A 72089-nucleotide genomic window follows, 5' to 3' on the forward strand; every position below is an offset into this window, starting at 1 on the left:
ATCATGACAGTTGGTTAATGAATTGGAAGCAATGTGAGGTATACCTTCTTAAGGTATACCTTCTTAAGTACCTTAAAAACTTTTTTGTATTTTCTCAATCCTGTTAATGTATTTGTGATAATTTGGATTGGAAACAACACTACAGTAATTTAGAATACTATGAGCATACGCGAAATACAGTGTTTTTATTGCCTTAATATTAGTAAAATGTTCCCATGATCTCAACAAACCCCAACATGCGCCATGCCTTATTTACCATTCCGTCCATGCACTCACCAAATAAAAGTTTCGTCAAACATAACACACAAATCAATAACCTCGCATTTTGACCGGTTAAGCGTCATAAAATTAGCAGCACAATATCGCTGTAACTCAAGGGAAGAGATACGCAGAAAATGTTTAAGGATATCTACGTAAATTAAACATTAAGCATACTTAGCAACAGAAAAGATATTATTAATATATTATTAAAAAGTATCGGGCAAACGTTACCCTGCGGGACGTGAGAGGGGACCGGAATCAAATCAAAAAAATATCTATTCACTGACTTATTCGATCTGTGTCCTTCTACAAACATCCAGGCTATCTATCCAGCCAGCTCAGCAAACTGCCATTAATTTCAAATTTAGCAAGTTTAGCCGGAAGAAGCCCAATCAAAAGCGAACAAGTGAACTCAAAGTGTAGTCCGTATATATGTAACAACACATTCCTCTCGACTGATCACCCAGAGTAAAATCCATGCTGCCTAAGGTCAATCATATTTTTAACATTAAAAAATAGTCGCTTGTAAACAGGTTTTTCAAAGATTTTACTAAATAGTGGTAAAAGAGGAATTGGTCTATAATTTCAGCATCATTACGGTTACCAAACTTAAAAGCTAGAATGACATGGGCTTTTTTCCAAACCGTTGAGAAAACGCTGGTACTTAATAAGATTTATTAAGCAAAATCGTAAGCGGATATGTGAGTAATGAATAACTATTTTTTAATAATATAGCAGGGATTCCATCCGATCCTGGTTCCTTGTCCTTTTGCAAGACATAAGGGCAACCATCTTGTTGAAACCACATTTTGTAGTTCGTAGATATAGAGTGGCACATTTTCTATCAAAGTTAAGAGGAAATAAAGAGTAAATACAAATAGCATACGAAAGTATGAATTTTTTAAATAACATGTTTTTGTAGAAAATTACGCAATAATATTTTTTATGAAAAGAAAAATGGCAAGTGTTGTACCATTTTGGAAACTTGAATAAACAGGCCATCTTTTAATATTAGTTGCCAAAGGTGCTGTACTACTCTTTTTTTTTGAAATCCTGTGTCAATCTTAATAGACATATAAGCATAATTCTTTTTCGGAAAGCGCTTCCAATCGAGCTGTTGCAGGACAGACGGGCCGTAGAGATACAGATCAAAACACTGGAACCCATCAGCCTATAATCAGGTGTATTTGGTCTATCATACCTCAAAATCGTATTATCCGGCGTGAGATGTTTATTGACAAATCACTGATCGGCGACGCCTTTTATCTTCAAGCCAGGACACGCACCAGCTGAGATTGGACGCTTCTTCAAGGTAGCAGTAGAAAGAAAAGCGTCCCGTCTGAGACGACTGCAAAACTTAACAACAATACCCTTTGGATTCATTCCGCGATTTTGATTTCCAACACCGTGCGGGACATGATGTATCGTTGAAGGCACAGAAACCTCAATAAAATCACCCATGGTTTTCAACGCCATCAAAAGGTTTTCATTATCTTTCTCCGGAACGCCCTGTAGTTCTAAATTATTTCTTCTAGAGTACTGTTCTAGGTCACTAACACGAGAAAAATCATTTTTTTTAATTAATTCATTAAAAATAGATGTTATTAAACTTATTAATTATATGATTTTTTTGGTATTTCACCACAGTAGGAGATGATTCAAGTTATGATAAGCAAGTCATACTACATGGAGGACGACATCTATATCCTGGTATTCTTGTACCAAGTATCCTTGTCCTAGATCTGCGAGCTTAGGGATAGACTGGGAAATATGTAAACATTGAAAAATAACTCAAAATACGAGGTCTAACCACTTAAAGTTTATGTTAGTACAATATTATGCAGAAGAGATTAATATCTTAAGTAATAAGAAACGTTCTGATTTAACTTGTACCTTTCATTGCATGTACATCTTAGGATTTATCTTGGCCGGTCGTTAGGCACAGAAAGAAGTTCAACAGTAAATCGTTGAACTCGTGACATCATCTACCGTAGGTATAACGCACGCAAAAAATTTAATACACACATCGTAATATTATAACTCCTCAGAAATTCGCAAAATTCCCATAAACTTAAGCCGCTTGGTTATAAATTTTATTATGTTTACTCTGTAGCTCAATTAGTTCTTTACGTAAAAACTTTCTTTACGTAAAGATTAATTATCATAACATTTATGTTGAAGGTTGCAATCAAAAAATCATAACTCCGAAATTTGAAGATTTGATGAAATGATTCTAATATATTAAATGTGCCCATAGGTGACATATGGTGCATTTAATCCATCTTTTCTTTGATTTTGAATTATTGTATGTATCGTTACAGTAGATGGATTATTATAAGTTACGTAAAGATGAATTACCAAGGTTGCTTTGCAAGGTGAAATCTCTGAAGGCTTTGCTGCATTACCCGCTCGCTTATTATGGCCGTATCTGATAAGCTTACTAAATTAACGTTACGCCGTAACGTAATGTTGATACCATCGACCAATCCCCAGATTTAAAATTGATTTTTATGGCACGCGCTTTTGATTCTGACGACACTTACAAAGAATTTAAAACTCTTCATAATCAAATAATTGGTCTCATTGAAGAAGAAGCTTTCGATACTCATGATGCTATACGTCGTCAAGCTGAAGTTGCTTACTTTCGTACCAAAGCCACTTTGCATAAAATCACCTCTTCCAATCCTGACACGCAAGATCCTGTCAAATCCGTTGTATCACCGAAATTAAATAAAATCACCATTCCCATTTTTACTGGAAATTACAAATCTTGGCCGAGATTCTACGATTTATACCTATCCTTGGTGCACGATAACGATACTTTATCCGACGTTGCGAAATATCAGTACATTTTGACCTCATTATCCGGACCAACCGGATAACCAACCGGTGCAACCCTTACACCTTATCAAAGGGTTGTCTATGACTGATGCAAACTACTCCATTGCTTTCGAAACCTTAAAAAAAAGCTACCAAAATAAAAGACATTTAGCTACACTATATTACAACGAAATCCAATGTGTCACAATAAAATAAGAAAGTTCATCAAAGGCGTATCGGCTGTTAATTGATACATTCTCTGAAAACGTTGAAGGCTTAAAAACTTTAGGATTCCCGGTTGAGTTTTGGGATTTTATGTTATTTAATATACTCCTACAAAAATTGAATAATTCAATCAAGACCAAATTCGAAGTAGAACACAGTAACTTTTAAATTTCATCTTATAAGCAATACATGGATTTTTTGGAGAATCACGCAGAAGCCTTAGATTCCGTTAAGCTGACTTCTTCTGCAAAAGGGAGCAAATTAATTACGAAACAGATTCAATCAACCTTTAATACTGAAATAAAATCGAATTTAAATTGTATCTTATGTCAATCTAATCACAATCTATATCAATATGATAAGTTTCCAGAAAAAACACCTTCGCAAAAATTCGAATTCATTTCCCACCATAAGTTTTGTAAAAACTGCTTGGGCTATCGCCATACTACCAGTAAATGTAACTCCAACAAAACATGTCGAGTCTGCCGCAGGCGTCTTCAGACACTGTTACATATTAACAGCTCTTTACATGATACAACTGCACCTGATGTCAGTTTATCAATTCCTAAAAATACTGTCGCCTCCGTAACTAATACTTTTATGACTGTTATTCTACCTGTTCCTGAGTTGGACATCCAAGATCGTTTTGGAAGATACCATAGAGTAAGAGCTTTGCTCGATTCTTGCAGCATGATCAACTTCATCACAGAAGACCTTCAAAAATTATTCCAACTTGTTCGAACTATTGATGCTGTACCTATTGAGGGTTTGAACAGCATGTCTTCTACTTGTAAGAAAGGCTCCGTTGAATGTTATGCTAAACCATGCGATGTGTACCAAGCTATACTACGATTCACAGCTGTCATAAATCAACGCATATGCTCAACTCATCCCAGTGTAGCCGTTGATGTGTCTAAATATTCACATTTACAAGATCTTGTCATTCATAAAAACCAAACATTACTAGAACTTATCGATTTGTTATTGGGAGCTGAAGTAGTTCCTTATATCTTCACCGGCGATCGTCGTGCTGGTGTCATGAATGAACAAGCAGCTTTGGAATCGATTTTCGGATGGCTTTTAATGGGAAAATCCGCTGATTTACCTTCTCCAACATCTCAATTGTCACTATTGGTTGAACCATCGACTGACGTCTGTGTTCAGAAGTTTTGGGAGCTTGAACTGATAAAGGAAACTACTCAAGTTACTCCAGAAGCCGCTGATACCACCGTTGATGGTCGATTTATGGTAGCTCTACCCTTTAAAAATGCTAACCTAGAATTAGGTTAAAATTAGGTTTACATATTCCCAGGCACTTCGACGTTTTGTCTTCTAAAGAACCACATGTCAGTTGATGATTTGCAAAGAAGATGACCACATCAAGAACGCTTATTATATCCCTCATCATTATGTCCTTAATTCCAGCCAAACTCCGTGTGGTCTTTGATGCATCTGCAAAAACTTCCACTGGAAACTCGTTGAACGATCTTCTGTTGCCTGGTCCCAAACTTCCAAACAATATATGTTCAATTCTAATCAAGTTTCGATTTTACCCGATAGCCTTCATGTGTGATATTCAACAAATGTATCGACAAATCTTAATAGCTCCCCATCAACGCGATTATCAGCGCATCTTATGGAGAGATTATAAAAGTGGTAAACTTAACGAATACCAATTAAATACCGTTACCTACGGAGTTTCTTCTGCCCCGTACTTGGCCTTGCGTACTATCCAAGAGCTTGTGCGGCTTAATTCAGCACAATTTCCTGAAGCTTCCTGCAAATTTCCAGTTTCAAATTATAAACATTATGTTATTGGCCGGTTTTAAGTTAGCTAAGTGAGCAAGTAACGAACCTAAACCATTAAAAAACAATTTTGGGTTCTCTTATCAACCCCGTGATCACACTTGCAGTAAAAGGGCTATATTATCCAATATTGCACGCATCTTTGACCCTCTTGGTTTAATTACGCCATGGATTCTCGCTGTAAAATGCCTCAAGCAACGATTATGGTTAGAAAAATTGGATTGGGACGATCTCCCTTCCGAAGAAATTCAAAATTATTGGACTAAATATCAGTTTCAAATCCCAATGTTGTTACAGTTGAGGATTCCCAGGTTAATTCTTCCCGCTGAAGATGTACACGTTGAGCTCCATCTGTTTTCTGATGCATCTTCTTGGCTATTGTGCGGTGGCGTACCTTCGATACATTTTACCTAATAAGAATATTAATGTCAGTTTAATTTGTGCCAAGTCTAGAGTAGCCCCGCTAGAAACGATTTCGTTACCTCGACTGGAACTCTGTGGCGCCGTCCTGTTGGCTGATATGGCGAAATTTATCTTATCAAATATCTCCGGTATCGTTCAACCTGAGATCTTCGCATGGTCCGATTCAATGGTGGTGCTGAACTGGCTCGATTCGTCTCCTCACCGAACCTTTGGAAAACTTTTGTGGCGAACCGTACCAGTCATATTCAAGATATTTTACCTGGAAATCGTTGGCGAAATCGCTTCTCCGCTTTAAGTAAGATACAAAATATAATTGCTTATATTCTAAGATTTGTTGCAGGTTGTCGAAAAGAAAAGAACCATTCTAATTTATCAATTACAATTCGCGAAAAACAAGCCGCTCTTTATGTTCTCGCACGTCAAGTACAATCTGAATCGTTTTCCCAACTTAAGAGCCCACTTTACCAGGTCGGTCAGTTTCTGAGGGGCGCAGACGACGGACGTTCGGAAGCAACGAGGCGGAGTTTATTTTCTACTAGGCCCGACCCTTTATAGATAAAAAAAACATCGTGTTTATTTTATTACGATTCTTTTTCTTGTCGATGTTGTTAATGAAGAAATTAAACGACTTCTTCTAAATATTATTGTTTATTAACAATTTTTCTTAATTACGAATTACAATCAATCTTTTTATTGACTTTCCAATTTATTTATTATTTTAGTTATTATTTTGATTTTTTATTAATAATCGTAGTCGTAGCCCACCTTTTTACTACGTTTGTTTTTTTAAGTATTTTGGTTCACAACAATTTACATTACGCAAATATCAGTTTTTTAATGCTTTTTTTCGATATGAATAGAATATTAATTTTTTAATAGAGAAATTAGAGAAAGAAGTTGAGAACATCTAAGCTTATGGGTTTATAATTCAATTGAATGTAAGGCAAAAATCAATTTCAAATGCAATAAATAATTTTGTGAGGCATAAAAACATTTATATCATTTTGAAACGAAAATAACATTTATAACTTCATTTTATATTAGAATAGATATATTTGCAATACAGGGAATGTGAAAAGTTCGGTACAACATTTATAAATTATATCTTTGTTGTATTATTATGCGTTCGTTTGATATACAGGTGTTTCAGAGTAACCGTGTAAGTAATTTTTTATTTGAAAACACAGGTAGTTACAAAAATTAAAGAAAAAATAGCTGAATAAATGTGGTTCCTTTATGAATATTATTACTTTTCATTCGAACTTTTTTAATATTTCTGTTTAAAAAAATGGACTGCATGGTCTGCATCACCTTGTATAAGTAAATGAAATAATATGTAATACCTAATTAATAATAATATTAAATAATGATTCAAGTATACAAAATATGGCTAATAGTGTAATAAATAAAACAGCCCTGACTAGAAAAATCTTTAGGAAATTTTAATTTGCCATCGTTGAATAGATGTAAGCTCTTGAAATTCGCTGGACACTTCACCTCGACGATGGCATTTTCGTTTTTTATTGTTTCATTTGGACTTGCAACTAAGAATCCATACATCCTACGGATGAATAGAGCTCAAGAGTTTGCTGACAAGTTATAATTACTTTCAAATTTTTTTAATGCAAGCCATTCATAGTCTTGGCCATGTTTAGTGTTATTATTTCTAGCAAATTTCGAGTACAAGATTGATTTAACTTTATTTAAGCAAGACATGTCATTTCTCATCCTACATACATCACCAAATCTTCTTTCTTTTATATTCTTCGTGTGAAATGTCACTCATAAATTATAACCGAATTGCTATCATTACCCTGATCGGCTTTCGCTACCTACCTGAATTACCCTGTATACACGAGTATTTTATTTTATTGTATACAATTATTTTATAGCAGTACCACTCCGGATGATGCATCGTAATTGATTTTTGATGTTGTTCGAGCGTTTAGCGTTTACAGTCTTTATTCAGTCTTTATTTACTTCTCCTGAAGCTGTAACTAAATTAATTCTTCTTTACCTGCGTTCTTCATAGACTGCTATGCCATGTCCCTTACGGTTTCTTGATATTTTTGGAATGTTTTTGTTAACATAAATGGTATATCCACACATAACAATAATTCTTCAGCCTGTGTATATCCGGTACCGACAGATAACAGAAACAACAGCAGAGTTTATCTCAATAGACTCTTTGCTTTCTTCAGTGTAAAGCTTCTTTTTTATCCCGCACATAAAACATTTATTATTTATCTTATGTATTATTTATCTTATGGTATCGCTTCAAATAATGTATCGTTTTAATTTTTACTGTAATGGTTTATTCTTTTTAAATAAGTCCTTTTTATGTGTGCCACAGTTTATACATTAAAATTAATAAAATTTAACTTACCTTTCGGAATGAATACATTTTTCAATTGAATCTCGGACTATAAAATATGAAATTTTAGATTTTATAAAAATTTATATCGTAAATTATTACCGTCTATTACTCCTTTTTCGAGAACATCTTCAAATGCTAAGGGGTAGTTTTTTAGATGAACATACTTACCCATTGTTTATAAAAACTTTACACAAACTAAATTAAACTAACACTATAGTACACAATAAAATAACAACTATTGACTATAAATTCAAAAATTTTGTTAAATTACACAATCATTAGTAGAAAATCACGGAAAATAAAGTTCAAAACGTACTTTTGGAAATGATTATTTTCTCTACCACATTAAAAAGTAATAGATAAAACAAGGAGCTTCAACAACAAGGAGAAAATATTCATTTTTACGCTACTTTTTTGCAATTTTAGCAAATTACAAACTATTCCTTTATAACTAAAAATTTTGAAAAAATTTATTTGAAAAATATTACTATTATCAAGTATACTATCATGCAAGCTAAAAAAGAACGACCAAATTGTATAATATTGAGGAAAAAACCCCCTTTTTTGGAAAACTTTAATAATTTTCACCATGCGTTATGTAGAATTGTTAGAAGAAGCTATGTACAAAATTTCATCCAAATATTTTCATAAATAATGTATGTTTTTTGTAATTTGCCGAGCTGTATGGTAAAGTAGCCTCTTAAAGACCAGATCCAGACTGGTAAAATAATCGCGAAATCATTCCGTAAATTATCACCTTTTATATTTCAAGAAAAATTAATTCGCGTGGATGGTCGCCTTCGAAATGCTGAAATTCCTTACGAGGCTAAATTCTATAGCCAAAGATGTCGATTGAGCGAATTGATTGTCGAAAAACTGTATCAAGAGCATATACATCCTGGCTTTCGTACATTCTCCGCTATAGTAGCTAACCAATTCTGGATATTATCACCTAGAAATGTCATATAATAATAATAACCTTTATTTTTCTTTCTCTCTCTACAACCTACTACATGCTCAATCTAAATACAATAGTTACAAATCAATATATATGTATTTGAATGGATAAAAGAAGAAAAGATACAGGATTATAGCTCGATATATTAAATGCTTCAAGACAAATCCTAAGTCGTTCACACCATTGATGGCTGACTTTCCAAAGTTTCGGGTGCAACAGATGAAACCATTTTTCACGGTTGGATTTGATTACGTCGGTCTATTTTCTACTCTTGCCCGTAAACACCGTGTGGTGATGCCGCCTCTGAACGGTCTTGACCTTTGGTAATACCGCTGTCACCAGAAACAGTATTTCGCGCTTCCTAACTCTTAGTTTGAAGGACCCCTAATTGATCTCAGCAAATCAATCAAAACTAAATGACAAGCGCGTGGTCACTATTTCAGAACCGTGGGTTCTTGCACTAAGGCTCTGTCAGGAAAAGGGGAAAATCAAAAGACAAGCGTTCTATCCACACTTAAACTATATTAACAAAATAACTAGAAATAAATTGACAATGAGCGAAATGAACCTTAAAATCTACCTACGTTTATTTATGACCCGACGCTACTTAAAAAAAAGGTAGGTGATAACGGAAACTGGCAAACAGACTTACTCAGGACTTGTATTCCGATTTGGTGGCACGCCGATGGATCACAACCTTGGATCCTTTTTGGTGGCTTCTGGAAAGTTAACCGGGAAGGTTCCAACCGTTCCAACACCACTCTCGCACCAAATCCTCAGTGGAAATACAATTTCCAACACGACACGGATGCCCGAAATGCAAAGAACGTTCGAAAATTAAACTAAGTCACAGTTCTCGATATGCGATGACACTTAGAATTGGCGTTAAAGCGAATTCTAAGTTGCTATCTAACGGAGCGCTGACGACGTTAGATAGCAAGATCGACTCAAAAAATCTCTTGTGATTGTTATGTGATTGTGATTCTGATTGTGATTCCCTTGTAAAAAGTCTTACAAGCTCTTAAGTAACCTCGGGTGTTGGAGGGGTGCAAAAACCTTCTTGAGGCGTTCCTATCGCCTGGATGTTTCCGACACTTGGGCCAATCCAAAATACGGGGCGGATGTTTTACAATAATTTTCTGAGCCAATGAGGGAATTTGGGGAAGGAAACAATTTTTAACCACGGTTTTTTCCACCACATTTTTCGTTATCTACGTTTCCCCATAAATTTGCTGATACGTTAATCTTTCCCAAAATTTATTTCGACGTCTGGTCACCATTTCGGACGTCGGTCGTAAACGCGAGACGTGATTTTTGATTTTTAGAAGAAAAAGGTTGCACGGCAGGAATATACAATGCGTATGGTTTATTCCCAAAACCATTAAATAATTCCCGAATTATTACAACCGTGGTGCCAAGATGTTGAAATCGTATGTTTGTCTCACAGAACAGATACATAGATATATCTAGGTTTGTCTCTTCGTGTGCGCTGCCACCAAGGCCGTTCTCTTAGAATTGGTTTCCGACTTAAGCACTGAACCATTTATGGCTGCTTTCCGTAGATTTATTATACAGAGTAAAGTAAATACACTCACATAAATTTATCTAAATAACAACTTTATTGAAACTTCCAACAAAATATTAATGTAATTTACTTCAGTGTTTGTATTTCTCAAAACACGCCCGTTTAGTCCGTCTTTTCTCGCGATTCACGTTTCCTACCTCTGCCACGCACCAACTCTCATGTTCGACTCTTTCGATATTGTTCAAACCTGTTCGTTTTTATTTAACGTCTCGGAACATCTCGAACGCAGGAATCACTCCATTGCCACCCCACGCTCCGTACTACCAACCCAAAATCTCCCGCACACAAAATATCCCTAACAAGAGGAACTAATTTTATTGCTGCATTTAATGAAATAAATCGATTGGCACAGGAGGCGTTTGGTAAACTTGGAATCAAATGGCTCTTTAACCCTCCAGCATCGCCTAACTTCAATGGACTTAGCGAAGCTGGGGTTAAGTCCGTAAAATCACATCTGCAAAAGGTCACAACTTTCGAGGAATTTTGTACCCTTCTCACGCAAGTTGAATCCGTTTTAAATTCTCGACCTCTTCACCCGCTCAGCTCTGATCCTAATAATCTCCAACCCCTCACACTAGGTCATTTCTTATTATTATCACCGCTGAACACTGAAATACCTCATGTAGATTTTCAGAATGTACCACACAGCAGATTGTAACGGCGGGAACTGGTGCAAGCCATGCTGCAACATTTCTGGAAACGATGGTCTCTCGAATACCTACATACGCTACAACAGAGAACTAAATATACCACTCGCATTCCCAACTCGGCTCCGAACACTTTGGTTTTAATCCCGAACGACAACTTACCTCTACTGAAATGGGATTAGGCACGTATTGTTTGTTGTCATCCAGGACGTGTTATTTTTTTTTTCTTGTTTTTATTGCACTGATCCCTAGTTTGTACAATTTAACATTCATTATGTATCATTTTTTTTGTTTTGTAAATTTTTTTTCTTGTTTGTCAGCACCTGGTTTTAGGTGCGACCCTTTTGGTACGAACAGAATCAGTGTTGTGACTAATGTGTTTGTTGGTATTATACTATCATAATATAAATATTGTTATACTTATGAATTATTTGAGTTAGTAGTTAGTAGTTAATAGTTATCTTGGGAATTTGGTTGCTCTTATACATAATATAAGACTTTTAAAAAATTTTTAGTTGTTTATTAATGGGATAGCATGACTTTGAACAAATTGCTGAGTGGAATAGTAAAGTTCTTTCATATGCAGAAGGGTATCAATACCTAACTAGACAAATTTAAATACGGCTTTGGATTTGAAATTCTCAAAAGAGGTGAATACCAGAGAATTGCATCATTTATGAAATAATTAACAGAGAATAAATAGTGTATGATTATCTTAATTTTAGGGATAAAGGGGATTACGTTATTATCGATAAATATAAAAGAGAAGAAAATATTATGAGCTAAATATTGTTTAAATATGTTATCGACATACCAGCAATACCAGAGATCAGGTTGGATATTCGGACATCTCTCGTTGCTATAATTGTAGTATATGTAAACCATAAGTTGCTAGATTGTACAAAAAAGGAAAGGTACATAATGCTGCGGATGCAACAAATTTAGGCAAACACTCTGAGAATGCAAACAATTGAAATTGGAATCCTTGAATTAAATACAAATGATTTGTTATTCAGCGGATTCAGAAATACAACTAAAGTCAAACCGCCTGAATACTTTAATAAAGAATTCAATTAAAATAAATGCCTATCAATTAGCGACGAATACGATGAATCATAAAATGACTAGATGTAACAAATTTTTATCACAAGGTAAACTCACCTTTAATGACAGCGATATAATAGTAATTAAGATTTTATCTGACTGTTTTATTGTAAATGTTGGCGATAATATTCCACATGAGATTGTTGATGATTAAGATATCGACCGTAGAAGACAAAAAAAGTGTGCAAATGAAAATAATCTTGAAATGAGATAAAATGATCTGTGCACATACTGATGATTGCCATTTGTGGAACTTAAATTAATTCAATGACTGTTTCCCTATGGCTATAAGACAGCACCATCGAATCGTATTATCCTGAGCCAGTTGACTGGTCATTATCGAAAAGAAGATATAAGAATATAATAAACAAAATAATGTTAATAATAATAATAATAATCCTGACTGCGTTGTAGACAAATCAAAATATTACAACAACAAACGTCATTTTCAAGATCGCTACATCGCATCAGAGGCTTCTACATCGATTAGAAAATTGAACAAACCCTGTTTAAACATACTAATTCTGGTAATATGTTTTATAATAATAATAATAATAATAATAACTTGGCTTTATTAATAAAAAAAATAATGACAATAATTATACAAAAGCAATACTTTATCAAGTTAGGTAATTTATTATATAATTTTAGGGCCGCATAACCAGTTGAAGTTTCACTAGCAGCTAGGCGATGTCTTGGGTCGCAATAATCGCGCCTGTTTCGAGTTTCGTAATGGTAATTAAATGAGTTTTGTGAAAAAAGACTTTTGTTATTAAACAGAAAAACTAAGATCTCATAAATATATATTGCAGGTGCAGTTAACAACCTATTTTTCCTAAAATTACCTCCACACGATTGTCCGTAACTTAAACCGGACATGGTGCGTATGATTCTTTTCTGCAACACAAATACGCGACGTAATTCGCTGTTTCCTCCCCAGACTATGATACCAACCCGTATTTGCGAATAGCAACAACCGTAGTAGCATAAACGTATAACGCGATCATTCACCAACTTTTTCATTTGACGTCGTAAAGCGTAGCAAAAACTGCTCAACTTTTTACAGAGTGCATCAATATGCGATTTCCATTTAAGGGTATCGTCGATAACCATTCCAACCAAATGTACCCGTTCTTCAGTTGTATGTAAACGATGATTGATGGTTATGGTATTGGGATAAGAGCTATTTGTACTTTTAGACAGAATAACGTTAGTCTTGTCATGGTTTATAATGAGGTCGTTGGTGGTTAGCTAATTTTCTACAGTATTTAACAATTCTGAACCACCAGTAACAATAGATTCAAATGTGTCACCATATAATAGAAAGCTGGTATCGTCAGCGTAATTAATAGCGGAGAAGTTTGTATTTACATGTTCAGTAGCAATGTGTATGTCATTTATGTATATTAGGAACAATATAAGACCCAGTATACTGTCCTGCGGCACACCTCTCGACATAGTGGTCTCCCTTGAAATGATTGGATCGTCATTTTCTGTAATTCGTACATTTTGTTTTGTATTACATAGGTACGAAGCAAACCAGTCAAGAGTGATTTCCCTTATCCCACACGAGTCCAATTTCGAGATCAGTATTTTGTGATTAACCGTGTCGAACGCCTTCGATAAGTCCAGGAGTACACCGCAAGCCATATCTCTTCTTTCCAAAGCCTCATAAATGTCGCACGTCTACGCGAATCGCTCAGTAATTTGTGCTTTTCTAAATAATTATACAGTCTGTTGTAGACTACTGTTTCAAAGATCTTAGAGAAACCAGTTAGCAAACTGATTGGTCGGTAATTGGAAATACCGTTTAAATCGCCTTTCTTATACATATAGTGGTATAAGCATTGCCTTTTTTAGGTATTCAGAGAATATCCCGCACTGCAGAGATTGGTTTATTATGTGGCATATCGGATCTATAAAAGTTTGTGGACATTTTTTTAGGAAGTTGGTTGGTATTCCATCAATACCACATGCCTGTGAGTAACTCAGCGTTTTTACAATCGAAGCCAGTCGTCTTTGGGAAAAAATAAAACGTATGTGGACAACTACTGTAACTTGTGTCTAAATCTTTTACAACTATATCAGACAAACCACCGGCAGTGTCAGAGAACATGTTATTAAAATCATCAGCCAGAGATTAAAGGTCATCCGTGAAGGGGAGATTGGATGACTTTTGCTTCCCTGTGTGTTCATTAATTATTTTCCACATACTTTTATTTTTATTAGTTGACCGTTCAAGTATATGATCATTCCGTTTGCGTTTAAGCTGGTTAATTTCGGTGTCATAAAGATTTTTATAAAAATTATAGGTTGATTTAAAGTCACAGTCGAATGTAGCAACCGCCTGTTTTCTTCAAGTCTTACTGCACTTATAGATCCCTCTATATAGGCTTTTTTGTGATTAATTAATTTTTTCGATATGCCTAGTTCTTCCATGACTTCCCACAGCTTCACTCTCATGATGCTATCGTATGCCTGTTTAAAATCTATAAATAGGTGGTGTAATGTTTTGTTGTACTCCCAGCATTTCTCCATTATTCATTTATTGCATTCTACATACGCTGTCAATCGTTCCAATAACATTAGGGAAAAGACTTTATATCATGTGTTAATTAGGGGCTACTTAAATTAAAACAATAGAAAAAGAAAATTCTTTTCTCTTTAAATGATGAACGTAATTATTTTTATTTATTTTCAGTGCTTAGAGTGCAATACGAGTAATCGTATTTCGAATATTGTTATTCGTCATCAGGCACGACTACAAACAATATAAAATTGAAAAATAAGAGAGTGTATCAATTAAATAATACAACAAATTAAAATGAAGTTATTTCACAGAATGACCTGTATATCTAATAATAATGTAAATCTAAATGTAAGGGAACAGGAGGATACTAATAATTACAATAAATTTAACTGCCAAATGTTATGGAAGATATGTAGACGATCTACTTATGATTTTTGATGATAACAATGCTCAACTAATAGCACTGAAAAATATTTTCGATAATCTATGCAATCTGAAATTCACTACAGAAATAGAAACTGAAAGTACTGAACTTTTTAGATTTAACCTTATATAATTTTTCGCAAAGATACCTAGACTGATGCCATAATGCCTAGGAATTCATACAGTGCTAGCGTAAAGTAACCCCCCCCCCTGTTTAACTTCCGAACAAATTGAGATATCACTATGAACAAAAAAACGTCAGTTTCTATATTTTATCAGCACAAATATTTTCTTATGGAAAATTTTGCCATCACTTTTAGTTTTTCCGGAAAATAGATCAACTTTGTTTTTTTAAATGGAACACCCAGCATATTATGGTATCTTCCGAAAGATGAAAACAATACGAATCCAACGGTACCTCACAATCAAATATCGGTTTATTAGTTTTTCGCATAAAAATTAAACAAAATGCGGAATTTTGCCGGAAAAACCAACGTATCTTCGTCGACTACCTGTCGTAATGCAATCGGCCAGGTAAATGGTGGACGGTAGGTTTACGGTCGGTATACGCTCGAGCTAAGACGGATTTAAAATTGCAAGTTCAATTACTTATTTTTTTTAGAAATGAAATAAAAGTTGATTGGAAGTATATTAAATTTATGAATTAATCATATTTTATAAAAAAATATTTATAAAGAAAAAAAGTCAATATAAGAAATGAAATTTTCTTATTAAAGATTTTGCTAGTATAGGTAACGGTTGAAAAATTTGCTTAGTGTTGTTATTGAATAATAAAAGAATTTTTTATTTATTAAGAATCAACTATTAAGTAAATTGTTCGATATGATTACGTTGAACTTCTAGGCAGTGGTACCATCTTTGTAGTGTTTCCTCTCTCACACGGCTTAACATGTGATCAATATTTTGGCAGACGTCAATAATTTTTTGTTTTAAATCCTCAATACTACCCAACGGAATTTCATATACCTTGGATTTTAGATAACCCCATAAAAAGAAATCTAAAGGTGTCAGATCTGGTGATCTTGTTGTCCATTAAAATTTTTATCAAAATCATTTCGTACCATTGGCGCATAATGTGGAGGTGCTCCGTCTTGATGAAACACTAGTTCCATTTCAAAATCGTCAGAATTCTGTTGTACAATTTGCAAAAGTCTTGAAAAAAAAACATTTGCTTTCTAATGAAATTGAGTGATAACGTCACGATATTCATGTGGATTAACATCACGGCGATGCAATTTTCCACCCAAAAAGAAAGTACATTCATCACTGAAACAAATATGTTTCAAGTATAATCGATTTCGTTCAACCATATTTGTCATTAGCTCACAAAATTCTGTTCTTCTATATCAGGGTCATCTTCTGTTAATTCATGAAGCATTTTTATTTAAAATGGGTGATATTTATTCATCTTTAAGTATTTCCACGTCGTCCAACAACGACGCGGAAATATTTAACACATCACACGTTGATGCGATAGCAGCAGACGACATCATGGGCACATTAAATACTTCTGTTAATATCTGACGACCAGTTCTTTTGCGGTCTTCGACTCTTCCAGTTTCCAAAAACTTATTCACAAGCTCTCTTAAATATTTTCGACTAATTGGATGTTCAGGAAATCGTTCCTTAAATTGTCGCTCTGTTTCATGTAGATTTCTGTCAGCACGAGCGAATATTAAAATTGCTTCGATATTGTGCTCTAAACTCCTTCTAGCCATTTTGATCTCGCCTTTCTTTGGTTATACTTGGTCGGGTAGAATTCAAAGATAGAAATGAAGGAAAATATTTGCATGCTGCCTTAAATACAAAATTTCAAAGTACCTACAAACTTTAAAATTGTTGTTGTGACCATTTTTTCTTAGAAGTTTTAAAAAGAACTTTCTTTTTATCCTTTTCTTGTATTGATTGTTTCATAAAAACATTCTAAAAGAATTGCTGATTTTAACCCTGCTTAATCCGAGCGTAGACCGACCTTTAACTGACCGTCCACCATTTATCTGGCCCATTGTATCTCGACAGGTAGTCAACGAAGATACGTTGGTTTTTCCGGCGAAATTCCGCATTTTGTTTAATTTTTATGTAAAAAACTAATAAACCGATATTTGATTGTGAGGTATCGTTGAATTCGTATTGTTTTATTCTTTCGAAAGATACCATAATATACTGGGTGTTCCATTTAAAAAAACAAAGCTGTTCCATTTTTCGGAAAAACTAAAAGTGATACCAAAATTTTCCATAAGAAAATATTTGTGCTGATAAAATATAGAAACTGACGTTTTTTTGTTCATATTGATATCTCAATCTGTTCAGAAGTTAAACAGGGGGGGGGTTACTTTACGCTAGCACTGTATAATTGTCTTCAACACAAATATTCTAATTTTAATTTCATGTTCAATAAACTAATGAATTACCCTCTGAATGATGAAAACATAAATAAAGAAATAAACAAAATACTTAATATAGGTGTTAACAATAAGTTCAAAATTTCGGTACTTCAAAAAATGTTCAATATAACTCACAAACGACACATTAACAAATTAATTTATCCACATCTACAATCCCAATATAGAATTTAAAATAGGAAAAAACCTATCCAAATTTAACTTTATCCCAGCCTTTAATTCAGGTAAAAAACTAATCAACCAATTTATAAATAACAAACATAAATTCGACATGTTAAAGTTAAGTAGCATATACAAAATATCTTGTAACGATTGGGACGGCTTCTATGTGGGACAAACAGGTAGAAACTTAAAAACAAGAGCCCATGAACACCTTAATAGAATATCCTCTACCTTCTATAAACACCTACAAAACAATCAACACACGTCTGACATAGGTAATATTAAATTAATTAAAAATTTAAACAAATCCAAAGAACTCGACTTATATGAAGAACTGCTTATCCTTAAATACAAGAACAAATTTAAAAATAACGAAAATGACAACCTGATAAACGATATTACTGATTTTAATAACTTCAGATATTTCCATAGATTTATCAATGCATAATTAAAAACTTTTCCACATTCTTACATTTTAAATTTAAGCTTGACAAAAACGTTATGCTGATTTTTGTTATAATTTTTTGTTATGTCTTTTTATTTTTCGATACGAAGAAAAGAGGTTATTTGAAAATGTATGTACTTGCGCACTTGATTTTATATTACATCTGGTCAATTTTCATACCAGTTTATTTAAAACTCCAACTTTTTTCCAACCCTGTTTATACCTTGAAAATCTCAGTTCTTCATTTAATCTCATATAGATAGTGGCTTTCCACCTTATAACAAAGTTTATTAATTTTTAGTCGTGTTCTGAGTCTTTTTTACACCTTAAATTAACTTAAACCTCCATCTGATTTGTACTTGTTCAATTTTAATTTTATTTTTCTCAAAGTTAACTTGATTTATGAGCCCACATGGAAAGTACGTCTGAAATCGAATATGGTTTTCGAATGTTATTACCAATGTTTTAAGCCTTATTTCATCTATTCTAGTACCTAAACAAATTGACTGTAAATATAATCTTAATAATTTTAATAATGTTTAGTTAATTTTTCTAAATAACTATATTTTAATTTGTTATAATATTTAATCGACTACAATTTTTTGTAGTCGTGTCTGATGACGAATAACAATATTCGAAATACGATTACTCGTATTGCACTCTAAGCACCGAAAACAAATAAAAATAAATACTTTCATCATTTAAAGAGAAAAGAATTTTCTTTTTCTATTGTTTTAATTTAAATTTTATGATGAACACGGAGAAAACCATAGCATATTTAGAGGCTACTTGTTTGTGCAGCTCATTTTATCGCCCTGTTAAGTATGGGTACATAACACTTGCCTTCCGCGTTTATTAAATTTTATTAAACAATTTAAGTTTTAATATTTATTAGTTGTTTGATATAAAATACTAAATACAATTAATTCAATAAGTACCTTGATGCAATGAAATAATTTTGATCTAGCCTTTACATTCGATATTTATAATAGGTACTGAAATAAATTTTCTTCCATCAAATATTTATTGATACAAAGAAACTTGCTGCCGAAGTTAATGTGGAGGCTAATTTTACACCCAGCATCGACCTCTTCATCTTTCTTTGCATTATTTTCAGCCTCCTGGAAGTGGCAACCGAATGTTTAAATTAAAGTATTACGAGTATTTGAAAATGACTGAAAATAATTAATTATTCTAAAAAAAGAGAAAATGTATTATGTTTAAAAATTAACATTTCAAAAACTAAAAAATGTTTTGAAAATTCGTTTCTTTCATTAAAAACTAGTAATTTGTATGACAATCCCTGATAATTTCATAAGAATTGATTAAAACCTCGATTTATTACGATTTTTTGCAATTGATTGAAAATAATTGTTTATTAAGAAAAATGAGAAAATGACTCATTATGTTTAAAAGTTAATATCTCAAAAACTAATATATATTTTGAAAGTCCGTTTCTTTAATTGAAAATCTAATAATTTGTATAACAAACGCTTATAATTTTATCAGAATTTATTAAAACAACTATTTATGACGATTTGTTGAAAATGAGTGAAAATAACTGATTACTCCGAAAAAAGATAAAATGTCTTATTTTGTTTAAAAATTAATATCTCAAAAACGAATACACAGGTGTCCCGAAACTCAACGTCATGCGGGTATCAGGTGAGAGGCCAACCCATACCTGTTCTGGTAAAAATAAGAAAAAAGTTCCATGTCTCTTAGTTAAGTGGTAATAGATATATTTTTGAAAATGTTAAAAAGCGTTCCCGTACATTTTTAGGTACTGGGGTCAGAAATGTTCGCGATTGAATAGTGATTTTTTTTAATAATGGAATCGTTATTAATAATCCTACTATAGGAGTCACAAACCAAACAACAAAAGTCGTTAGTTTCCGAAGAAAAATTTTAGTTTGATCGAGTTAAGGTAAAAAATATTTAATGTCTATTAAGTTTGACACACGATTTCTAAAAAAAAGTAGTACAGCACCCTTGACACATTTCTCTGTAGATATTGAGTGGCACATCTTGTAACAAAGTTGTTAAATTATTTTGGAGGAAATACAAATAACATACGAAAGTATGAATTTTTTAAATAACCCGTTTCTTGCAGAAAAGCAGACAATAATATTTTTTAGGAAAAGACAAATGTCAAGTGTTATACCATTTTGGAATCTTGACTAAGGCCATCTTTTAAAATAACTTGCCAAGGATGTCCTACTACTCCTTTTTTTAGAATACTCCTGTATATTATGTATTTTTTTATACATTACTTTTTTTGACGGTGCTTTGTTTGTTCTACTTATTTTGTAAAATATTTGAAAGCTCAGTAAATATATTTTATTATTATTAATAACAATATTTAATGAATTCATTACTTCTAAAATGGTAAATATGCAGAGATTTCAACTTTTCAAGCCGAAATGTTGGTGCCTTAGAGTTAATCGGCAAATCGTCAAGTTGAATTAGCTTAAGTACAAAAAATTATTTTAAGAAATCATAATTATTGAACACAAGCTAATTGCTAAAGTTAAAGTTAGACTTTACATATGTTACACTTAACTAGCCATGTATCATTTTATTCGTTTAAACTTTATTATTTCTCAGTCATTTTTAATATGTATAGCGAAGGAAATATTTTTTAATTAAAAGTAAACACAAGATATTTAGGACTCGTATAACTTACTTTATTTTCAATTAATTACAAATAAACATTAAATCGTATCGTATCAACCACTATGTCATCCACAGAAGAATAATTAAATAATTACACGAGACGAAACCGTGCAGGCGTTTTTCTGTTTTATTTACAATACAGAGCGCTTTGTCACCTGATTTAATTTATTTTTTTTTGTTTGTGAAAATATAGGCTTTAAGAAAAGGAAGAGCTGTAAAAATAAAGAAGTAAAGTTAAAGCAGAGAACACAGCAGATTGGAGGAAGATACGCTTCTTATCTATATAAAAATAAGGTAATAATAAAAAATTAAAAGAAGAAGATAGGAAATAAATGAAATCGTGAAAATGTTAAAATTTTTTTGGTGATTTAGGTGTAGCGCCGTATTTATTTACAGTTTTGCGACAGTTAATGAGCAATTGTTCAGGATTTCGTTCGATGTCCTCGACAAAAAGGAATAAAATTATCAATAAAAAAAATAATAATAATAAAGTTATGTAAAAGGAAGATTACAAGTAAAATAAGCCGATTCAGAAAAACAGATTAAAGAAAAGTTGGTGAAAATTGAAGTTTATAATAATTATAAGTAAAAAAGGAAGTCTATCTATTTACAAAGAAAAATTAAATAAAAAGCGAGCGTAAAAACCGATTTCAAGAAAAAATAAAACTAAACAAGATGTTAAAGGTTTTAAAATGTTTTAAATTAACATTGAGGAATCTTTTTTTTTTAATAATATTAATTATTTTTTGTTCTTCCAAAAAAAATAAAATTTCTTTTTCCCAAATAATAAAATCAAAACAGCACTAGTTCTTCAGCTCTTTAGATAAGGGCCGTGATGAGACGAGCCTTGAAGTTCACTATCCTTTCGCTTGTTTGAGCCAAACGCTATTATTTAAAAAGAGAAATCATTAAATAAAAACATCACAAAAATCTTTTTATTTTGATTTTACCAGGATTAAATCTTGAACTAAATTGGCAAGCCCTCTGTTGGCGATAACAAAAAGACGGGTAATTGGTCCGGGAATTCCCTCGGTGTAACCGTCGGCTCCTTTTGCAACGTCAATTTCAGCTACTCCACCAGCACCGACTCCACCGTGTTCTTTCTCGTCCGATTCTTCAGTCGCACCAGAACCGGCAACCAACTAAAGAAACAGAGAAGAAGAAATCTTTATTAATGTATTGATGAATACAGGTTCCTTTTTTTGGGTACTCTCAAAAATATGGCTATTAAATAACCGGTCAACCTTGACACCGATTTTTAAATAAATTTTTAAACATCTACGGTGTATATGCAATTTACGTTGATTTAAAATGATTTAAGTTGCCTACGTTTAAAACTACTTGAAAAATTTGCCAAGAAAATCTACGTGCTTTTAATCTACTTTATTTCTGATTACTCGATTACTTACCTATTAAGATTTTTGGGTTTATGTGATTTATTGAATAAGAAATCAAATAAGGAAAATCTAATTTAACTGTTTAATGCATTTTTAAATTATGTATTAATGTATTTTATTGTTTTATGTAGTGCCATCGATGAATATTTTCTGTACATGAAACGTTACACAAATTTTATTTTACAACTTTTGGCAAAAAATTATAATATTTTGTGGTCTATTTTTAACACGTGTGTATAAGTGTGTATATACTGAGTGTTTCCCCTTTTATTTATATTGTTCTTGCTAACATATTCTTCATAATTTCCATTAGAAGTAAAATCGTCGTCTTCAGAAGTATCATCTCGTTCCTTCTATTCCTCTTTCGACTTACAAAAGGAAAATATTATGCGCAGAAGTAAAATAACTTGGAAAATATCAGAAACTAATATTACAGGTAGAAGCAAAATATCAAGATCGGAGACGATCATTTGACATTTGAAGAAAAAAAGCCTTACACGTATAAGTGTAAGCAAGGCATCAGAGAAAGAACAGAAATGTAAGAAGCAGAAGTAATATTATGATAATTTATACAACAGACCAACATATGCAGGAGTAGAACAACATAGATAGAAGCAAAATGACATGATAAGAAGCAAACCATTATGGACATGAAATAATGGAGCAACACACTAAATTCTATAGTTTCTGCCTATGAGTATCAGACGAAGAAATGAAATATGAGGAACAGAACTCATATCATAATAACATAGAAGTATAACACAGAAGCAAAATATAATGCGCAGAAGTAAAGTAAAATATGTTAGATGCGAGAAAGTTATCAGATGTAGAAGTCAAATATCAGTATCAGGGACAATATAATCATTTTCGGGAGTAGAAGTAATATGATGGCTATTTGTGCAACAGGAAATCATGTATAGGAGGAGAAGAATATAGGTGGAAGCATAATAGTATGAACGGAAACAAAATATTTTAAGCAGAAGCTATATATCAAGTATAGAAGCTAAATATTACAGCTTCTGCCTATTATAGTTACCTGTAGAAGATAACATTACGTAAAGAATAAAATATATTGGGCAGAAGTTAAATATCTTAACTAGAAGCTAAATATCATGACCAGAAGGTAAATATTATGGCTTAGGTATGTAGAAGTGAATATCATTTGCTAAAGCAGAACATCATCGGTAGAAACAAAATGTCATGATTAGAAGCAAAATATTATGGGTGGAAACTATAGTACTGGCATGCGTAGAAAAAAATGTATGAACAGAAGCAGAATATCTTAGTTTCTGCCAATTGATTATGATATAAAAAGCAAAATATTAGCAGCAAAAGTTGGCAGAATCATGGGCATTTTCGGAAAAAAGCATTACCCGCAGAAGCAAAATATCATAGGTAGGTACAAAATATGTTGTAGAAAATCTCAGTTATAGAAACAAAAAAATAGTATGTGCAATATATTATAGGATATCAAATTATGGGCTGGTAGAGAATAATATATTTGCAGAAGCGAAATATTATGGATCGAAGCATATTGTTAGACATATATCACAGGTAGAAATAAAATTGTACTCACAGAACACAATGGGCCTAAGCAAAATATGTTGGGTGAAAGTTAAATATCTTAAGCTTGGGCAACAGATAAATTCTATAGTTTTTGCCTATGGGTATCAGACGAAGAAATGAAATATAAGGAACAGAAGCAAAATCGAAGGTAAATAGTGCGAGAGTTATCAGATGTAAAAGTAAAATATCAGTATCAGGAACAACATCATGATTATTTTCGGGAGTAGAAGTAATATCATGGTCATTTGTAGAACAGGAAATCATGAAATAGAAATAGGAGAAGAAAAACATAGGTGGAAGCATAATATTATGGACGGAAACAAAATATCTTAAGTAGAAACTATATATCAAAGACAGAGGCTAAATATTATAGCTTAGGTATCAGTTGAAGAAGCGAAATAAGCGGAAACAAAATATCTTAAGGAAAAGCTAAATATCATACACAGAAGTTAAATATTATAACTTCTTCCTATGGGTTTCAGATGAAGAAGTGAAATATAATAAACAGAATTAATATTATTAGCTATCTATAGAAGATAACATCATCTATATAACAAAATATACTGGACAGAAGTTAAATATCTTAAGTAGAAGCTAAATATCAAAAAATAAATAGCTTAGGTATGCAGCAGAGAACATCATTCGCTGAAGCAGAACTTCATCGGTAGAAACAAAATGTCATGATTAGAAACAAAATATTATGGGCGGAAACTGTAGCACTGGCATGCGTAGAAAAAAATGTATGCACAGAAGCAGAATATCTTAGTTTCTGCCAATTGATTATCAGATAAAGAAGTAAAATATTAGCAGTAAAAGTGTTAGAAAATGTTAGTTATAGAAGCAAAAAAATAACATGCGCAAAATATTATGGGATATGAAATTATGGGCTGGTGGAGAATAAAATATTTGCAGAAGCAAAATATTATGGATACAAACGTATCATTACACATATATCGCAGGTAAAAATAAAATTGTATTCACAAAAGCACAATATATTAGGCAAAAATGAAATACAATGATCAAAAGCAAAATCAGATGAGCTTCACTTGATGAGGGGTTAGAAATCTTTAAATCTCTTTGGAAATCGTCAGAAATTTTTAGGAATATTTGAAAATCTTTGAAAATCTTCTGATGACCACTCTAAATCCTATTAATATTCAGCAATTTTCTAGAAAATTTGAAAACTTTGGAAAATATAAATACCCCTGATCATTCTGAAATACTTGAAAAGTGTAATATTTGAAACATTTTAGCACATATTGCAAGGATTTTGAAGCTCGTATTCGAATTTAATGCATGAAGAATCTTTATAAAAATATTGTCTCTACTTTATCGGTGTCATCAAACCAAAGCATTTTCTGTATGGGGTGTTTACGAACAGGTACTGTATGGCCAGAGTTCCGTGTAAAGATCATTTTTAGTGACGACGCAGCTTTTATTGGAAGTGTAATGTTTAATTAAGATAACATTTTCTTTTAATATGATGGGACCATCTAAGCTATCGTTGAAACTAATCACCTGCAATGTATTTCTGTTCTTTTTTTGTTGGATGTTGTTAATTATTGATATATTGTTGCTTCAAAGCTGTTGAGTAATTGTTTAGTTATTTCCTTTAAATTTGATATAGAATAGAAGAGGTTTATAAAACAATAAATTTTCTGAGAGACGGATAGAGCAGATTTTGGACTGATAAAAGATCTTAGATCATCTGGACCTCTTGCACCTCTGGAATCTTTTGCATCTGCAATTTCCTTTGCTTTTTCAATATCTTCGTTTTCTTGTTTGATATCATCTTCATCAAGTGTAGTGACTTAATTATTTATTTTAAATGTAAAAGAGGCTTTGTTAAATCAATTTTTGAATCTTACAGTGTCTGTAACGTCTTTCTGTGCCATAATGGTATAAGCGATTTTTCGTAAATTGTATCAATTATTTTACATCATTTTTTTGTAGTATTCAAGTAATTTCTACGTCTTGAGAACTATATCTTTTGACAAAATATAAATATTAAGACAGAATATGTTATATGTTGTGCTCGAATTTCCGCTATTCTCAACTCATTTCCTGTTCTCCTGATCATTATGGTGGGCGATTTTGACCAGTAATTCATTACATGGTCATCATCCCAAATTAATGATTTGCCAAAGTTCACAAGAATCATCAATCTTCACACTGCCATCGTTCACTTTCTAAACACATCTTTGCTCGCAAATATTTTACCACTTCACTTTCCTATTGAGAAGTGTATAAAAGTTGGCCTAAAATCGGTGTTCTATGGAGTGTATAATAATTGTAATGAATTAATGAATAATTACAATAAATATACATTAATTATAAGTCACAAAATGCATTAAAAGGTTTCCTAAAAATAAAGTATGTTTTTTATGTAAGTGGGATTAAAAAGAACATATTGAAAGTTTGACCCCGATTCGATGAAGTTTTTCGGCAAGTTACATAAGTCTTGTTTTTTAAAATCTTTTTTATTTAAAATCTCGCGTCCGTTCGTTTCGTGAAAGCGCACGATTCCTTTCACTAATGGCATTCTTCGTCGCTGAGACGAATATCATCCACTATTACTTTCCTTTTTAACACGTCTTTGCTTAATTAAACTAAATATCTTCGTTCGGTTGATAACAGTCAAGTCTGTCTTCGTAAAATAGTCTTTAATAAATATTATTATTACAAATTAATTTCAATCATTATTTTTTTTTTGATCTGAATGAATTATTTTCGGAATTTTCGTCAGTTTTTAAGTCAGTCGGGGAAATATTGGGAAATTAATAGGACGGTGGAAAAAAGGATGAGATTTTTTAAAAATAGTGCTTGAAATTTTCTTCAATAAAATTGTTGCCGAGACAGACGTGACATATTTCCGAATGAAGTTTTTCTTTAAATAATATTTACAAATTCAAAAATTATTTCTAATTGTATTAATTAATTAATCTACGATGTACTTCCAAGCACTATTCGTTTCCTTTATTATTAAAACTAGTTAATATAACGTGAAAAATAAAATTAATTTAAATTGTTTATTTTTAGGATTTGTTAAATACAGGATTTTTTGGAAGAACAAATTTGAAAGATAAAGATTTAAAAGAATAAATGCAGGAAGAAATCTAGATAATAACACAAGAAGCAAAAGTGATAGTGATACAAAAACATTGAAGGATGAGAAAGGAGGAAGGTACCTGGGAAGATGGGTCCACTATCCTAGTGGATGAGGCCGAAGCCGAGAGTCCAATTCCCAGGTTCTCTGTTCCTGCGACCATCCTATAGATGGTACCTGCTGCTCTCGCGGCGCCATCCGCAGTTTGCTAAACACTACTTCGTATCAGATCAATTTAATCTCAACCAGAATACAACAAAAAAAAAAGCCAATTTCAAAGTTTTCATAATCATAATTATATTATTTTCTACTATAACACATCATACGATTAATAAAATTACTTCTCTCGATTAATTATTATTTTTACAATCTTATTTACATACGAACATAATATTAAATACCATTAAATACTGCCAAAACCGACTTATTTCAATTAAGGGCGCGGTTATACGTTCCCAAGATAAAATCTGATCCAGTAAGTGGCCTTTGCACGTTACCTTTAGTGGTGGGACTAAAAAAAATCGTATTGAAAGGCGGCTTGCTAGTTTCCAAGTTTCAAAAGTAAAAAAAATGGGTAAATGTTACAATTAAGGCCAGTTGTACACACAAATCTGCATTTATTATCTTTTGTTCAGTTTCGAACGTGTTCGTTGGGTCGTGTCAATAAAACGTAAAACGTGACACACTTATGTCAATTAATCAGAGTCGATTTGAATATGGTTAGAAAGTTTCTTTGTGTACTATATTACTAATTACTATCAAAAATATAGTTAAAAATGTATTAGCCAATAAACGTAATAATTATTTGAAATTGAATGTAAGAGTTTGCTTATGATTTTTGCAAAATGTACTCGTCATAAATTATGGTGATTAAGTTCTTTTTGCAAGAATTTGGATATGAATCCAAATAAAATAGAATCGTTTTTGGATTGCAGAAAAATCGTTTTGGATCCACTAGTACGTTTTGTAAATTCAAACAGAATTTAATACTTAGTTAATGATAATGAAGTAAAACGGGAACGGAATCGGGAACTTTAAACAATAAGGTGACACAGTTTTGGCCACTATGACTGATGATCGAAGGTAAATTATACGTTAAATCGTGAATGAAATGTTTTGCTTGAAAATTTAAGTGCTTAGGATCATTTTATTATATCAGCTTTTTATTTATCTTAGACAACCTTTGGATTTGAGCTTTACTCATTGTATTGATTGTTAAAAGAATGAATAAAAATGTATTGGAATGAAGTACGGAAAGTTGAGACTCTTTTCTTAAAAAATAACGAAGTTTGCAAACAATCTGTCGACCAGCAGAATAAAGTCTGCTGGTTCTACTCTCCACAATTTAAGTGGAAACGCAATTTAAATAGCACAACTAGCAGGTGTACCATTTTGTTGTAAACGATTTTTCCTATCTATTTCCTATATTTTCCTAAATAACTTCACAACCAGCTGTCAAATCGCCATGTTTGATAGCGCATTGAAAACGTCATTGTAGCTACACACCTAAAGGACGTGCAGAAATTGTGTTCAACGGATTTGCTGTTTCCAAATCGATTAATATCGAAAAGTGGCGATTACGACTGGCCGGCACGCTCGCCTGATTTAACGCCTCCTGACTTTTTCTTCTGGTGATACCTTAATAGCAAGGTTTATGTCAAACCAAACACTCTCGAGCAACTTAAAGCTAACATACGCCAGAAAATCAAAAATCAGAAAATGATCGAATTCAAACAAAATATTGAGTTGTTTTCAAGTTATTCAAAAAAAAAAAAAAACAATATCGTTTAATATTATCGAAGTTTTTATTGGTACAAACGAAGTCTTTTCAGAAACCTAAGAACGAAGATTCCAAGAGAAATATAATCAGCATTCACCTGCAGGATGGAGAAAGTGAGAATGCTCTTGTTATGGGAAATCAGCTTGGATACGAAAAATATGTGCATAACTCATTCTTCTGGGCATCGTTCATAGGAAGTTTGAAAAACAAAATAGAAATAGTACCTGTTCAACATTGTAAAGTTTCTCTGCGCTTCGCCAACGAAGCGACACATAAACGAGTTGCTCAGTACAGAAACTTTATAGAACGTTCTAGGACTTAATACTCTAAACATCTTTACAGTGCAGTGACAGTGCAGTAGACTGCAGTAAACCGTCCAGTGATAAGTTACGATGCCTAATTTATTGTTCATAACACCAGAAATACAAAATGTTTGTGTTCACTTTTGTTGAAATTACACGATGATTACTCAAAAGCAACATGTGATGTTTACGATAATTTATTTAGGTTGCATTGAATTAGCTTTGACATTTGCACTGCAGCTTTTGCATTTATTGCTGCAGTGCGGTCATCAGCAAGTAGTATTAGTAAATGAAATAGTAAATGGGATGAAGACACCATTATAGTGTCAGTATTATGTTTTAAGATACTATATTAACAATAATATGTGCACAACTCCATGGATCATCCACAAAACATTGTCAACCACATAAAAAGCTGTAAACCCTCTATATAGCGAACACTGATGTAACTAAATAGTCGTTATTGCGAACCAAAATTATGCCATAAATGTCTTCAATACATTTTATATGACACTTTTTGCATTATAACGAAATTTGATTATAATGAACTACGAACAATTATTTCATCCGTAGAATATAATTTCAATGCAAACTATTATGGTAATTGCGAACACGAAAATTTTCCTTGTGTACTCAGTCTAGACCATATTCCGCTGTAGCAGCTATAGGGACTAGCTTGTCGCGTTTTTCATCGAACGGTTACGATCTTCAGGAGGGAGGTATTCCCAGACGATGTAAAGGTTGGAACTCGGGGAATAACTTGTCTCTATACATATATCGACTGTATATTGACTCGAACTGTAGTTTTTAGTGTTTAGTTTTGGAAGTGAACGAGTTACGACTTACTTGCTTCGCGAACGTTTCATGGTTGCCGAATAAATTTTCGTTACCATAAGAAATAAATTCGAAAAGGATATCAATTCCTTTAAAACGAAAATTAGAAATTTTGGAAGAAGTAGAAAAGAACGCTATGACAAAAACTAAAATTGCGGAAAAATTTAAAATATCAAAGTCAACACTATGAACAATTATAAAAAATAAAAACCGTATCGATAGTGCCGTTGCTTCTGGTAAATCTACGTCTCATAAAAACTTGAGAGGACCTGCATTTCCAGAACTGGTGATGAAACTGGTATTGTTTTTAATCTAATACCAAGCCGTTCTTTGGATTTTAAAGGCAAAAAGTGTTATGGGGGCACTAAAAGCAAAGAAAGAATAACACAAGTTCTATGCTGCAATGCTGACGGAAGTGGAAAATTTAACCTATGGATAGTAGGAAAATCAAAAAACCCAAGATGTTTAAATAAATTCGATCATTCTGGGTAACTTCTGTAGCATTTCGAGAATGATTTCTGCGATTTCAACGAAACATAGCAGCTCAAAACAGAAAAGTGTTGTTAACAATGGACAATTGTTCAGCACATAACTTTATGGGAATTGATTTGCGCAATGTTAAGGTCAACAAGTGCACTCCAACTTCTTAATTAAAGCATAATTGCGGCTATGAAGAAATGTTGCGTGCTCGACTTGTTAGAGCAGCAATTTTGGCAATAGAATCAAACTAAAAAAATCCAAAATGGAACATTTTACAAGCGATAAGAGCGTTGTCAGATTCGTGGAATTCAGTAATTCCAGAAATTATAAATAATTGTTTTAAAAAAGTCTGGACAACAGACTGATGCGAATGAGGAAAATGCGATAATGGTTTTAATAGCTCTTTACTTATATGCTCATTAATTTGCTGATGCAGAGTAGGAAAATTATCAACAAATCTTGTCAGTACCGATACAGGTTAGTTTTAATGATTACGTCAGCGTTGATAGTGAGAGAACGACTACAGAAGCAGTAGATATAGACTTAGCAGTAGTTAATGTAGACCAAGAAAGCGAAGAAAAAGAAGAAGGCGAAGAACACGATGAAGGAGAAGTTAATATAATAACACCTTTAAAAGCTGAAGTTTTAACCACTTTCTATACTATCCAAAGCAAATATTATTAGTTATCCAACTATGTAATTATTAACATCACAATTTCAATATTTGCTAATTCAGAAGAGAATGTTTCCGAAAATTTCATGGATTCTTTGAATAAAATTACTGAGCAATGCCTAAGACCAACAATGCCCATTCTGAGGCAAAAACAGTAAGTGATTATTTTAAAAACGAATAATGTTTATTATCATATATCGTACTTATTATATTAAACTTATTACACAGTCGATGCTAATATGTTTACGTAAATCTACCCCTAGACCATTAGAATGGGTAGCATTATTATTCATTGTAACGAAATCGTTATATCGAAAATACGAACACCTCATTATAACGAACGGTTTGCTTTCCTCCCTATGTGTTCGCTATATCATCGAGGGTTTACTGTAATAATAATCTAGCTACCATTCTATGTTATTTGAAACATAGAAACTAAAAGAAACTAAAAAGTTAACATCTCTACAACCATATGTTGAGCGGTCTTGTGGAACATCTTATTCTCTAAGTTGGAGTTTCAATTGTACTACGCATGATGTTATTTCAAAATTTGGATCATTTCCTGATCAAAATTTTGATGTATGAAAAATTTTGGAAGTTTTTTTTTCGTTTTCAATTAATCCTCAAAACGTTCAAATTCAAGTCGAAACTTAAAAATTCACTGAATAGCTATTGATGAAAATTAAAAAGTGATTCTATCCTCGAATTAAAGCTGAGGATTTCTGCTTTAAAATGATATATAGAACATGATCTGTTGAGTACAAAAATTTGTAGAAATTAATTATGAAGTCGTCTCATTGTTTTCATGAAGTCAGGATGAAGAAGAATTGTAAACAAATCTTGGAGGAGCTATTTATGCAAATTATCAAACACCTTTGGTTCCATCTTAAAGCTGAAAAACATTTCCTTATAAAATGATGTATGAAATATGAAAAATTATGGAAATAAATTTCGGATGTTTTTGTTTCGTTTTCAATTAAACCTCGAAACGTCCAAATTAAAGCCAAAACTTAAAAATTCGCTGAATTAAAGCTGAAGATTTCTTCTTTAAAATGAGATATAGAACATGATGTGTATAATTGCAAAACTTTGTAGAAAAAAAATTGTGAAGTCTCACTGTTTCCATAATGTCCTGGAAAGGTTATTTATACAAATCATGAAAGAGTATTGATATCTAATTAATGCTGAAACATTCCCCTATCATATGATGATTATTAAAATGTTTTCGAAAAAGAATCAGAAAATTGTTTGCTAATATAAAGAGGAATTTTTCAAAATCGTTTAGGTGTTATTTATGTAAATTATAAAACGATGGTGATATCATATTAACTATGAAACATTCTCGTATAAAACGATGTTTGAAACATGACAGTTTGACTAATAAAAAATTTGAGCAAAAAGTTATTAATTATTAAGCCTACTGTTTTTATAACGTTAAGATTAAGAATAAAAAAAAATCCTAGATGAGTAATTTATGCAAATTATGAAACAATTTTGATATCAAATTAAAGTTTTCTTTTAAAGAATTTTAGAAAAAAATGTGAAATGGCTTATTGATTTATTAAATTAAATTAAAACGAGTACAGTTTTCAAAAATCATAGACAAAAGCATTATTAAACTCAGTTTTCATATTATTTTCCCTTCGCAAATTGTTTACTGTATGCAAATTTATCCATAAAACAATGATCCCATACGGTCGTTACCCACACAAACTCGTTTTAAGTAGACCAAACAAACATCATAGAAGAATTACATAATATTCATCCCACCTATTATTTTTTTTTTTTAGTTTCTTTTTTTATTTACTTGAGAAAAAACGATTTTCTATTTAACTATGACGAAAAAGAAAAAAAAGACCATATGTTTTTATTTAGACGATCTTACCCTGATAATATCGAATAAGAAATTTCCAGATCCGCCCCCACCATGAGCAGCATCACCTCCAAATGGTGAATAACGTTTATCTCGATCACCCTCTTCTGCAACATCAGAAAGATCTTCAGCTGGTTCGGGGCCGTTTCCACCGGAAGCTGCCGGTTCTTGATCATTTTCAGACGTTTCAGCTTCTCGTTTTGCTCTTACTTGAGTTGCTGGGGACTAATTAATAAAAAAGATGCAATAATTTATTAAGTTTTAAGGTTAAAATTTTATATTTTAAGTAAAAAGTTTCAAGTTGATAAATGAAAAGGAGAAAGTGATTTGTGCTATTTGTTTAAGAGATGTCGTTAGTAAACGAATTAGATCAATAATAGCGTTATTTACAAAGCTTTTTTTTAATAATAATACCGTTAATGATATTTTATTGACGATTTCCCCTTCTTGGACAACTTTTATGCTTAAGTCGTCATTTTCGGGCGCGGGGAAGGTTTCCTATAAGAAGTTAAAAACACAATGGAGAAACGAGAAATTTATTAATTTTTCCTCAGTTTTGAGTGAGGGTTTTATTTTTCTTGTATGTTTATTTTTTGGGTTAGTTTAACATTTAAGGAAATCTCACAATTATATCTTTTGTATCCTGTAATTCGAGTCCTTTATATATAGACGCTATCCGATCTTCCAAAGCCGAATCCGTTTTATTTTCCTGAAAACGTTTATTATAATTCTTAAGAAATTTTTATTCGTGTTTGAAAAATTAAATCAATTTCAATTTAATTTTTTCCTCACGTTTCTATGAATTGATGATGAGGTGGTAATATCTTCAGGGTCATCATTATCAAATCTTATATTAATCTTATTGGCAATGGGAACCTTACTCTACAAAAAATATTTACAAATACTACTTGTTTTAAACTTATTAGTACGACAATACAAAAATGATGTTATTTTTGCTTATCTCCCGTCTTTAAAGGAGTTTCTTTTTCAATTCCATTCAGAGTCTTCTCAAGAAAGGAACGAAACATGAATTAAAACATAAAATTCATTAGTATCTCACAGTGTAAAGTGCCTGTTCATCAGAATCTACTCTAATTTCGTTGACACTTAATGGTAATTCTATTGGTGCTTGAGACGATGATGTAATTGGTGCTTGATTTGTTGTAATTAGTGCTGGAGGTAAAATTATTGATGCTTCAGTTGTGGGTTCAGAATCAATTCTTCTAACATAAGATTCATCTAATAATGCTGGTTGTTGTGGTATTGTGCTTACTTCCATCACTTCGGTGCTTTCTTCGTCATCATCTGGTGGGAATGTTGGTAAAACGACGGAAACCATACTTTCTCCACCACCACCACCTAAACCTCCTCCTAAACCGCTTCTTAAAACTACACGTCCAACTACACTGAAGAGTTGACTTGTTACATTTTGAACAACGTTATCGATTATCTAAAGAAAAATAAAATTGATTTTTTTTTGTAAAAAAAATGTGTTTATAGTTTTGATTAAAATTACATAATTCGGTTTAAAACAATTTCGATTGCGTAAAATTATTACTGCTATGGAACGAATGACATTTTCCGATCATTTAATAATTTCGTGATTTGAACTTTCACTAAATTAAAAGGATTAATTTCAATCAAAACTTAAATCTTGATTTTGTTCTTACCTGAAATAGCGGGGGGCAAAATCGTCTTAATATCTGTATATTTTGGCTGAATTTATCAGAAATCCTCATCAACAATTCCGTTGGATCAACAGCTCCTGAACCCTATTTTTTATCACAGAACAAAAAAACCAAAAACAACACATTTTATTATACGTTAACTTCAAAGAAATCGCCACCTCTTTCTGGAGAGTGCTGTTTAAAAAATAATTATTATAATCGGAATCGCCGTTTTGTAGGCGTTTTTCCAATCAATGGATAACTTAATGAGCTGTTAGTTTTTTTTGTTGCAAATTGAATAAATAAACAAAACGATTTTTTTTAAATTAAAGAAACATAACCAGCCGTTCTCTTTCACAAATCGTGTATTAGACCGTTACGGATCTTGAGATGGTAAAAAGAACATTTCATATACGAATGAAAGTCACGTTATTTAATCTAGAACTTGACATTATTCGCCCCGGATATGAGTGGCTATTTAGGTTTAACACTTGATTGAGTTTATTAAAAAACCTTTCTTAAAAAACATCATAAAATTTAAAACGATTTTAATAAATTGTACACTCCTTAAGCAATGAAGGACTCAAGTATTTATTCCACCCACAATAAATTTTATTTAAGGTCTTAACAACTTTATCATAAAAAAATAAATCTTGCCCTATTTTAAAACCAAATCCAATTCATATTACGTAACCGATTCGTGCTACAACACTTGTGTTGTTGAATGGATGTGTACAAAGTGGTTGTAAACCAAACTGTGGGACATAAACATATCTAGTTTTAGAATGGTGAAGGTCCGTGTGGAAGTAGAGCGGTTTCAACGTTGTTGAGTAAGAGGATGTGAAAATGCGAAAAGGAAAGAAACAAAGAGAAAATCAATTAATTGATTTTTAATTTGTTTTAATCGATTCATGATTTTAATTATTCTAAAATCACAGGTATTATGAATTTTAATTTCAACTAAACAAGCTAAAGAGATGTGGTTGTATTTTTTATTCAGCTTGTCATCCCGACTTAAGTTCAATTAAATCAGAAACAATGACTAAACTTCGAAACCAACCCATCTTGATTTGTTTTAACACGATATGAAATGCAGGTGTGGAGAATAACGAGACATCAACGTAGAGAAGTAATAGAATTGATTGAAACACACAAATCACAAAAGAAGAATGGGAAAGATATTTACAGGAACTATTCAAAGGAAAGATTGTGCGTAGAGATATTGATAGATTTACTAGATACCACAGATTAGACAAGATATGCGAATAATATATGAAGAAGTGGGAAAAGATGTGAAAACGTTAACCAAAAAATTACCAGGATGAGATGGAATACCAAATGAACTAATAAAATAAGGCGATCAGAGATTGATACAAGAACTAACAAATCTTATTCAAAAAATCTTATTACAAAGTAACTACCTGATGCTTGGAAAGTTTTCATGTTTAAGACAGGTTTATTTATTAGATATAGCACTGAAATTATCAACGAAAGATATAACGATCAAAATTAACACACTCACTTTGCATGTTTCGAACAGTAAGGATTCCGATCTGCAAGATCATGCACTGATGTATTCATCCTGCGTCAAATGGTTGAGAAAAGTATCGAGTTATTGTACTCACCTATCTGTGTTTCATCTTAAGACAGGATATGACCGTGTCAATAAATGAGATATATGCGAATAATATCGTACAAGCAAGAAGTAACGGTAAATTAATAAACAAGCAGTGACATCCGACAGTGGCTACAACTATTTAGTATCGTTATGGATGAAATAATACAACAAGTAAAACGTGGCAGAGGATATAGAATGGGCGATGAAGAAATCCGAATAATTAATATGTTGTGCATCTTCAAAGACTTATACATATTTTTAATACAACAGGGAGGAATTACGAACACATCAACAGAATGACCATCAACAGACTTGTGCGAGTAGTAATAGACAAATCACCTGACGACAGAAGAAATACTTGACGCCTAAGAAAAAGATAGAATGACAGCATATAGATTAGATCAAAATCGATGAAGGAACAGGCGTTAGCCTATTTTAGAAGAAGAAGAAGAATTGCAGAAGCCTCGGTCTGAGGTAAGCGACCTCAGACTTGTACGAGTAGCACCTGACGGCAGAAAAAGTATTCAACGCATAAGAAAAAATAGAATGCCATAGTTTAGAGCAAAACCGATGAAGGAACCTATTTTAGGGTTTAACCTATTTTAGAAAAAAAATTGCACTGGCTCGGTTGCATCAAGGGTTTATTTTAACAATATATGGATTGCACGACGAATTGTGCTGATTGATTGAACTTAACGATTATGATAAAATATTTGGGTGTTATCATAGACAAGCACATGAAGATGATAAAGCATAGAGAAGACTAATGAAGCTACTCAAATGATTAATATCTTGACGTGAGTTATACTTAAATTAAGTGTCTCAATTGCTAGGATGAGAAGGGTGATAGCAATGATGATCATTTCGACTATATCATATGGCGCCACAATCTGAGAAGTAAAAACTACCAGGATATGCTGACTAGAGTACCTAAAATGTTATCTATAGGAACACCGTATTCAAAACAGCTATCAAAGTTATGACGAAAATTGATCCCTTGGTACCTTCTGACTGAAAAATGGTTGTACTAGATGGGGATGGAATGTAAAGAAAACTGTAGTAATCTAATGAAGATTTAGCTGATGGAAATGGAAGATGGAGTAGCAGCAGAGGATTGACAAGAACTCTAATGCCGGATTTGAACATGTACATACAAAAAATTCTTTGCAAGAATGTACAAAATTCAAGAATAGTCTATACAAAATTAGGAGGGTAGAGTCAGAGTAATAGAGCTTTTGTGTCTCAATTTAGTGAAGATATTCTAAAGGAATTAATGATAGTAAAGTGAAACAGGCTCTCAGAAATCATGGTGTAGGAGAATCTGCTGTTTCCTCCTCAGTAATATACTTGTTTTTATATTTTTGTATGACGACTGCATAAATAAGGAAGATAATGGGAAATATTTATTGAAAGCTGAATATCGAAAAATAAAAAGAGGCACACAAGAAGAAAGAATGAATGGTTAATACCACTCTCTAGATAGATAAACTTAAGTAGATAATAAAAGAAAAAATGACAACGGGATGAAGAGAAAATAGAGAGAAGATAGACGAAAATGAAAGAGGAAAAGAATGATAAGAAAAGGAACAGAAATTATTCTAGAGCAGAAACACTAGGAGAACAAGAAAAAAGAGCAATAAACTATGAAATCAATATGTTGAGAACATTCTACCAGGTTTAATTGGTTAATAGAATCAAAATAGGTGGTTTCATCCAACTCTGATGTTCGATGGCTGCATTGGCACAGTCATACCAGATCAGACAATCACAAATACCTAATAAACCAAATGTTCAATTTGATTAAATGGCGAACACACAACCGCTATATTCCGACACAAGGCGAAATTAAACAAGGGGCAGCTCAAGCTTATTCTTATATCACTAATGGACCAAACTATACAGGAGGTGTTGTTGAATTTGGATTATAGAGCTATCAAGGATAATCAGTATAATCTGCTACGCATATGATGCAACAATCAATGCAAGAACAAAAGGTGATCTAAATACACAGCTCTTTATATTCTATCAAGTAAACCAACTACTGAACATGCCTATATTCATCGATAAAACAAAAGTTATGTTAATCGCCAAATCAAACAAGTTAGTGTTAACGATATTGAACGGGAAATACAGGTACTGAGAATACGGAGTAATCAAAGGAATGTTGAGTTTTAGGGATCACAAGTTGGGGAAACAGAATGACCTCTGTGGTTCATTCTGTTAACGAATAAACGAAATATAGTTGTTTTGGTGTGAATCATACCTTGAAATATATATATGAAATGTATACATGTCCTATCCGATATGTACCTAAAACGATATTACAGCAAATTTTTAATAGATACTTTACAGCAATCGATTTAACAGTAATTTGGTGGTATCTTACTGTATAAATTAAGTTGTGCTTTATGATATTTGAGAAATTAACTCGTTGTCGTTATACACACAATATTATTTTATTAAATCTGATATGATTAGATACTCAATTACAGTTTTAGACCTAATTTTATCTCATCGACTTTATTGTCGTATAACCTTCCTGTCTAAATTGTTCTCATTTTTCAATAAGTACGTACGTCTATTTGTTCTTACTTTATTAGTGGCTTTTTAAATTCTTTGAGTTTTTCACTAACGTAATGCTAATTGCTCCTCAAGAATAACAAATCTTGTTATCCATTTGTTTATTAAAGGTAAAAGGTCAACACGTTGTATTCTTAACCTTTGAACTACACATTTACTACTTTCATTAAACTTTAAGGATTACGTTTTCGAATGGTTAGGAAGATACAGAAATCATAAAATATAATCACACAAGGATTCTACATCAACCGTTTTAAACTAGTTTACTTATTCACCCAGTAAAATTGCATCTACTAATAGTTCTTCATTAAGTCCAGCGGTCTTATTACATATAAAAGTCATAAGAGGAGCCATAAAAGGCTTTGACCACAAAGTGGTCAGAGCAGATATTAGTTTCTATGTAGGAAAACCAAAACCGCGAAACAGGGAAGCAAAAAACAATAACAACAAACCAGAGAATAAAAACTGAAGAACAGAACGAGGAAAACTATAATACCAACATACAATCAAAGAATTATTAACGCAACATGACAAGAAGAAAAAACAAAGGGAACAATGAACGATAGAAAAAAGATAAAACTCAAAACTACAATAAAAAAACTGCTGCAGAGGTTTGTGGGAAAAAGAGAATCAGCCACGAGCCAAGATAAAGCTTAAAAGAACAAAATAGTAGAGTGAGGAGGTAAAACTAAAGTCAAAGAAAAGAAGAGTGCATGGAAGAAGTATCTACAGACAGAAAGGGAAAAAAAATAGAGCTACATAAACAGAAAGAACGAAGTACGAGAAGTACTGAGAGAAGCAAAGAATAAAGTATGGGAAGACTTAGGCATAAAAAAGTGGGAAAGTTTCAAGACAACATAAACTATAAGAAAGGGTTCTGATCGATAGTTAGACATCTAAGAAGAAAATATGGCAAGGCAGCATGGTGTGTAGATATGAAAGGAAATACGGAAAGCAAAATACTGGACATCTGTAGTAAATATTACGAAGATAACTTTATGGCAGGAATTATAGAACCAGAAAGGAGAAATACAATACAAGAACCTCTAGAAAAGGATTCTCCCTTCTTTTCCAGAAGTTCTTGTGTTGTATTCCCCTTTCTGCATTTAATTTAATTTGAAGCAATAACCATAGAAGCAGTAATCAGATTGGCAAGATCGATACATCGAGCAAGATCACATATATAAGTAAGCCTTCAAAGTCTTGTATATGCGGATGACATAGTATTACTGCCGGACACAGCAAACAAATCGACAACGAGGAAGAAGGTATAAACATCAAATGTGGACAAAGAAACAAAGATACACCTGTATAAAGCAGTACATGTGCCAACAGCTGCAGAAATGGGGCCAAAAGCGAATAATAGACAGGAACAAAAGAGATAGAGTCAGAAATATAACCACAAGAGAGGAACTAGGGATAGATCTTTTAGTGAAAACTATACGAAATAGACGATTGCAGTGGTACGGGCACGTAATCCGTATAAATGATAAGTAATTCCCAAAGAGGATGATGTAGGCAAGAGAGGAGGCGGAGACCTAGAACGAAGTGGCTGGATAGCATCAAGATTGCGATTAAGCAGATGGGAAACCAAATTGAGGAACTGAAGAGGATGGTACAGAATAGAGAAGAGTACTAAAAATGGATCGAGGACCTAACAGGTAATAAGTAAGGTATAAGAGAAAAGACAAAGAAGATGAATCAAGACAACCGGCGATATCCCCGAATTTTGGTACCACCTGTTTGTTCATCCTATCTTCAAAAAGAAGAAGTCTGGGTTGCTGACAAGTTGGACCATCGTCAATCATGAAAAAGTTTTCACTTGCGACAACAACCCATGTACATTGCTTTAGTTCTTACTTCGCGTGAACAATCATTTTATTTCTAAGTAACAAAAACTTTGAATGAACCTTGATAACATTATATATAACTTATAAAGTGCAAGATTTCGTTATAAGAAGACTTTAAAAAATAATGAATAGAATTTGACTTAGATACTAAGTTACTATATAAATATATCTAAATTTACATTTCGTATTCACATTGCAAAATAAGGTTGTCTATAATTTATGCTAGGCGTGGCATAAATTCATCGATACCAAAGTGATATATAGCCCGGATATTTAATATTTATTGTTTACTTGAAGTATTGTTACAAATTTTCGCAATTACTTTATAATAGTACTTAAATCTGTCGGAAAAAAATCTTGTTTAGATCATATCTAAGTAAAGAAACACGTGTAAAACAGATACGTGTTCAGTTGCCGTTGAATTACTTATTATCATTATTATTACTTAACTGTTATTTTAGAAGGGCCCATAAATATTTATTTGTACCCAATAGAAAGGTGTGGAAATGTATAATTATTGTAACATTAAAATTGTGTAACCCTAATTTTATACGATCTTGTAATCAAAAATTTGTTAACAGCTCAATGTGAATAACAAATTAGATTGAAATTAGATGTTAAATTAAGTTTTCAGTATTTATTTCATTTACATATAAAATAGCTAAAACATTACTAGTTTTAGGTTTTCACTTTCTTATTTTGGTACCGATAGTTATAACTCAATTAAAGAGGCATGAACCGCCTTTCACTTCTCAAATGATTTACTCATACATTTTATTATCGCATCTTAAACAATATATTTTTGAAAATGTATTTAATTTGAAAGTTTTTACAAAATTATTTTTATTACGCACCTCATCTTATATTATCTCAACCGTATCTATTTATTAAGGAAATACATTAATTAAAATGACTTAACTTTTTTAAAACACTCTTCAGCAAAAGTATTAAATGACATAATGGTAGTAGTAAACATTCTTCCTTCGTATACGATCGCTTCGTAAAGTTGCGAGAGAGGTGAATGCTTTCGAACACTTTCACTTGTTGGCTTTCTTCGTTAAAGACAACAACTTTGTCTTGGACTTGAAGAATCGTCCTTCGCAATAAAGAAATACGAAAATGTTTAAGAGGTCGAGTTCGTTGAGAAACTTCTATCGATGACCTCATAGAAAAAAAGAGTTGGGTTGCGTAGATAATTGCGAAATTTAATTAAAAAGTATGTAAAAACGAATGTGACGTGGTTTTACATTGGGTGATAATAATAGAAACGTAAAATTTTCCTTTTCTGTGTAAACGGTTTTAAAGGATACTTTTTTTAAAATTACCTCATGAATTAAGGTTATATCGAGTGGGATTTAATTAATATGAAATATATTACGTAAATAATAATTATGTATCTGTAACGTTTTCGATTAATTAGTGAAAATGCATGCAGTTTCTGGTCCAGATATAATTTCACGTGTTTAAAATCATTAGAAACTTGGTGGTAACTTGAAAACGTGTCACCGGTTACGTAAAAATTACTCTCTGCAATTCAACTCAAACGACAAAACTATTCCAAACATTCCAAGAGTTCCTTTTTTCTTCTTTTTTATAAACAACTTTTACTCTTTAATTACACAAAGGAAAACATTTAGAAATAAATCAAGAAATAATCAGCTTGTCCAAAATGTCTGCATTAAAATTGTAATCATATAACAAGTTGATATAATAATAAGTTGATTTAAACAAAAAAATTTTCTGAAAAAGTTGTTATGGATAATGCGTTTGTGGTTCAATAAAAACAGCTTTCGCGTACAACATTTTCCACTATCGATTATTGCTTTTAAATAGTAATCATTTTTTTTATGAAAAGCATCCAATTTGCTACGTTAAAGATTTTCGCTTTATTCCTAGAAAATGACTAAGTGGACTTAAACTTTGTTATGAATTATGCTTCCTTGGATTAATATGAACAACTTTTGTCTACAATATTTTCCTCTATCGGTAATTGTTTCTATGTAATTATAGATTTTTTATGAAAGACATTCATTTTAACATTTTGAAGATTTTCGCATTATCCCTAGAAAATGATGACAGCTAGACCAAAACTTTGTTATGAATTATGCTTTCTTGGATCAATATGAACAATTTAACAATTAATATCAGTTATTGTTGCTATGTAGTTATAGATTTTATGTAACACATCCACTTTGACATTTTGACGATTTTCGCTTTATTCCTAGAAAATGGTGATAGCTATACTAACACTTTGTTATGAATTATCCTTTCTTGGATTAGTAAGTACAAGTTTTGTACACAATATTGTCCTCTATCGGTAATTGTTTCTATGTAATTAGAGATTTTCTTTATGTAAGACATTCATGTTAACATTTTGAAGATTTTCGCATTATCCCTAGAAAATTATGACAGCTAGGCCAAAACTTTGTTATGAATAATGCTTTCTTGGATCAATATGAACAATTTATTTATTAATATCGGTTATTGTTGCTGTGTAATTATAGATTTTATGTAAGCCATCCACTTTGACATTTTGGCGATTTTCGCTTTATTCCTAGAAAATTGTGATAGCTATACTAATACTTTGTTATGAATTATGCTTTCTTGGATTAGTAAGTACAATTTTTGTCCACAATATTGTCCTCTATCGGTAATAGTTTTTATGTAATTATAGCTTTCTTATGAAAGACATTCATTTTAATATTTTGAAGATTTTCGCATTATCCCTAGAAAATGATGACAGCTAGATCAAAACTTTGTTATGAACAGTGCCTTCTTGGATCAATATGAACAATTTAATAATTCATATCATTTATTGTTGCTTTATAGTTATAGATTTTATGTAAGACATCCACTTTGACATTTTCACTATTTTCGCTTTATTCCTAGAAAATGGTGATAGCTATACTAACACTTTGTTATGAATTATCCTTTCTTGGATTAGTAAATACAATTTTTGTCCATAATATTGTCCTCTAGCGGTAATTGTTCTTATGTAATTATAGATTTTTTATGAAAGACATTCATTTTAACATTTTGAAGATTTTCGCATTATCCCTAGAAAATGATGACAGCTAGACCAAAACTTTGTTATGAGTAATGCTTTCTTGGATCAATATGAACAATTTAATAATTAATATCGGTTATTGTTGCTATGTAGATATAGATTTTATGTAAGCCATCCACTTTGACATTTTGGCGATTTTCGCTTTATTCCTAGAAAATGGTGATAGCTACACTAACACTTTGTTATGAATTATCCTTTCTTGTATTAGTAAGTACAATTTTTGTCCATAATATTGTCTTCTATCGGTAATTGTTTCTATGTAATTATAAATTTTTTTATGTAAGACATTCATTTTAACATTTTGAAGATTTTCGCATTATCCCTAGAAAATGATGACAGTTAGACCAAAACTTTGTTATGAATAGTACTTTCTTGGATCAATATGGACAATTTAACAATTAGTATAGGTTATTGTTGCTATGTAGTTATAGATTATATGTAAGACATCTACTTTGACATTTTGGTGATTTTTGTCTTTATTCCTAGAAAATGGTGATGCTAGACCAATACTTTGTTATGAATTATGCTTTTTTGGATTAATAAGAACATTTTTTGTCCACAATATTTTCCTCTATCGATTATTGTTTCTATGTAGTTATTCTTTTATGAAAGACATCCATTTTCACATTTTGATGATTTTTGCATTAAATGGTGATAACTAGACCAAAACTTTGTTATAAGCTATGCTTGTTTGGACTAATGTAAACAACTTTTGTGTACAAGATTTTTCTCTGTCCTGTATTGCATTGGAGTAGTTTTAGATTTTTTAATATAAAATATCCATTTTGCCATTTTAGTGATTATTTTACATTAATCCTAGAAAATGGTGATAGCAACACTAAAATGTTGTTATGAATTCTCCTTTCTTGGATTGATATGAACAATTTTTATGCACAACATTTTCCCCTATCCTGTATTCCTTTAGAGTAATTTTAAATTTTTTAATATAAGGGTGTTTCTGTAAGTAGTGGCATAACTTTAATTACAAATACTAGAATGAAAATGATGACGATACGTGTAAACATTTTTGATCTAAACCCATAAATGACTAAGATATAGGCTATCAAAGTTAAGAAATTTTCACATATTTTCATAAATATTTGCTGTTAAACAACAGTGCAATGTTATCACAAGAAATCGTTTAAGATTTCAACATTGCGACTATTGGAAATATTGAACCACTGGATCAATGCTATACAGGTGTTCACAAAAGTTATTTCCTTAAAACTGTTTTATTATGTTATAAACTCTTATACTTCCAGAAAGATTTGATAAGATTTGATTTATTTTGATATTTTTTATTTGCAAAAAGATACAACTTCGATTTTGGAATGTTTTCATTAATTGTAGGTGCCTATAGAAACAAATTGTAAGTAAAGACAACCTGATAGAAAAACGTTACTAAATATCGAAAGACATTTACATGAGACAGGAAATTTAAGACAGAAATATGTAAGTAACGGCAATCTGAGATCAATTCGTACACCCCAACTAGCAGAAAACATTTTGGATTTTGTGGCAGATCATAGTACTGCTAGTACTGTTGATAGCAACAGTTTAGACGTTTCAGAATATCCAAAAGTACGTCTTGGCATATCCTACATGAACAGCAATTGTATCCATCCATATGTCGAGAGTACAAATGTAAAAATTGCTGATCATCCGTTGCAAGTACAGTGTTGCCATTTGTAACATTGTGTTGCCAAACTGTACTAACCATTTATTTGAAAAATGCTGAAGAATAATTACAATGAAAAAAATCCAGATTTCATGCTACTTTGAGTAATAATTTGGTAGATTTCTCTTAAATAAACTTAAATCTTTTTGTGAATAACTCGAATACTATGCGTCTAATTAAAAAATTTTAAGAATAAAAATAATTTTAGAATGAAATAAACTTTTAGAATCAGTTGGAAAATTTAATGGTTTACGACATAATAAAAAAGTTTTAAGAAAATAACCTTTGTGAACACCATGTAAAGTATTAATCCCGTGTTTGCATATTTTCAAAAGTGATCTTAATCGATTTCTCATGATAACATAGCACTGTTTGCTAAATTTTATCTTTCTAAGACAAATCATATATATCTCAGCCATTTATGGGTTTAGACCAAAAATTTTTACACGAATCGTCATCATTTTAACTCTAGTACTTGTGATTAAAATTATGCCACGACTTACAGAAACACCTGTATAAAGTCCATTTTATCACTTTCATCATCATTGCGATCATTTTCGCTTTATTCTTGGAAAATAATGATAGCTAGAGCAAAACTTTGTTATGAATTATGCTTTGTTGAATTAATTTGAACAATTTTTATTCACAATATTTTCCTCTATCGATTATTGTTTCTATGTACTGATAGATTTTTAATACTGTAAAGTATTCTTTTAAAGTTGTAAAGCTTGGCTAAAGCTTTATTATGATTTATGATTTTTTTGATTAATGTGAATAATCTGTGTTCATGACGATTTACTATGTTATTGTTTCTACATAGCGATAGAATTTTTAATATACAGTGTGCGGTAAAATTATGGAATAAATTCAATAAAACGCTTATAAACATTATTTTGCAAAAACGGCTTTTTAAAACACACATTTTGAGCCCATATTTACTTCCCGATAGTCATTTGTTTTAAAGTTATGGAGTCAACAACAACTTTAAAACAAATGGCTATCGGGAAGTGAATATAAACTCAAACTGTGTGTTTTGAAAACCAAAATAGACTTGTTTCGCCATTTTTGCAAAATAAAATTTATAAGGGCATTAATGAATCTATTTTATCGTTTTGCCGCACACTGTATAATAAAAAAATTACAGGTATCTTACAAGTTTATCTCCTATTAAAATTCATAATATACGGGAGTGGATATGCCAACACAATTCCTCCAGAAAATACATACAGAGCAGATATAAAGCAGATATTTAACACCTTTTGTAAATCGTTTCATTCTTTTGATTCATCGGTTGTTGGATAGGTGCCTCAACTCATTAATGGTTACTCATTACTATTTACTTCATTTCTGTCTATGACAAAATTGTTAGAACCTGATGTAACCAAATTAAGATGAAGCCACGTAATGGAAACTTGCTTAAGACTTGAGACTCATAGTGCAATTATTACAAAATTTAGTACTTATAAAATCCTGGCGTTTAGAGAAAAATGAACCTCCAAATAAGTGCGTGATAATGGCTTCAAGTATGGTCTTATTGAGGTGAAGGATATTTTTAGCTAGACGGATCAGATAATCGCCCAGTGCTTCTTAATTTTAGGAGAAGCGATTTAGAAGGTACGATCTAATAATTTTCACTTCCTAGAAAGTCTTCAGAGAAGCCTTCTTCACTTTGGAAACCGCAAAACACAAGCTCTTGATACTATATTTTCCGCCCAAAAACCTAAACGCAGGCTCCAATTGATGAATAGACAACCCGTTAATCTTATTGTATTCAAATGTCATCAAACATTAAAAACACGTCAGCTTAGGTCAATACTAGGATCTTGCTCGGGTTACCTATTGTACTCACACAGGGATTGATATAAGATTAATAAGCATTATGGATATATAGGATCACTCTGCTTAGCACAACTTGTATAAGGTATCGCATATACAGGGTGTGCCAAATGTTTGCAATATAGCCAATAACCTCGCCATTTGTGCTTTTAAACAAAATTATTTCAAATACAAGTTTCTTATTAATCAATCGTGGCGCATTTTTTGGCGATATTTGCTTGTTTGTATGTTCTTTGAGGCGAGATGCTATGAAACTGAGAAGGAAGATAATATTGATAAAGATTACAAGTTGCTGAATCAACATGGAGCTCACGTGATGCAAAATAACGTCATTAGTATCGGGTAAAGACGCATTTAAAAACCGAAAGTCATTCATGTGAAATGAAAGTCTTGCAGAGTGTAAGGCACAGTTGCGAAATGCTTTAATTGATCATGATACTGAATTGGGAAATTCTTACTAATATAGTTGTGGATGCGGTTACGTTAACCGATTTTATTGTAAATCAATAAAATAATCAAATCTTTACGATTATAGTGGTAATAATTTTTTACTCTCACTCACTATGAAATTATTAGTTAACATAAATAGATTTAGAACATATACTTTACAAGACTCATTATTATTAATCATTATAATAAAATTGAAAAATGATGTACTGGTTATGTAAGTAAAGCTGGTGTTTTGGTTAAAAGGTTAGAAGCGCGTTAGTACGTGAATGAGCTTTTAAGTTAATGTTAGTGTTCTATTTTGTTAATCGGTGCGTGAAAAAAAATTGCACGCGATGAAAATAAATGTGTACCATCACATTTGATTAAACTGACCTGACTTCCTATGGCTGCTGATATTGCGGGCGCCGCATGACTGATGGCAAAGAAAAGACTCAAAATGCACAGAAAGCTAACGTAACACTTCATCTTCCCGTGTGATATTTATGGTGTTTAGGGTGGTTGACTAGAATCGACTATCACTTCTATAACAAAAGAAAAAATTGATTAGGAACATGATTAGATTCGAAAGCTGGGTGTTAGCAATAAAAATTAAATAACGGAAATTGAAGGTCGACGATAAAGTTTAAAGTGAAGGTGTTTAATATAAAAAATTAAATATATCATTACTATTATTATAGATAATTGTGGTTTTAATTTTTTCTAAACATTTATGTTGTTTAATTAGAGGTCAATTTAGGAATGCTTTATAAATGTCAATAAGGTACCAAGAGAAATCTTAGCCTTCACATAATATTCAAATTAATAGAACGGCTTCTGTTAGTAACTGGAATCTAGATTATAAAAATTTATTCTTGATTTATTAACTGAAATGAACCACAATGATTCAACGATTTAAATAAGATTTGAGTCGCTATAATTAATTTTTTCTTTAATTAAAACATTCTCAGAAATATGTAAAAACCACAACATTGTCTCCAATTATTGATCTATTGACATTTAAATCGCACCTTGATAGAAAGAAAGAGGTAAAAATTCTTGAAATACGTTCACTTTACAATAAATAATTACTTTTTGCGGGTTAATTGTGGTTTTTATCTGATTGGATTCGATTTTTTATTAAATAAAACAAATGATATGATGTAATTGTTTTACGAGATATTGTTTAAAGTGAAAACGAGAAACTTTGTTAAAACTGTTTATGTTCCAATAAATTTTTTAAGCTAGTTGTCACAATTGCGTAATTAAAAGCTAACAAAAATGTTATAAATTGAGATATTTATATTAAATATTTAGATATTTCACCTTGCTTCTTGTTAAATTATGGTAATCTACAAAGTCAATTTATTGGTATACTAAGTTATAATTACTAATGACATTTGCGTGTATTACTTATAAGGTGAATTTAATAAATCTTGCTTAAGAGTTAAATGATAGAGTTGGAAGGATAAAGAGTTGACTTATCTTGACTTATTACATTTCCTGTTAATTAGATAATTTCCAATAATAAATATAATACAGGTCTTATTTCAATTTGTTCTTTATCTGATTAATATATAAAGCAATACTCATTTCTTATTTTCTATAAACATCCTTGTTATGACTTTTTAAATCCAACTCTGTATGTTTGATTGTTATAGATATGAAATATAAGTTTTAATAAATCGTATCTCAAGAACGAATGGAGATAATCAGAGATATCATCATGAAATAAAGAACATTTTAAAGTAAATTTCATAAAGATTTGATGCGCCATAAATAATTTCTTATTGTCCATAATCATCGTTGTTATGACTTTTTAAACTCAACTCTGTATTTTTAATTGTTATAGATATGAAATGTAAATATTAAAGAATCGTATCTCAGTAACGAATGGAGATATTATTATGAAATAAAGATCATTTTAAAGCAAATTTCATAAAGATTTAATATGCCATAAATAATTTCGTATTTTTCATAATCATCCTTGTTATGAGTTTTTAAACTCAACTCTGCATTTTTAATTGTTATAGATATGAAATGTAAATTTTAAAGAATCGTATCTCAAGAACCAATGGATATATCATTATGAAATAAAGAACATTTTAGAACAAATTTCATAAGATTTAATCGACCATAAATTATTTCTTATTGTCCATAATCATCGTTGTTATGACTTTTGAAACTCAACTATGCATTTTTAATTGTTATAAATGGAATGTAAATTTTAAAGAATCATATCTCAAGAACGAATGGAGATATCATCATGAAATAAAGAACATTTTAGAGCAAATTTTATATAGATTTAATCCGCCATAAATAATTTCTTATTGTCGATAATCATCGTTGTTATAACTTTTTAAACTCAACTCTGCTTTTTTAATTATTATAGATATGAAATGTAAATTTTAAAGAATCGTATCTCAATAATGAATGGAGATATTATCATGAAGTAAAGAACACTTTAAAGCAAATTTCATGAAGTTTTAATCTGCCATAAATAATTTCTTATTGTCCATAATCATAGATGTTATGATTTAGTGAACCCAATTCTGCATTTTTGATTGTTATAGATATGAAATGTAAATTTTAAAGAATCGTACCTCAAGAACGAATAGAGATATCATCATGAAATAAAGAACATTTTAAAGCAAATTTCATGAAGATTTAATGTTCCATAAATAATTTCTTATTGTCCATAATCATAAATGTTATGACTTTTTCGACTCAACTCTGCATTTTTAATTATTATAGATATGAAATGTAAATCCTAAAGAATCGTATCTCAAGAACGAATGGAGATATCATCATGAAACAAAGAACATTTTAAAGCAAATTTCATGAAGATTTAATGCGCCATAAATTATTTCTTATTGTCCATAATCATCGTTGTTATGACTTTTTAAACTCAACTCTGCATTTTTAATTGTTATAGGAAATGTAAATTTTAAAGAATCGTATCTCAATAATGCATGGAGATAGCATCATGATGTAAAGAACATTTTAAAGCAAATTTCATGAAGTTTTAATCTGTCATAAATAATTTCTTATTGTCCATAATCATAGATGTTATGATTTAGTGAACCCAACTCTGCATTTTTGATTGTTATAGATATGAAATGTAAATTTTAAAGAATCGTACCTCAAGAACGAATAGAGATATCATCATGAAATAAAGAACATTTTAAAGCAAATTTCATGAAGATTTAATCCGTCATAAATAATTTCTTACTGTCGATAATCATAGTTGTTATGATTTATTGAACCCAACTCTGCATTTTTGATTGTTATAGATATGAGATGTAAATGTTAAAGAATCGTACCTCAAGAACGAATAGAGATATTATCATGAAATAAAGAACATTTTAAAGCAAATTTCATGAAGATTTAATCCGCCATAAATAATTTCTTACTGTCGATAATCATAGTTGTTATGATTTATTGAACCCAACTCTGCATTTTTGATTGTTATAGATATGAGATGTAAATGTTAAAGAATCGTACCTCAAGAACGAATAGAGATATTATCATGAAATAAAGAACATTTTAAAGCAAATTTCATGAAGATTTAATCCGCCATAAATAATTTCTTACTGTCGATAATCATAGTTGTTATGATTTATTGAACCCAACTCTGCATTTTTGATTGTTATAGATATGAGATGTAAATGTTAAAGAATCGTACCTCAAGAACGAATAGAGATATTATCATGAAATAAAGAACATTTTAAAGCAAATTTCATGAAGATTTAATCCGCCATAAATAATTTCTTACTGTCGATAATCATAGTTGTTATGATTTATTGAACCCAACTCTGCATTTTTGATTGTTATAGATATGAGATGTAAATGTTAAAGAATCGTATCTCAATAACGAATGGAGATATCATCATTAAATAAAGAACATTTTAAAGGAAATTTGATGCAGATTTCATGCACCATAAATAATTTCTTAATTTCTATAAACTTCGTTGTTATGATTTTTTTAAACCCAACTTGGCATGTTTAACTAATTGAGATATCATCATGAAATAGAAAGCATATTTACTTAATATTTAATATTTTGAAGGTGATTTTTTTAAATCTATGAATTTTTGAAGTCAATTCTTCTCCGCAACTGACTGGCCAAGATAAATTTGCCAATCCGTACATCGAGTTAAATTTTATAACTTTGAAAGTAAAACCGAAAGTGCCACTTATACGGATAAAAAATTAAATTGGGGCCGATATTTCACCGAAACAAAAAGTCAGGTGAATGAATGAATTATGGACTAATAATAATATAGCCGTCGGTTTCTGTGTCCCACAATTACTTTTCGATTTATACATGAATTTACTAATCGGTTGTGTTCTTAATTCTATAGATTATGCCAACATTTTCGCTTTCACTCCAATTTAAATTGCTATATGTTTGCAGTCTTAATCATTACCAAGTTCAGCTTATGTTAGTCATTATTAAATCTTAATATGACTAATATAACATTTAAGAACATTATTTGGAGGAAAGAATATTTGCATTGCGTTCATAACAGAATTGAGTAATATATTTGGCCAATTCCTTCATTGCGAAACCGCCAAAGGAAATTTCTTAACACGGTGTCAATTAAAAAAATTATTTCGCGCGTTCGTTGTTTTCCACAATGTAATTAAGCAAATTTTTGCTTTCTTCATACAGTTTTAACAACCTCTAATTGTATCTACTTAAGAAAATATTTTTAAAAACATCATTTTGAATAAAAAAATGTTATTCACGACATTTTCCATACCAAAATATGCTGAATCATTTTAAAAAATGTACAAATTATTTTGTAATTGTTCCTAAAAGATTGTGTTCGTTAAACGTTATTTATTCACTGGAGACTTAAAGAGTAAAAGTTTGAAAAGAAAAAGTTTTAGTTGAAAGTTATAAAAAGTTGTTTATTTTTTCGAGCGGTGAAAATAAATATAAGAAATAAACTTGGAGAGAAATGTGTCAAAAAAAAAAGTAACAAGGTCGATGGCTTATTGACTAAGTCTAAAAGTGTAAAGCGAACGTGTTTTGAATTAAAATTGAATAAATCAATGTTGCATTAGATTTTGATGGAATTTCCATCACCTTAATTTTCTTGCGACACAATTTAATATGTTTCAATAATGTTTACACAATTCTTATTAAAGAAAAATCCTATTATGATTTAGCCTTAAACCATTATTGTGGCAATTAATGGTATATAAGTAATATTCAATTAAAAATTGTGTTGTAATAAAATCCCAAAAATAAAATAGAAAGTTTATAGTTGGGTAATAAACAAATTAAAAAAGAATTAATTTAATAATATTTAGGGTTGGGTTGATTTTGTGCTGTAATTTTTTTGAAGAAAAAAAAATTGTTGGAGTTTAAAAATTGATATCTCAAAAACAAAATAATTTTTCCAAAAACGGGTTTTATCATTAAAAAGCTTATAATTTCTTTTATAATTGTTGGCAGTTTCAAGTCGATTCATTAAAAATGAGATTTTATGCGAATTTTTGAAAACATCGTAACTAATTTTCTACCCTACACAATGAAGAAAAACATTGTTGTGGTTAACACTTTTTTCCTCAAGAACTAAAAGATATTTTCAAAATTGGCTTGCTTCATTAAGAAGCTAATTCCTTTATCTATAATTTCTGGAAATTGCATTAGGATATTTTAAATAATCAATTTGTTGCGATTTTTTAAATTGGTTGAAAATAATATTTAACCGAACAAAGCAGAAAAATAGATGGAGTTTAAAAATTGATATCTCAAAAACGAAATGATTTTTTTAAAAACGGCCTTTTTGATTAAAAAGCTTATAATCTCCTGTATAATTGTTGGCAGTTTCAAGGCGATTCACTAGAAATTAGATTTTATGTGATTAAAAAGCACATTTGATCATTATGAGTGTCTTCCAGAAGTAGAACTTAAAATAGAATAAACATACAACTTATAGTTGTATGTTTATTACTAACTTTAAGAGAAAATGAGAAAGTAGGTGACTTATTAGAGGAGCTAAAAAATACGAAGTTTAGCAGGTTGAGTTACTTTAGACGAAAGTTTGAAATTGAAAATGTTTCCTTTATAACCCAATAAATTCTCATCTTGCCATAGGCCAATGTTTGCTATGTTGTAGCTAAATCATTTTTCCTTTTTGACCAGTCTTTTCAGGCTTATTTTCATGAAGCTATGAGTGGTATTTTGCAATTTGTACTTAAGAACTGCATCATTATAATCTTAAAGAACTCTAAAGAAAATGGTATTGGATTTATAACTAGTCCATAAAAACAATACAATTATTTGTAATAGACATAATGACAATGATCTATCATAATTAAATTCATTTTGCTAAGGAAAGCCAGGGTAATTATAAAAGGGATGTGGTATAATATAAATAAGATAACAAAAGGCGTCCCCAAAGACATACACCATAAAGAAAAGAGATTAGTCATGATACTGTAGAAATTTAGAGATACCAAAGAATGAGCAATTATTAAATATGATTAATTAATTGTGAATTGGACAAAAACAACAAAACGAAAATTGAAAGAAAAGTAAGAGATAACGAAACAAAATAATAAATAACAGAAGGATACTGAGGACCTAAACGATAAAAATTTTAAAGAACACTGTTTTAGAAAATCATATACTTATTTAATCAAAGCAATGATAAGCCATTATAAGAGATATTGAAAGAAAACAAACCTAGTGAATTTGCCAAGTGACATTCAATGAGTATTGAACAAAAGAAGTTATGCTGAAGAATGAGACCAGAAAGAGGAAAGATATTACTGCTATGAAAAATAAGACCGAAATATTGAACATTATGATTTCATTTTTCCTACGACGAAGAACTTTGAGAGCTTTAAGACTAGTATGGATTAGAATGAGAGACATTTGGGAGTTGAGATGTTAATGACATTATAACTCATAGATAAATAAAAAATAAAAAAAATATTTTAGTTGTCGTTCTATTGAATATGCTCCATAGTTTTCAGGTGTACTACATACGACAATATATGGCTTTAAACGGTTTAGACATCATGAACGATGTGAACTCAATTCCATAATGGGGAACAGTTACCCACATATATTAGAAAGAGAATTAAATGAAATTTGTTTAGTTATGTAATCTGTTTAAAATTGAAAATGTTTCAAGAGCTTTGTAATATTTTCTCAGTAATTGCATATGCCTATCAAAAGTTCTTTTTGACTTATAAATTATTTGGTAATAACAAATGGTTATATAAGGGGTGATTTTCAACCTATACGCATAAACTTGAGAATTTATTCCTGATGACAAATAATGACTAATAAAAGATGAAAAAAATTGTAGTAAAAGTTTTTAGTTTCCTAGATAGACATCTGGGTAATGTGTTTCCTGGAAGATAAAGATATTCCTCAATGCTCTTTATTTTTATTGTTGGAGTAACTTAAAAAGCATGGTGTACGCCACGGAATTACTACTATTATTACTACTTTCGGAAATAACTTCGAAAACTTGCTGTGAGGTTATTTTAAAATATTCTATATATTCTTGATTAAAAGGAAATATCACAAATATTTGGCACTATATTTCTTAACAACGGCACTCACTGTATTTTGAATATATTACTAGGTCATAAAAACAGATTTATGGCAGTATTAGATATACCATTGGTTTTGAAATCGATTGTCTAAAGCATTAAGTGTATCTTCGCTGAGTGATATGTTTGGCTGTGTTGATTGTAGCATCTCGGTTACAAACTATCTCAACTACTTAGAGATATTTTACTTTACATCATGCTGATCAAAGTTGAAAGATTACGATCTTTTTGTATAATAATAGATGAGACGCTACTTTTCCAACCTGCTATATGCGTTATATCTTAAAAACATTAACCTTTAGATACATCATTGGTTTCAGCACCGATAAATCAGCATTCGATCTCGCATTTGTAAATATTTTTGTTATTACAGAAACTAAATAACGTTGTAGTTGCACTACATTGTTGTCTAACTTGTCCCATTGCTTAATCAGTTTTACAACATTGTGTGCATCTCGTTATAAAGAATGATAATGTATGCGTTCTTGATATTTTCTCTCTGCTTATCCTTACTAATAACACATCTTATGATTAGCATCTGCCCATAATATATTGGTTCAAAAGATGACATTTGTGCAACATATTTTACTTCTGCGCAAACCATTCTGTCCGAACATAGTACTTTCTTCTACAAATGATCATTTTATGATTTTTATTTCTGATATTTTACTTTTATTTCTCGTCGATGTTTTTGATTTGGCAATAACTTTTTTCATCTGTTCATAATATTTTATTTTGATCCACGATGTTTTACTACTGGTTAGAATATAGTGATTCTGTGCTCAATATTGTTTTCTACAAATAACCATGGTATTGTTTCTGAAACAGATATTTTTCTGCAAATGGTCAAGATATGGTTTCTGTCCCTGTTTTTTGCTTGTACATTTATTGACTTACTTCTGGTCATGGTATTTTTAGAATCCAATGATTAATTGTAAGTGATTTTTTTATATGATTCTATTAAATTTAAATTATGTTCAAATTGGTGATTTAAAACGTTCACAACATTTACAAAGCGATCGAAATCCAACCGCAATTAGTCTCCACTTTAATTCTGGTTCTCAGAGGACCTCCATACTACAAGAAATTCTTGGTGTTCGTCCACAAATCGGTTCCAACGTGGGAGCCACCTCGTTGGCTATGCGAACATTACAATCGGTGTATGCAGCAAAATCCATAAAACTTATCAAAGAAGCACACCTGATAAGTGTAAATGTCTCTTTTGCAGAGAGATCTTCAACTCATTTGGGCATATCTTAAGATATATCAGGGAGAATTGAAAGAGAGACTGTAAGTTCCAGAGGACAAATTATTAGAAAATGTAACTTATATTGAGACATGGAATCATAAAAGAAGATTGCTGCTTTAAGTAAGTATCAAATTAGACATAAGATAAACAAGATATTGCAAATGGGTTGGTGAAGTGAAAGAAAATGAAACCACTACAACAAACTTTAATTAATTTCAAAGTATTTAACTTTCAATATTCACAATGTGATTAAAAAAATCATATGTTTATAAAAACCAAGAAATAATTATTAGCAAACTTGAAAATATAGCCCTTAAAATGCTTTTCATTTCATCATAATATCTCAATTAGTTTATGAGATATGTTTCTTTTGCTTTCTATCTTTATCACAATAACTTCGATGATTGTAAATATATGTTTATGAAAATTAACTAATTATTTATGAGATACAAAAATTAAATAAAATTCTCTTTAAACTGCTTTTTATCTCATTACGATATCGGAGTTAGTCTTCTAGATACGATTCTTTGAAATTTCACTATTTTCCATATAACCTGCATAACTATTAAATATGCAAAGTGGGATTTAAACAAATAGCAACAACTACTTTTACGAGAGATTAATGCATCTCTCGTAAAAGTATTTCTTTTAACCCTCCGCATACGAGGTGAATTAACCTCAATGCCAGACTAGGTGGGGTATGACATACCCCGGAAATAAGATACTATTTCTATCAAGTTTTACATAGAACACGATCTCGCGGGTCTTTATTGTTTTTCAATTTTTTCTGTTTTCCTGAACCTCGTATGTGGAGGGTTAATTTTCTTGTTATTTTAATACGATATAACAATTAGGTTTTGAGGTACGATATCTTAAATATTCATCATATTCCACAAACAAAAGTGGATTAAAAAAACATAGTGATTAATCTTATTGAAACTAAGAAATCGTCTATCTTCTTCTTATTAATTCTATTAGTCTACTATTTTCCACAAGATTATTGCTATTAAGACCGAGCATATTTTGCAATAATATAGCCGAAATATAAAATAGAAAGTGTGTCGTTAAGTAATAATTATCGGCTGCTTTATCCCATTTTAGAATCACATGTTGATTTTAAAATGATTTATTTAAATTGTTATTTATTAAATAAGGTGACAAATGAAAAGGTGGTATAAATATTATAAATTCTTGTCGTAAGAATTCTTAGCAAGTCCGTTAGAAATATTAAGAAAATGTTCTAGGTAATAAATCATAAATAAATCCTTGAAAGGTAAAATACACAAAATTCGGCCGTGAGTTGCGGTGAAACGCTGAAGAATTACGTAAAACACCGCAAAATTGTGTTCTAAATTGATTTGTACCGAAAATAATTTTAAACCGAACTGGGAAACGTTTTATTGCTTAAAATTTAAAATTAACAAATTTTTGTATAGTTGGAATTAAAAGTTTCGCTCTTGATCTACAATTGAAATCATTTAGTATTTATATACGTTATATATTAATATTGCATAACTCTAAACTTTTTATATTTGCAAAACGGGTCTTCTTCTTGGCGTCATCGTTACCGTTTACCAAGCGCGGAGAAAGACGACCACTTTCACTACTTATACTCGTAAAGTTATTCCCCCCTTTTTAACGATTCACTTCTAAAACCGTACGAGTTTGGTAACTGGTAAACGTGAGGATAATCGCGAAGACTCGAAAAAAACTTTCACCCACGGTTAAAAAAAAAAGCAGAAAAATTTTGCTGAGCTGCAAAATGTGGAACAGCGCCTTTAGCATTAGTCTCTTAAAACAGGTTTAAGAAGAAAGTACATAAACGAGTTGATTTTTCTTTTTTGAATTTTTAGTTAAAAATTAATTTAAAAAACAATAATAGAAAGCTTCAAAAGCACCCAAAATTCAAAGTTAATTGAATTTGTAATTAAAATCTAGTATAAAAATGAAACATTTTTTTTTGTTTTAAAAATTAATAACTTAAAAACCTTTTTTTTGAACCCTTTTAAATATTAAAAAACTTACTTAATAAAATAAAATAAGTTAAACAAAAACGAGCACAACACTCACTTCTCAAGAGACACTGCCTGGTGCGGTTGTTGCGAACTGAATGTAAGCGTTACTACCGCCATGGGTCTCTTTAAAAGACGATGCCAGCGCTGCAAGGCGACAATTTTCACAAGTAAAACTACTACATCTTCGACGCCCTCTCGATTTTTCTTTCTACACGGCGCCGAACTCTTCTCTGGGATTACCCCATAACGATAATTATTACATCGAGACCGCGTTTCGTGGTGGCATTCGTGGTTACAGATTCCAATTTTCCAATTACTATTAGTCAATAAGAGAAAAATGTCCAATAACGATATCGGTTAGAGAACTAATCGAAATCGTCCCCTTAGCATAGTTTATTAAGAAAAAAAAATTTAACTGGCATTAATATAATTGATTAGAAAATATCTTGTTTATTTAATCAGGTTGATGTTAGATATGGTTTTATCATTTGTGGCTATGAATTTGATTTGATTTAATTGTTTCTGATCGACCATTTTTTCAACACTAATTGATAAGCAATTTAAAATTGTAATGTTTCGATATTTAGGTTGAATTAGAAAAATGTTGAAATCATATTCATAACAGATTTAGAACTCAAAATTAAACTTAAGTATAAGCAGTTATAAGGGTATTGATGCAAACGATACGAATGTCATCCTCATTCCTAGAATGACTTCTTGCAACAATTTAATCAATTAAAAAATTTTGCAAAGTAATCACATATTCAGTACGATTTCCATTTTATCAAAAATCATTTCAATTTTAGGCCACAATTTAAAATTCAACAATATCTCAGTTCAACTTGGTTGCCAATCCAGGAATGCTGCGACCAGATGAATTCGTTTTATATAATGTAATCTAATCCAGAATTGAATCACTTCAAAATATGAGAATGTCTCATTCCACATTCAAGTGTGCTTCATCAATGAAAAATGCCTCAATCTGATTTGATTGTGCCTGAGAATAGGTTGAGAAACCTTGCTTAGTAATGACTCAACTAAATCTGATTATCAGTGTGTGAACTCTTCCTCATAAGTAATCTACATATCAATATGTAATATAAAAATTATCCAAACTAAAATTGATTCATACGAAAGGGAAAATAAAGCAATGACCACATCTTATTAAGTTAACATAATTTGCAAGGTCATATGAAGGTTACTTTCTAGACTTTGCTAGTACGACGTTGACGCATATTTCGCAAAGAAAATATGAATAACGTTTTTATTCAATCAACGGTAATAAGTCTTTATTAAGTTATTACGCAAAAATGAAGGAGGATTTCCACTCTTCAAGGTTATAATTAGTATACTATTATGGGTAGCAATATCTCTTTTGGTGCCCTCAAAATATGGATGGATCTAAGAATTATCTCTGAAGACAGGGTGATTTTTTGAAAACGGGTCCACTTATATTTCAGGAAATATGATTCCCACTTTTGACGTTTACCCTAGCACTCACACGAATACCTACCCAAAAATTTTAAATGGAATCGCGTGGTATCTCAAATGAAAGCTTATCTTATAAGGATTATGGTGATGTGTCACTTGCCACGTTTTCTGTTTTCTCATACATTTTATGAGAAAGTTTATCATTGCCACTTGAGGAGAACGGTAAGCAAACCTAATTTTAATCAGTTTGGCGTGGAAACAAGAAAAGCAAGCCATTGACGTTTTGTCTAACAAACTGTCACATTAGTTGTTCCCTTTAGTCAGCTTCACCTACATTGGTTTCCGTAAAAATGGTGTATTTTATTGCTGAAAGGGTGGCAGTTATCTACATTTATGGTGCACGTGCCACAGCAAGAGTTTTGAATCAAAGACATCTAAATAAGCGTATGGAGCACAAATATGTTCGCAAATTTGTGCTAAAAATTGATCATGGCATTGAGAAGTGATCAATTTTACATTAAGATAAGAATTTAAACATCTAAGTAGGCGTTGAAAATAACATATTATCAAAACTAAAAATAGAACATTCACATGAACTGCTCAAAATGAGCACTATTGGCCTACATGCAGTAGTAAAGCCGGATTTCAAATTCTTGCCTTACTTTCTGAAAAGATTCTCGTGGAATGTTTCGGCACTCGTTGATAATTCGTTGACGCAAGTCATTTAAATCTATGGGTTTAGTCTTATAAACTATTGACTATAAATGATCCCAAAGGAAAAAGTCCTTGTGATCGTGGAGACCATTCGATTTCTTCATCAAGCTGGTTTTAGCTGGGTTTGACGAGGAGTTTTGTTTGTGGACGAAAAAATTTATGTAACACTGGGTTTGTGATCTGTGTATATCGTAAATTGATTTCCATGTAAGAAATGTTTGAAAAATTTGATAGAGTAGATTGCTAATAGTTCTCTATCCAAAATTGAATATTTGGTTTGGCATAAAGTAAATTTTAGTTAGATGCATCAGTTGACAATGATAGGGTAGCATGTACAGAGGGATGTCATAGAAAGATAGATTTTAACAGAAGATCTTTGGCTGAAGAAAAAGTGTTGACGTATTGCAGTGTCCAAGAAGTTGATGAGATCGTTTTTTGTTTTTGATAGTGAAGTGATTTTGAAAGTGTGTATAAGGGATCAAGAATATTTGAAATGTTAGGTAAGAATCTGTAGTAGAAGTTTAACATTCCCAAAAATCTTTGTAAGTGTTTTATAATCGTTGGTTTGGAAAATATTATCGCTGTGATTCTTGATTGGGATGCTCGAATGCCATTGGCTAAAATATGATGATTAAGAAAGTACAATGATTTTTAATCACGATAATGCATTTTTTGGGTTGGATATTGATGTTGTAGTGTGTTCTTCTTCATTTCGACTTGCTACAAGGATATCGTCTAAATATACAAAAATTAAGGTTAGGCCTGAAAGTACTTCACTTATGTACTCTTTATAATCAGTCGGGAGTAATACTGACTTTATTACTACTTTATTCCTGCCTTTATTTATTAAGTAAGTAACATAGTGCAATGAGGTTTCTTTTGTATCTTTTTCTCGTGTATATTTCTCAAATTTATTGTTTCTGTACACAAACTTTACCTCTTCAGAAAAAAACATCATCGCCCTATAAGATAGAACCGCCAGAACTTTCTATACTTTCTTCAATCGACAATAAATCGTTGACGCAGTCATTGAATCTATTTGAAGTCATTTAAATCTATGGGTTTAGTCTTATAAACTATTGACTTTACATGACCCCAAAGGAAGAAGTCCTTGTGAGACTTCAGCTTATGATTTCTTCATAAAGCTGGTTTTCCACTTTTCCGTTATTAGAGGATCGATGATGTTCTCGAACATATTCAAATAGACGTCACCATTTAGCGTTTCATTAATGGATATGGATCCAACTATTGAATCACCTAGTATTTAGTACGTTTAGTACTACGTAGTAGTTGCCCAAACATTAATCTTTTGATGTCTCTGGGTGTGTTCCTCTCTTGTTATATGAGGTTTTTCGTCGCTTCAATATCATACATTATGCTTGTCCACATGTCCATTTAATTAAAAAGTGCACTCATCACTGAAGCAAATGTTTTTTACTAAATTTGGATTCGCAATGATCATTTCGATCATAGTGTCGCAAAATTCTAGTCGTCGGCCTTAATCGCCCTTGCTAAGATCTTGCAATATCTGCATCTTGTAAAGGCGAAATTTATGCAGCTTTGTCACTTTGCGTACCGACGAGTAAGAAAGTCCGATGGATGCTGCAACCTGACGCAAAGAACTGGTTGGTTCCAAAATTTCCAATTACTTGTCTTTGATTAAAAACTCTTGCTGTGGCACAAGCACATTGCTCGGCACCATAAATGTAGATAACTTCCACCCTTTCAGCAATAAAGTACACCATTTTTACGGAAACCAATGTAGGTGAAGTTGACTAAACGGAAACAACTAATGTGACAGTTTGTTAGACTAACTGATTAAAATTAGGTTTCGCTAACGCTTACCGTTCTCCTCAAGTGGCAATGATAAACTTTCTCATAAAATGTATGAGAAAAGAGAAAACGTGGGCAAGTGACACATCACCATAATCCTTATAAGATAAGCTTTCATTTGAGATACCACGCTATTTCATTTAAAATTTTTGGGGAGGTATTCGTAAGGGCGCAGGGGTAAACGTCAAAAGTGTGACAGGATGTAATATTTTCGTTAAAGATAAAAGCGGATTTAAGGCGATCGATGTTAACAACAATTTTATCATTCCTTCCTAAATTATATTATAAAAAGCCTTCCTAAATTATGAAATAGTTATTTGCTTTTGTAAGCACTTTGAAAGGTCCTTCGTAGCGCTAAGATACCGATGATTTGAAACCGTCAATTCTAATGGAAACAAAATTTGATTTGTACAAGTCTTTATGAATAGAATGACAAGACGTATTCACAGGTTTTAATTTGGAAAAAGTTTCTCTTAAACTGGAGAGGAAAGCCTCATATTCTATAGATGGATTAGCAGGTATGAAGAACTCTCCAGGAACCCGTAAAGCAGGAGTAACCCAGATCTTCCTTAAGAAGGGGTAGATTGTTGTCATGTCTCCTTTAGCGATGATAGCTGTCTTCAATGATCGATGAAATCGTTCTAACATTCCATTTGCTTGAGAATGGAAAGATGATGTGTGTATTTGTCGTGTGCCGAGTAATGTGTTAAATTTTGAAAAAAGGTTTGATTTGAATTGCCGTCCCTGATCATGTGTAATTGTGGTAGGTATACTAAATCAACTAAAATAATGCCGGAAAGCTTTTAGTCATAGTGTGCAGCGTTCGATAACTGTAAGTACATTAGTACAACCTAGGGACAACCTAGGTATATGATCAAATCTAATTTTAGGAATTTTGAGGTTGACGATTGGCGATTTAGTATGTTTTTGGATCTTTGCTTGTTGACATTTTGAGCAAACATGAATTTGCTTTGACAGGTACGGCCAAAAGAATCTTGTTTTGATTACATGAATGGTGGAACGTATTCCGGGATAGATAAGCTTGTTGTTGTGGAATATAATTTCTTGGAGATGATGAAGAGGTTTCACACCACAGTTTGATATTAGATTGTGATGTTGTTTGATGTGCCAAACGATAAGATTTTGAAAGATTGTTGAAAAATTGTTTATTCAGTAAGTTTGACAAATCTGTGTCAGCAAGTTGATCGTTGCTAAGGATTAGAAAATCTGGATAAGATGAATTTAGAGATCCGATGTTTGTTCTGGACAGAGTATCTGCGACAATATTTGAATTTGCTCTGATGTATTTAATATCTGAAGTAAATTATGCAATATAACTTAGATATCGGGTTTGACGAGGAGTTTTGTCTGTGGGCATAAAAATTGATGTGACAATGGATTTGTGATCTGTATATACCGTAAATTGATTTCCATGTACGGAATGTTTGAAAAATTTGATGGCAGAGTAGATTGCTAATAGTTCTCTATCAAAAGTTGAATATTTGGTTTCGCATGAAGTGAATTTTTTGGAAAAGTATGCTAATCGTTGATATTTTCCAATGATGGTTTGTGTTAAAACAGCCCATACCTGTGTTAGATGCATCATTTGACAATGATATGGTAGCATGTGAAGAGGGATGTCCTAGAAAGATAGATTTTGACAGAAGATCTTAGGCTGAAGAATAAACGTTGTCGTGTTGTAGTGTCCAAGAAGTTGATGAGATCGTTTTTTGTAAGGGATCAAGAATATTTGAAATGTTAGGCAAGAATCTGCCTAACCGATGCCACCTAGAAGCTTAACATTCCCAAAAATCTTTGTAACACTTTTAGAGTCGTTGATTCTTGATTGGAATGCTCGAATGCCATCGGCTGAAATATGATGACTAAGAAAGTCTAATGATTTAACACCGAAAATGCATTTTTTGGGTTGGATATTGATATGGTAGGAACTTAATTTGTGAAATAATTGTTTTAAATGAAGTATATGTTTTTCTTCATATCGACATGCTACAAGGATATCTCAAGGATATATAATCAGTCAGGAGTAATAACTTTATTCCTACCTTTATTTATTAAGTAAGTAACATCATGCAATGAGGTTTCCTTTGTATCTTTTTCTCGTGTATATTTCTGAAATTTATTTTTTCTGTGCATAAACTTTATCTCTTCAGAAAGAAACATCATCACATTATAAGATAAAATCGCCAGAACTTTCTATACTTTCTTCAATCGACACAGAGTTATAGTTTTCTTCACTTTCTAACTGATATTTATTGTGACTACTTTGCTGATTGTCAGTTTCAGAATTATCATTATTATTCTACATCAGGATATTCGTTGTATAGTCTAACTGTGGACTTACCACTATTCTTGTTAGATCTAATCGAAAAAGTTACATATTTTCTTAAGTGCGCGAATATCTTAAAATACTATATTTATCCCTTTTATTTATGACTGTTACATTATCAGTTTGAATTATTTTCAAACAAAACATATTTACATTTTGTATACGAAAAATGCCTCGTCACCGTACTTACTCGTGAAATCACACTTTCATTCATTGATTTCGAAGAACGCAAATATATAGGACCCATTTAATAAATTGCTTGTGACCGTCATATGATCTCGCGAATAACGCTATCTTGAATGAATGTTACTCTAATTTTACTTAAAACTTCGCACACAACAAATTGTTTTTGAGATATTTGAAGAAGGTAATAGAACATGGAATAAATTGTTCTCACGAAGAGCTCCTCCTAAATTAATAACAAACTGCAGAGCTGTCACCGATGTTTAAGCTATTGTTGCATCATTGATACAAAACCAACGAATTTTTAAAGATTCAAAGACCGCAGTATTACATCGACAGCATATCGATGAAAAGAAGGATAGTTTTTAATAGGTATGACTTAAGAAAACCGAGGTCACTTACGGCCGAGGAGCTGCTTCGACCCATATTGATATAAAATTACATAGTTTTCCAGGACATATAATTTCCTTAAGCCAAGCTCGATTGATAGTATTTCGCTACAAAACTATACAATTATCAAGGATATATGACTTCATTCTTCTCCACCCCACTACCCACAAAGCCACCCTATTTTTATCAATTGACTCAGTTTAATGAACACATACATACTTAAAAACTCGGTAGTTTTTACTCCGCATCAGTAAGGGATCGATATAGCTTTTTACTAGAAAGTAGGCCGAGGTAATGAACTTATACATCCTTTTGTATCGATATAAAATCAATATGTGTCATCGGCCCGAAACAACCTTGGCTTAATAAACTCCTACATCCTTGAAAATACTATGGTTTTGTATCAGCAAGGTATCAACATAGCGTTCCGCTTGAATAGACCTGAAATGCGCTATCGATATATCGTCTCGGCTTAATAAACTCATAGTGTGTTAATTAATTATCGTACCCGACGTCATCATTGCAAGTATGCAACCAACTACGCGATTTGCGCATTGCGATACCAATACTGTGATATTGGTTGCATACTTGCAATGATGACGTCGGATACGATAATTAATTAACATACTGTACTTCCTTGAAAACTATGTAGTTTTTTATCGATATGATTGTTATTTAAGGCATATTTCTTTGAAGATTGTGTAGTTTTGTACCGAAATGGCATTGAAATTGTACTTCGCCCGCACCCAACCAGGGTTTAATTATGTCATCAATCTTTGAATACTTTATTTTTGTGTCAATATAATATAGGTGTTGGTCACAAAAGCCCTCGGCTTAATTAAGTGATACATCCTTAAAAATTGTCAAGCTTGCTATCAATATACATAGCATCGATGTCATTTTATGTGAATCTGGAAGCAATCTGTTTAAGATTATATTCAATGTGTGCCTCCAGTATATATTATCCTGATCGCCTGGAAGCGTACTCCGCTTTATAAAGCATTTCCTCATATTAAGATCCTAATAGATAAAATAGGTATACATTACCTATTTTATTCCATCCGGTACATCTTCATTCATTTAGATACTTATTTAACAACCTAATCCTCGTATTCCCCTTTTCTTAACAGTTGAGTAACATCTTCAATAATTACCATTACCAAACATTTCCTACAGCTTTAATTTACTATACCAATACATCGAAACGAAATAACAAGTACTTGCCTATCACCTGAAAGAGATAGTTGGAAGTATTAACGTTGATTCGAGTATTCGACGAAGAGCTGGAACGATATCTGATGAAAAATTTGACCAAACCTTGCCTTATGATCCTTGATAGCCAGGAAGAAGAACTTGATACGCGATCAAGATATATCTCTACACTTAAAGATATATTTTTTCATATTGGGTTTATCAGATTATGTTCAGTGACGAATATACTCAAAGGACTTTGTTGGGATGTTTGAATTGCAGGGTGAAATTTGATTCAGTTATTTGATATGGTGCCTGATATGTAAACTTGTAATTGCAAATTGTGTCGTCAAAATAAATAATTTTCAGAAGAATCTTATAGAGTTCTATAAACAGATGGAGTGTCCTTCTGTTATACTGCTATCTATGCAGCCTTTGCCAATTTTTCCATTTTAGTTTTCAGCGTAACTGAAACACATATCACACTGATGTGGACTAGATGAGAAAGTACAACAATGTCTGTTTCTAACATGAGCTAAGGGAGATAATACTAACCTGCACAGTGTATGAAACGAAACGTGAATCCTTCTGTCGCCTTTGCTACCTGTGGATTAGACACGAAAACACCGTAGAATCCAGCTTGGCACCTGGATTCTATTTCACATAAGGTAAGCAATATCGCTACAAGAATAGCACATTAGATAGATAACAAATCAAGCACATTAGATTTACTTTAAAATAGTAAATCAATAAGCAAGTTTTTGACAGTACTACAAATATTGAGATTAATCACAATTATTGGCGTGATGTTAAGAGACCATCTAGGTAGCTGAAAGAATATGTGTTATGTTCGATTGCTTAGGAATGGTGAAAGTTTTCAATGAAAAGTTAAAGATGTAATTGCACGGAAGAACCAATAGATCAAATACCGGAAAGAGCTAGATAAATCGCAAGGCATTGGTTCCAGCAGATTTAATTCAAATACACGACTGCTACTTCATAATTACATTAATCCAAATAATAACAAAAAATCCAACAGCAAAATAACAACCTTACAACATATAAGTGCAGTTTTTTAATAATTAAGGAAACTATTACTGTAACAAAACTATAACAATTTTCTTGTTTATTAATCGCATTTGTGTCACCATGCAGTTTAGAAAGTAAGGAATTATCAACTTCATAAGAAACTCTCTCTAACTTCTTTCTGTTTATTCTCGATATTTTTCTCGCATTATTAACATCTTTTAACTTTACGCTTATTTATAAATTTCTTTTCATACAGCTGGAAGGCAACCGAAGTGTGAACTGTAGCTATGTCAAAATTGGCAGACTATTCTTAAGATAAAGTAGACCTATAAAAGGCAACTCTACATAAGATGTATAATAACGACGGACGTAACGAAAGCGAATAAGGTTGTAGGATGGGGTGAGAAGATATCTGGGAAAAATGTAGGAAAAAGTAAAATAATGTTTGAGAGCTTGATAAAAAGCGTTATGATGTATGGGGTGGAGATGTGGAGATGGAAGGAGCAAGGGCTCTTAGAGGATGTGTAGACCAGTTACTGGAGGTGGGCCAAGAAGACTCCAGGATATATAGTCAGAGAAGAAATGAAGGTAGATAAGGTGAGGGCGGAGGCGGGTAAGCGAGCGGTGTGTTATGAGGAGAGGGTGGAAGGAAGGGTGCATTGTAAAATCTTGGGGGAGTGCTGCAGAGAGATTGAGGCAGGAAAGGGTCGTTATGGGCAGCGAGAAAGGGAGGAATACTACAGAAGGATGGGGTATTCAACGGAACAAGTGAATAGGAAAAGAAAGGAGAGGAATGAGATGGGAAAACAACTGGAGAGCATGGACAGAGATGTGGGAATGCAAGAGAGAGGGACGAAGATAAGGGAACGTTGGTACAACCTAGGGAAAGTACCTGATGACGGAGGAGGATGAGGAGTGGAAGAGGTTAGTCAGGTTTAAATGTGGGAATGAAGAAAGGGTAAATAAATATTGGATTGGAGGCAGGTGCTGGTGGAGAGGGCGGAGGGAAAGAGATGGAAGAGGGAGGTGGTGGTAGCAAAGAGACGTAGGAAGACAGGAAGATGCTGGGGAATGGGATAGGAATTACATAAGTTATAGGTGTTGTAGTTTTTAAATTATAACCTTGTGGGAAGCAATAAATTATTATTAATAAATAATAACGACGTACTTCTTTAGTTAGCAAGTTTGCCCAACCCTGGTAACCACCGTTATCCAAATCACCAAGATATCGAATGTTTTTGCTTTAAGGAAGTATTTACGTTTGAAACCGAATCGACATTTTTTCAATCACTATTTTGATTCTATCGTTATTTTAATTCATGAAGAATAAGCAGAAGTTGTAGTTTTTGGAATATCTTGAAAATTCGCGGAGATATGACTATTTTACCATGCATATGCTGGGTGAGAATGTTTACTTTAACTTTTTCATTCTCTATGATTGATGAGGATGAAGTGTATTGTAATATTAGAGGAAGAAAGGGACACCCGCCACCAATATAACGGGCGCTGCCGCCAACGTAATGTAGATGGGGAAGAACACCACCGCCACCAATGTAATGTAGGCGGTGGGAAGGAACACCGCCACCAACGTTATGCGGACGAGAAAAGATAGAAGTACGGTAGCGTGTACTTACAGAAAAAGAGAAAAAATTATAGAAGATTTTTAAGATGCTGCCACCAGGCAAGTTACGTACTTGGCCGAACGGTTTAAGAAGTTAATGAGTAAAAGGAGGGAGGATCGTAGCCCTTGTGTTGAAATTGAAATAATACGAAACAAGAATTTATATAAAAAAATATTAATATATTAAATTAAGGAAATTAAAATATAAAAAAAAATAGAAAAATAAATCAACCAAAAAAAATTAAGTTAAAATATTAAAGAAGTAAAAAGAAAACTAATTGAACAAATTTTGGATAACGGAACGTTGATTAAATGAATTTAATGTCAAGAAGTACTAACTAATGATCAGATATTTCATCATTGTATGAAGGAGACCGACGCCTCCGACGACGCATTGGATGTAATTCTTTTGCATGAAGAAATACAACAGAATATTATCAACTAGGAAACAAAAGTATCCAATCATCGAAAGGAATTAGTAATAGTAGTTTTCGCTGTAAAACATCCTACGTGTTTAAGAATTGGATATACAAATTGGTATATCGTAGAATTGATATACAAATCCACAACCTTTAAGTAGTCGAAGAGTAGGTAAAAATTAAAAAGGAATTAAGTTAATAGATGAACACTGTTCAAGTACTTAACAAACAGCGATTTTAAATTTAAGACAACATCATAAATAATAACGTAAGGCAGTTTTTACTTCTAAAACTTTACGAAACAAATTGGAAATTAAGATAAAAACTAAAGGTAAAAATAGTAAACATCATGTTCAAATACCTAAAAATGGCTGTTATGCGGCAATATTACAAGGGTTTAAGAATAGATGACCATTAATGTAATATAAACAAAAATATACAAATATTTTTGTCGAATATATAAGAGCTGATTAAGAAATAAAGGTTCTAGGATAGCTCCTGCTATAAAAAACCTGTACTACAGTTTCTAATAACCCAATCTCTGGACGTGCCATTTGAAAATCTATTTTGTTTGTTAGTTCTCCTGCAGCAACAATTTGATTATCGATTCATATATAAGAGCACCACACGAAATCCGTTCAGACATAGTCATTGCAGATGTTATCACTCTAGACCGATTGTCGTCTTGGTGATCTTAGATGTGAGGAATACTTTCAATTCTACTAGCGGGTACGACATTCTCCGCGCAATGGAATATTTTTCTGTCCCTAATTACTTATGGCAGATGTTCATCAACGAGTTGCATTGGGAGCAGTCCTTTGGCCAGAATTATAGAACGTTTTTTATGACAAAGTTCTTCGTATGAAAATTCCTGAGAGGACATTTCTGGTAGGCAATGCAGATGACCTTGCTGCAATGATCAAAGCGCGGGACATCAACGAGGCGCAAATAAGGATTCAACATGCTAATGAGAAGGGTCCTCCACTTGGATGCTGGAACGTTGGCAGTCCTCTTTCTGTCCAATGGAACACAGCCTAACTTCAACCTTGGCTTCCTCTAGAAATTTCTAAGGGGGACAGTGAGTCGTTTTTCCGTGTGGTCCGTTAATCGCACTGCCAACGTCCCCTTCTAACAGGTAACGGTACTTACCACTAACGCGACAACAGAGATGTACAACTGAAGGGGGGACCGATGGTTTGACGTAAAGTAAAATGATAACTAAATCATCAGGATTTGGGCTTAGCAAAGGAAGAACTAAATTACTTGGCTCCAGGCTCGAGGAGAAGAACTTGTTGAAAGCAGGAAGCATATGCCTTAGTGTACAGCTCATATATTACTGGTTTTATGATTGAAATTGGTATCGGACATAAACGCTTTTTTAAAAACCAATGGAAGCTGTTATAGAATCATTCATCTAAATCTAGGTTATATGCGTTTCCAACTTTGAATTGCAAACAATACTGAGAAGGAGGCTTTAGTATAATTGAAGGACAGGTTATTACAAAGTTCTTGGACAACAAAAAGTATGCACTTTATGATTTTATAATTGCCGTATTGTTGGAGAAGTTTAAATAGATAGAATGTTTAATGAGCTTGAAGATACACTTTTTGAACGGTCTGCTTAATTTTTTTCCCGCAATTTGGGTAATGTTAAGGAGAGGTAAAGCGAACGGTTTCATCAAGATATTAAAGTAATGGAAAGGCATTTAATACCAATATAACGAGAGACTAGTGTTGGTCATTACACCAAGACGTTCACCAAGCAACTAACAGATGCAACAGCTATATCAGAAGCTTTCAAGAGATATAAAATTTATGTAAGATTAAAAGTGATTAATTGTTGTGTTTATGCTTAAATAAATTTTCTTTTTCATTATGTAACACAAGCATATTTATAAAAAAAATTTTGAGATATTTTTAGGTAACTATGCTATTTATTTTGAAAATAATGTGATCAGCTCCATCAGGACGTTTTCAATAATACGAAACCTTGCATGCATTTATGAAACGACCATAAATTCTCTAATAAATTATATAATCCATTAAAACTGAATTTTATGAATTTCTTGTTTATAAAATTTGTAGTTATATAACCATGTAAATTGAAATGCGTGTGGAATGCTTCACTGTAAACATTATCTAGCACCGTTGCTACAAATTCTTACTTAAAAGATAAGTCACCTTTAGTTAAAGTTTCATGCTTGGGAAACTTACGACACACCCTGTTTCTTTTTTAATTTCATACCGGGCGTTGAAATTCTCTGTACTAATTACGTCTAATGAGTAATGACAATGAGAATTAATTTTTAACGATCACTTTCCCCACATACAACGAATAAGACCATTTGTTTTTTTTTTTCGAATAATTATGCTATAAATACTTCATAAAACTTTAATTAATAATAAAAACAACATTTTTCAAGATTATTTAAATTCGTTTCTCCAAATTAATCGATTACAAAACCTTCCGTTAAAGATTAAAAAT

The 72089-nt window shown here is 31.7% G+C and overlaps 1 protein-coding gene across 7 annotated transcripts; it reads right to left on the bottom strand.

The window, feature by feature from the left end:
* Positions 1-21362: 21362 nt before the first annotated feature.
* LOC111414489 (uncharacterized) lies at positions 21363-58588 on the bottom strand. 7 transcript variants are annotated; one of them, XM_023045845.2, is made up of 11 exons: positions 58502-58588; positions 47995-48143; positions 34547-34648; positions 33937-34326; positions 33669-33758; positions 33502-33585; positions 33291-33374; positions 32889-33101; positions 27017-27142; positions 21816-22007; positions 21363-21750 (listed from the first exon to the last, which is right to left on the bottom strand). In XM_023045845.2, exons 2-11 carry the CDS (start codon positions 48085-48087, stop codon positions 21685-21687), a joined length of 1440 nt encoding a protein of 479 aa, XP_022901613.2. In that variant the 5' UTR covers positions 48088-48143; positions 58502-58588; the 3' UTR covers positions 21363-21684. The 7 variants fall into 7 exon arrangements, with proteins under 7 accessions (XP_022901613.2, XP_071055976.1, XP_071055978.1 ...); XM_071199875.1 differs by having other exon boundaries at positions 58457-58545; XM_071199877.1 differs by lacking the exon at positions 33669-33758 and having other exon boundaries at positions 58457-58545.
* Between the last annotated feature and the right edge of the window lie 13501 nt (positions 58589-72089).

Source organism: Onthophagus taurus, chromosome 11 (assembly GCF_036711975.1).
Source record: "Onthophagus taurus isolate NC chromosome 11, IU_Otau_3.0, whole genome shotgun sequence".
In the NCBI taxonomy this organism is placed as follows: domain Eukaryota; kingdom Metazoa; phylum Arthropoda; class Insecta; order Coleoptera; family Scarabaeidae; genus Onthophagus; species Onthophagus taurus.

Excerpts from the sequence above, each read along its gene's own strand:
- LOC111414489 (XM_023045845.2), bottom strand. The coding sequence starts at position 48,087 with ATGAAGTGTTACGTTAGCTTTCTGTGCATTTTGAGTCTTTTCTTTGCC. Across the intron at positions 33,375-33,501 it reads AGGATACAAAAGATATAATT|GAAACCTTCCCCGCGCCCGA; the intron begins GTGAGATTTCCT and ends AACTTCTTATAG. Across the intron at positions 27,143-32,888 it reads TCTTATTCGATATTATCAGG|CAAACTGCGGATGGCGCCGC; the intron begins GTAAGATCGTCT and ends AGTAGTGTTTAG.